The sequence below is a fragment of the Gobio gobio genome, assembly GCF_949357685.1.
Source record: "Gobio gobio genome assembly, chromosome: 12".
NCBI lineage: Eukaryota > Metazoa > Chordata > Actinopteri > Cypriniformes > Gobionidae > Gobio > Gobio gobio.
In genome coordinates this window covers 48,500,748-48,572,836 of record NC_137105.1, presented here as the reverse complement: position 1 = coordinate 48,572,836, position 72,089 = coordinate 48,500,748, and the positions used below count along the sequence as shown (strand labels likewise).

Here is a 72,089-nt window from a genome sequence, read left to right as displayed (position 1 = left end):
GGTTCACCAAGTGCTATTTAGACACACACACACACACACACACACACACACACACACACACACACACACACTTCCCTTTGAAAAGAATAGCTCAGGTCATCTCACTAACTTTTGCCACAGTTCTCACACAGATGTGAACACACACTTGACCACAAGAGGCTGTGACTCCAGCAAGGCTGTTCCTTTCACTCAGCAGATCAGAATAGGCCAGTCTGACAGACACTCCCCCTGTGTTGTGTGGAGCCGCCCCACTGATTGTGATCCATCACTTTGACTGGCACTGAGTCCAGATTACAATGTCATCAGCAACGAGCCCAGGAAAAGACACGTGTGGGACAAAAACCCTGAAAAGCTCTTTATAATTCACGTCATTGTTTAAAAAAGGCCATATTCTTAACTTGTGTTAATGTGTTTTGCACAAAACACTCATAGCTTGTTTTTAAATGACAGCTTTTATTGAAGCTCCAAAAAATGTCCACATTTTTTGCGATTGCAAATAGCGACATGACATAAATAATTTTTGTGTGAACTATCCCTTTAATATTATTGCACACTGCAACTGTTTTGTTCTTTGCTGACCCACAGCACCTTGTTTTGTGTTTGCACCTCTATTGTATTACGTGTTTGTGCAGCTCAGAGCTGAAACAGAATGCTGAGTCTGTGCGGTGGGATGGAGAGAGCGAGAGATGAGGGAGACACTGATGGAGGAGGAACACATCCACAGGAGCTCACGGCTCCAAAGCGTTCAAGGTGACCGTCTGTACTCGTGTTGGTCAGTAGAGAATGGGCCAGCCTCTGCCATATCTGGCACATCATTACACAGCTATTGTGGCAGAGTGCCAGAACTGACCCATTTCTCTCTCTCTCTCTCTCTCTCTCTCTCTCTCTCTCTCAGTCCTGCTCCATTTCTGTGTGGCATTGTGCCAATATTGCTGTAAGTGGCCTTAAAGAGAGAGAGAGTGAGCTGGATGATGGGATGACTTATACGTCTTTCTCTGTGCATGTGGAGAATGCAATATTTTAAAAATACAACTCATCCAAATACAGAAACTCACCACAAATACTCACAACTCAACCAAATACAGAAACTCACCACAAATACTCACAACTCAACCAAATACAGAAACTCACCACAAATACTCACAACTCCACCAAATACAGAAACTCACCACAAATACTCACAACTCATCCAAATACAGAAACTCACCACAAATACTCACAACTCATCCAAATACAGAAACTCACCACAAATACTCACAACTCATCCAAATACAGAAACTCACCCCACATACTCACAACTCAACCAAATACAGAAACGCACTGCAAATACTCACAACACAACCAAATACAGAAACGCACTGCAAATACTCACAGCACAACTAAATACAGAAACTCACCACAAATACTCACAACTCAACCAAATACAGAAACTCACCACAAATACTCACAACTCAACCAAATACAGAAACTCACCGCAAATACTCACAACTCAACCAAATACAGAAACTCACCACAAATACTCACAACTCAACCAAATACAGAAACTCACCACAAATACTCACAACTCAACCAAATACAGAAACTTACTGCAAATCCTCACAACTCAACCAAATACAAAAACTCACTGCAAATAGTCACAACTCAACCAAATACAACAATTCACCACAAATACTCAAAACACAACCAAATACAGAAACTCACCACAAATACTCACAACTCATCCAAATACAGAAACTCACCACACATACTCACAACTCAACCAAATACAGAAACGCACTGCAAATACTCACAACTCAACCAAATACAGAAACTCACCACAAATACTCACAACTCAACCAAATACAGAAACTCACCACAAATACTCACAACTCAACCAAATACAGAAACGCACTGCAAATACTCACAGCATAACCAAATACAGAAACTCAACACAAATACTCACAACTCAACCAAATACAGAAACTCACCACAGATACTCACAACTCATCCAAATACAGAAACACACCACAAATACTCACAACTCCACCAAATACAGAAACTCACCACAGATACTCACAACTCATCCAAATACAGAAATTCACCACAGATACTCACAACTCATCCAAATACAGAAACTCACCACAAATACTCACAACTCATCCAAATACAGAAACTCACCACAGATACTCACAACTCATCCAAATACAGAAACTCACCACAGATACTCACAACTCATCCAAATACAGAAACTCACCACAAATACTCACAACTCATCCAAATACAGAAACTCACCACACATACTCACAACTCAACCAAATACAGAAACGCACTGCAAATACTCACAACTCCACCAAATACAGAAACTCACCACAAATACTCACAACTCATCCAAATACAGAAACTCACCACAGATACTCACAACTCATCCAAATACAGAAACTCACCACACATACTCACAACTCAACCAAATACAGAAACTCACCACAAATACTCACAACTCCACCAAATACAGAAACTCACCACAAATACTCACAACTCATCCAAATACAGAAACTCACCACAAATACTCACAACTCATCCAAATACAGAAACTCACCACAGATACTCACAACTCATCCAAATACAGAAACTCACCACAGATACTCACAACTCATCCAAATACAGAAACTCACCACAAATACTCACAACTCATCCAAATACAGAAACTCACCACAGATACTCACAACTCATCCAAATACAGAAACTCACCACAAATACTCACAACTCCACCAAATACAGAAACTCACCAAAAATACTCACAACTCATCCAAATACAGAAACTCACCACAAATACTCACAACTCCACCAAATACAGAAACTCACCACAAATACTCACAACTCATCCAAATACAGAAACTCACCACACATACTCACAACTCAACCAAATACAGAAACGCACTGCAAATACTCACAAAGCAACCAAATACAGAAACGCACTGCAAATACTCACGAAGCAACCAAATACAGAAACGCACTGCAAATACTCACAACACAACCAAATACAGAAACGCACTGCAAATACTCACAGCACAACCAAATACAGAAACTCACCACAAATACTCACAACTCAACCAAATACAGAAACTCACCACAAATACTCACAACTCAACCAAATACAGAAACTCACCGCAAATACTCACAACTCAACCAAATACAGAAACTCACCACAAATACTCACAACTCAACCAAATACAGAAACTCACCACAAATACTCACAACTCAACCAAATACAGAAACTTACTGCAAATCCTCACAACTCAACCAAATACAAAAACTCACTGCAAATAGTCACAACTCAACCAAATACAACAATTCACCACAAATACTCAAAACACAACCAAATACAGAAACTCACCACAAATACTCACAACTCATCCAAATACAGAAACTCACCACACATACTCACAACTCAACCAAATACAGAAACGCACTGCAAATACTCACAACTCAACCAAATACAGAAACTCACCACAAATACTCACAACTCAACCAAATACAGAAACTCACCACAAATACTCACAACTCAACCAAATACAGAAACGCACTGCAAATACTCACAGCATAACCAAATACAGAAACTCACCACAAATACTCACAACTCAACCAAATACAGAAACTCACCACAGATACTCACAACTCATCCAAATACAGAAACGCACCACAAATACTCACAACTCCACCAAATACAGAAACTCACCACAGATACTCACAACTCATCCAAATACAGAAACTCACCACAGATACTCACAACTCATCCAAATACAGAAACTCACCACAAATACTCACAACTCATCCAAATACAGAAACTCACCACAGATACTCACAACTCATCCAAATACAGAAACTCACCACAGATACTCACAACTCATCCAAATACAGAAACTCACCACAAATACTCACAACTCATCCAAATACAGAAACTCACCACACATACTCACAACTCAACCAAATACAGAAACGCACTGCAAATACTCACAACTCCACCAAATACAGAAACTCACCACAAATACTCACAACTCATCCAAATACAGAAACTCACCACAGATACTCACAACTCATCCAAATACAGAAACTCACCACTCATACTCACAACTCATCCAAATACAGAAACTCACCACAAATACTCACAACTCCACCAAATACAGAAACTCACCACAAATACTCACAACTCATCCAAATACAGAAACTCACCACAAATACTCACAACTCATCCAAATACAGAAACTCACCACAGATACTCACAACTCATCCAAATACAGAAACTCACCACAGATACTCACAACTCATCCAAATACAGAAACTCACCACAAATACTCACAACTCCACCAAATACAGAAACTCACCACAAATACTCACAACTCATCCAAATACAGAAACTCACCACACATACTCACAACTCAACCAAATACAGAAACGCACTGCAAATACTCACAAAGCAACCAAATACAGAAACGCACTGCAAATACTCACAACACAACCAAATACAGAAACGCACTGCAAATACTCACAGCACAACCAAATACAGAAACTCACCACAAATACTCACAACTCAACCAAATACAGAAACTCACCGCAAATACTCACAACTCAACCAAATACAGAAACTCACCACAAATACTCACAACTCAACCAAATACAGAAACTCACCACAAATACTCACAACTCAACCAAATACAGAAACTTACTGCAAATCCTCACAACTCAACCAAATACAAAAACTCACTGCAAATAGTCACAACTCAACCAAATACAACAATTCACCACAAATACTCAAAACAGAACCAAATACAGAAACTCACCACAAATACTCACAACTCATCCAAATACAGAAACTCACCACACATACTCACAACTCAACCAAATACAGAAACGCACTGCAAATACTCACAGCATAACCAAATACAGAAACTCACCACAAATACTCACAACTCAACCAAATACAGAAACTCACCACAGATACTCACAACTCATCCAAATACAGAAACGCACCACAAATACTCACAACTCCACCAAATACAGAAACTCACCACAGATACTCACAACTCATCCAAATACAGAAACTCACCACAGATACTCACAACTCATCCAAATACAGAAACTCACCACAGATACTCACAACTCATCCAAATACAGAAACTCACCACAAATACTCACAACTCATCCAAATACAGAAACTCACCACAAATACTCACAACTCCACCAAATACAGAAACGCACTGCAAATACTCACAACTCCATCAAATACAGAAACTCACCACAAATAGGCAAGGCAAGGCAAGGCAAGTTTATTTGTATAGCACATTTCATACACAGTGGCAATTCAAAGTGCTTTACACAGAAATGAAATAAAAATATTACAGTTATAATAGGAATTTAAAGAAATAAAAAATAAAGAAAATATTGAAAGATAAAAATAAAGAGTATAATTAAAAATAAAAATAAAAACAGGGTTAAATTTAAGCATATAAATTAAAATGCAAGCAGTTCGGACAAAGCACGTACAGTGGCACAGCTCATTCAGTAAATGCACAGCTAAACAGATGTGTTTTGAGTCTGGATTTGAAAGTGGCTACTGTTGGAGCACATCTGATCTGTTCAGGAAGCTGGTTCCAGCTACGGCTGGCATAATAGCTAAAAGCAGACTCTCCTTGCTTTGAGTGAACCCTTGGTATTTCTAATTGACTTGATCCTGATGATCTGAGTGATCTGTTGGGTTTGTATTTAATCAGCATATCTGCAATGTATTGAGGTCCTAGGTCATTGAGTGATTTATATACAAGTAATAGCACTTTAAAATCGATCCTAAATGTAACTGGAAGCCAGTGTAAAGATCTGAGGACTGGTGTGATATGGTCATATTTTCTGGTTCGGCTCAGGATCCTGGCAGCAGCGTTCTGTATGAGCTGCAGCTGTCTAATGGTCTTTTTGGGAAGGCCGGTGAGAAGACCATTACAATAGTCCACCCTACTGGTAATAAAAGCATGAACGAGTTTCTCTAAGTCTTGCCTGGAAACAAAGCATCTAATTCTTGATATATTTTTGAGATGATAGTAAGCGGATTTAGTTATTGCTTTGACATGACTATTGAAACTCAGGTCTGACTCCAAAATCACACCAAGATTCCTGACTTGATTTTTTGATTTCAGGCCTTTAGCCTCAAGATATGCATTCACCTTCAGAATTTCATCTTTGTTTCCAAATGTAGTAATTTCAGTTTTGTCTTTGTTTAACTGAAGAAAGTTTTGGCACATCCAACTGTTAACTTCATCAATGCATTTACATAGAGAGTCAATGGGGCTGTAGTCATTAGGTGATAGGGCTAAGTAGATCTGGGTGTCGTCAGCATAGCTGTGGTAAGCCATTTTGTTATTTTTCATTATTTGGCTGAGTGGCAGCATGTACAGGTTGAATAGGAGTGGTGCAAGAATTGACCCTTGTGGGACTCCGCATGTCATGGATGTCCACTCAGACTTATGGTCACCTATACTCACATAATAACCTCTCCCTTCTAAGTATGACCTGAACCATTTGAGGACCATTCCAGAAAGCCCAACCCAATTTTCTAGCCTGTCAAGAAGTATTTTGTGGTCAACAGTGTCGAATGCAGCACTGAGGTCCAGTAGTACCAGAATTGATGTTTTGCCTGTATCTGTATTGAGGCGAATATCATTTATTATCTTAATGAGGGCCGTCTCTGTGCTGTGATGCGGTCGGAAACCAGATTGAAAATTGTCAAAGTATCCGTTTGAGCTTAAGAATTTGTTCAGCTGACTGAAAACAACTTTTTCAATGATCTTGCCTATGAAGGGGAGATTTGAGATTGGTCTGTAGTTGCTCAATATGGAGTTATCCAGATTTCTCTTTTTCAGGAGAGGCTTAACTACTGCGGTTTTAAGGGAGTTTGGAAAAGTCCCAGAAAGAAGTGAGGCGTTTACCACTTCTAGGAGATCTGCTTCTAAACAGTTAAACACACTTTTGAAAAAAGAAGTGGGGAGTGTGTCAAGGGCGCAGGTTGATGTTTTAAGGTGCTGTACTGTTTCTTCTAAAATTTTACCATCAATTGCTTCGAAATCAGTCATAGTAACTTTCTGAGGCTGTGGTCTGATCTGATTCACCTCAGAGCAACTGAACGATGTGCTGATCGCATTTCTGATATTAATGATTTTCTCGGAGAAGAAGGAAGCAAACTCACTGCATTTGCTGTCTGAGAGCATTTCACTGGGAATGTGACTCGGGGGGTTTGTTAGTCTCTCTACAGTAGCAAAAAGAGTGCGCGTGTTGTTTATGTTTCTGTTTATAATATTTGAAAAGAAGGTCTGTCTAGCTTTGCCTAGTTCCACATTGAAAGCACGAAGACTGTCTTTATAGATCTTATAATGGACTACAAGTTTTGTCTTTCGCCACATGCGTTCCGATTTCCTGCATTGTCTTTTCATTAATTGCACTTCTGTTGAGTTTCTCCAAGGTGCTTTTTGTTTGCCACTCTTTTTCCTGGCTTTTACAGGAGCAATATCATCAATTACACCCTTAACTTTTGAGTTAAAAGAGTCAAGGAGAAAATCAACAGAGTCTGCAGATATGCTTGGTGTTAGAGATATAGCCTTCATAAACAGCACACTAGTGTTCTCATTTAAGCATCTCTTTTTGATAGAGACAGATCTGGTTTCAATGGCAGGAGAGATTGATATATCAAAGAAAATACAGAAATGATCAGACATTGCCACATCCTTAATAACTATTGATGAAATGTTTAGCCCCTTACTGATAAGTAAATCTAGAGTGTGTCTCTAAATACTCACAACTCATCCAAATACAGAAACTCACCACAGATACTCACAACTCATCCAAATACAGAAACTCACCACACATACTCACAACTCAACCAAATACAGAAACTCACCACAAATACTCACAACTCCACCAAATACAGAAACTCACCACAAATACTCACAACTCATCCAAATACAGAAACTCACCACAAATACTCACAACTCATCCAAATACAGAAACTCACCACAGATACTCACAACTCATCCAAATACAGAAACTCACCACAGATACTCACAACTCATCCAAATACAGAAACTCACCACAAATACTCACAACTCATCCAAATACAGAAACTCACCACAGATACTCACAACTCATCCAAATACAGAAACTCACCACAAATACTCACAACTCCACCAAATACAGAAACTCACCACAAATACTCACAACTCATCCAAATACAGAAACTCACCACAAATACTCACAACTCCACCAAATACAGAAACTCACCACAAATACTCACAACTCATCCAAATACAGAAACTCACCACACATACTCACAACTCAACCAAATACAGAAACGCACTGCAAATACTCACAAAGCAACCAAATACAGAAACGCACTGCAAATACTCACGAAGCAACCAAATACAGAAACGCACTGCAAATACTCACAACACAACCAAATACAGAAACGCACTGCAAATACTCACAGCACAACCAAATACAGAAACTCACCACAAATACTCACAACTCAACCAAATACAGAAACTCACCACAAATACTCACAACTCAACCAAATACAGAAACTCACCGCAAATACTCACAACTCAACCAAATACAGAAACTCACCACAAATACTCACAACTCAACCAAATACAGAAACTCACCACAAATACTCACAACTCAACCAAATACAGAAACTTACTGCAAATCCTCACAACTCAACCAAATACAAAAACTCACTGCAAATAGTCACAACTCAACCAAATACAACAATTCACCACAAATACTCAAAACACAACCAAATACAGAAACTCACCACAAATACTCACAACTCATCCAAATACAGAAACTCACCACACATACTCACAACTCAACCAAATACAGAAACGCACTGCAAATACTCACAACTCAACCAAATACAGAAACTCACCACAAATACTCACAACTCAACCAAATACAGAAACTCACCACAAATACTCACAACTCAACCAAATACAGAAACGCACTGCAAATACTCACAGCACAACCAAATACAGAAACTCACCACAAATACTCACAACTCAACCAAATACAGAAACTCACCACAAATACTCACAACTCAACCAAATACAGAAACTCACCGCAAATACTCACAACTCAACCAAATACAGAAACTCACCACAAATACTCACAACTCAACCAAATACAGAAACTTACTGCAAATCCTCACAACTCAACCAAATACAAAAACTCACTGCAAATAGTCACAACTCAACCAAATACAACAATTCACCACAAATACTCAAAACACAACCAAATACAGAAACTCACTGCAAATCCTCACAACTCAACCAAATACAAAAACTTACAGCAAATCCTCACAACTCAACCAAATACAAAAGCTCACTGCAAATACTCAAAACACAACCAAATACAGAAACGCACTGCAAATACTCACAGCACAACCAAATACAGAAACTCACCACAAATACTCACAACTCAACCAAATACAGAAACTCACCACAAATACTCACAACTCAACCAAATACAGAAACTCACCGCAAATACTCACAACTCAACCAAATACAGAAACTCACCACAAATACTCACAACTCAACCAAATACAGAAACTTACTGCAAATCCTCACAACTCAACCAAATACAAAAACTCACTGCAAATAGTCACAACTCAACCAAATACAACAATTCACCACAAATACTCAAAACACAACCAAATACAGAAACTCACTGCAAATCCTCACAACTCAACCAAATACAAAAACTTACAGCAAATCCTCACAACTCAACCAAATACAAAAGCTCACTGCAAATACTCAAAACACAACCAAATACAGAAACACACCACAAATACTCACAACTCAACCAAATACAGAAACTCACCACAAATACTCACAACTCAACCAAATACAGAAACTCACCGCAAATACTCACAACAAAACCAAATACAGAAACTCACCACAAATACTTACAACACAACCAAATACAAAAACTCACAGCAAATCCTCACAACTCAACCAAATACAAAAACTCACTGCAAATACTCACAATTCAACCAAATACAGAAATTCACCACAAATACTCACAACAAAACCAAATACAGAAACTCGCCGCAAATCACAACACAACCAAATACAGAAACGCACTGGAAATACTCAACACAACCAAATACAGAAATGCACTGCAAATACTCACAACCAAATACAGAAACACACTGCAATTACTCACAGCACAACCAAATACAGAAACTCACCACAAATACTCACAGCACAACCAAATACAGAAACGCACTGCAAATACTCACAACTCATCCAAATACAGAAACTCACCACAAATACTCACAACGCAACCAAATATAGAAACGTGCTGCAAATAATACAATGCTGCTTAGATTTATAAAGCAGTAAAAATGCCTCTTCCCGAGCCCAAAATAAGCTGTCTGTGGATGAGAGTCCAAAGGAAGGAAGGAAGTTCTTTTTTTCTTGTGTAAAACATTCTTTTAAATAAAATCTCTGATTACCTTTGTATTTATCATTACAGATTCACACGCACACATACACACAAACATGCAAAAAAAATTAATAATTACAGTACCACATCTAGAGAGAATAAGACTGAACTTTGATTTTTTTGAAACATCTGTTTGACTACATTTATCAGAAGTGTGACTGCTTGTGGATTTTCCAGTAACAACAACAGCTATTGCTAACTTCATCTTTTAGGGGCACATGACTGTAGTTTAAATACTTTTCATTCATCAGTATACTTGCAGTTGTACAAAATTCCAAACAGTTCTAAATTAACTAGCAGGTGCAGGAGAGTGAGACACATTCCCCAGGCATTTGTGTGGCTCATTTGAGGAACATTCCCAGCCCACCAGACTGTAGGTGGAGAAGTGGTCTTATGACGCCTACATCGATGACCACTGAAAAACACTGAAATATACAACATATTCAGAGAAGAGGCGTTTCTGTCTGGATAACGAGAGATAATAAATAGCAAGATTCCTCAGCATATGGAAAGATTTTTAGCCTGGGAGGGCTTCAAAGCAGACTTGCCATTTTCTGCCATATGGTGCCACTAATTGCTGTTTTTTTAACAACCTGCCACTGTTTGGATGTGAGTTACTGTACCCAAAAAAAAGGACAAAGGAAGAAACAAGGCACATACACTGTTTGTGACTGCTACTGTTACATATGAGCTCATTCAAAATGTAAGTGCATGCAAATGTCTAAATTATTTACAATACTTCATAGAACATAAATAGTAGTAATTTATATAAATGAACAGAATTTATAAATAATTGATATAACATTATATAATAATCATGTATTATTTTACATTAATTATAAATAAATAACTAATATAAATGTCTCTCTCTCTCTCTCTCTATATATATATATATATATAAATATATATATATATATATTTTTTTTTTTTTTTTACGCAATTAACGCAGCATTACACATGACCACGCTGTTATTAATGCAAATGCTTTTAAAACTTGAAGCGCCACAAGACAAATGAGAACACGCTGTCTGTGAATGTCCTGACTATGTGACACACACACGACTCACAGAAAGACATGCTATTGTTAATGATTAAAGCTGCAATATGTAAAATTTTTGCAGTAAAATATGCAAAAACCACTAGGCCAGTGTTTATATATTTTGTTCAGTTGAGTACTTGCAATATCCCAAATGTTTCCAACTATTTGTATAAAATTGCACAACTTTTTGAGAAAATGGCTATTTTAACCAAGGAACCGGGAGTCTGGGACTTGTGAGGGAGTCGCCTGTCAATTACGTCATATCTGCGTTCTCCTCGGTGTCCGGTTTTATTTTGCAGAAATGCTTTACTCTCACTGCAGTGTGAACGAGTGTCATAGCAGCCGCCGAGAGAACACACAGAGTAACGTCATAACATCATTTTCAACTCACTCAGATCTAATATCAGTGTCTAATATGATAAACAGAGCTGTGTTATCTCATACTCATGACCGGAAAAGCGGAAATAGCGCCGGCGACTGTGTCATAATAAAAGTCCCGCTGCTCGCGAGGCGTGTGTTGCGTTCATCTTATTAACAATCGCTCCAGCGGTTCCTCAGCTCCACAACACTCGCTCCTGCTTCTGCTTCAGACTACAGTAACGTTAATAATCACATCCATGAACATGATTTCTGCCCGAGTCCTATCCCGATTCTTTTCCACCGGCTGTGAGGTGAAGACCACATGTCCCAAGATCCTGCACTTAAACTTGGCGTCATCAAACTACGCCTTTGTTGAATAGGCGACCGCTAGCGGACGGAAACTTTACAAAGTACAAAGTGTTTTTTTTAATCGATTGACAGCACTAATATATATATATATATATATATATATATATATATATATATATATATATATATATATATATATATATATATATATATATATATATATATATATATATATATATTAGGGCTGTCAAAAGATTAATCGCGATTAATCGCATCTGAAATAAAAGTGTGTGTTTACATAATATATGTGTGTATACTCTGTTAATTATTATTTATATACAAATACACACACATTCATGTATATATTTAAGAAATATTTGCATGTATATACTGTATATCCATTTATATAATCTATAATATATATAAATATAAATGTTTTATATATAAAAATAATATTTTTTTCTTAAATATATACATGCTTGTGTGTGTATTTATATATAAATAATAATTAACAGAGTACACACACATATATTAAGTAAACAAACTTTTATTTTGGATGCGATTAATCGCGATTAATCTTTTGACAGCCCTAATATATATATATATATATATATATATATATATATATATATATATATATATATATATATATATATATATATATATATATATATATATATATATATATATATATATATATATATATATATATATAAACACACATTTATATTATATTTCTTATATTACTTTTTTTAGACTGGCAATAAATAAGGTGATAATACAGACCGTTTTAGATCAATCAATCAATTTATTATTAGTCTGTTTTATCACCTGCATTCTTTGTCAGTACGGCCTAATCAAACTAAATTCATGCCATGCCATAATCAACAGGAATAAACAAGAAGGATATCTATTGTGGCCTGTGTAAGCGTTCAGTGCCCGCACGCTCTCCCATTACAAAAACAAGTGCTCATTAGCAAGACTTTCCTTCTGTTTTCAGAAATAAAACAGGACATTTATACTTTGCTTTTAAATGTTTTGATCCCAGTGAATATTGCCGCTGATGAGCTCTTTGTGTAAGGCAGTCACACTTGCACATACAGAAATGGTAATCTGATCAAAGCAGGGGATCAAATTGGTCTGATTAGCAACTCTAATCTGCTCACTCGAGAGGAGAGAGAAAACTCAACTCAAGTGCAAAATGAACGCTGAATAATACATTTTGAACTAAATGAGATACAAAAAATGGTTATGTATGCATTATATTTGATTTCAGCGTTAAAAAAAGCCACTTTGCCACTTTGACAAATACTCACACATTCAACGCCATTCACTTTTTGCCCTGACTGACAGTGTTTTTGTCTTATACACACCCTAAGTAGCTGATTATTATATGATTGACTGTTCTCTAAAATACATAATACAGCTACTTTAGTTTAAAGAGGTGACCTTCTTTAAGCAGTATTATGATGTGAAAGCTTTACCACTGTTTCATATTAAGCATGAGCGCACACATAAGCATGTCATTATGGTTGTGTTTCCTGCTCTGCCTTAATTTTGCAACCAATGAGGCGTAAGAAAGCAATGGCATGCTGAATAACATACTTAGCATCACATGATTCATTCGCCCCACAAGCATCTTTACACACAATCAATCTGGCCTGACACTCAACACACTGCTCTACTTCAGGTTTCTAGGGCGACCAAAGCCCAAGCCTCCAACATGTTAATATATAGTGTGTGTCTCCGCAACAGTTTAAACTGCAGATTATCATATATTATGATTATAGTCAGAGAGAGAGTGATAGTGGGTATTTTGAAACGGCTATTTTCGGTTTCGGGGTGAAATGGTTTTGGAGGGCCGAAATTAGTGACCGAAACAGACGTTTAATTATGGCACGTTTTGACTCTGTTCATCATCTATTTAATGCACTCAACATGGATGAGCTGCAAGAGTTAAATGGATAGTTCACCCAAAAATGCAAATTACCCCATGATTTTCCTCCTCCTTGAACTGCCACCTTAACGTGGTGGAGGGGTTTGAGTACCCGAATGAACCTAGGAGCTATGTTGTCCGGGGCTATATGCCCCTGGTAGGGTCTCCCAAGGCAAACAGGTCCTAGGGGACGGGTCAGACTAAGAGCAGTTCAAAAACCCCTTATGACGACAATGACAACGAGGACCGTGACGTCGCCCGGTATGGCGCAGCCGGGGCCCCACCCTGGAGCCAGGCCTGGGGTTGGGGCTCGTATGCGAGCGCCTGGTGGCCGGGCCTTCCCCCACGGGGTCCGGCCGGGCTCAGCCCGAAGGAGCGACGTGGGGACACCTTCCCGTGGGCCCACCACTCACGGGAGGGACCGTAAGGGGCCGGTGCGGAGAAGATCGGGCGGCAGTCGAAGGCAGGAGCCTGGACAACCCGATCCCTGGACACGGAAACTGGCTCTTGGGACATGGAATGTCACCTCACTGGCGGGGAAGGAGCCTGAGATTGTGCGTGAGGTTGAGAGGTTCCGACTAGAGATAGTCGGAATCACCTCTACGCACGGCTTGGGCTCTGGAACCACACTCCTCGAGAGAGGATGGACTCTTCACCACTCTGGAGTTGCCCATGGTGAGAGGCGGCGGGCTGGTGTGGGTTTGCTTATAGCCCCCCAGCTCTGCCGCCATGTGTTGGAGTTTACCCCGGTGAACGAGAGGGTCGTTTCCCTGCGGCTTCGGCTCAGGGATAGGTCTCTCACTGTTGTTTGTGCCTACGGGCCGAACGGTAGTGCAGAGTACCCGGCCTTTTTGGTGTCCCTGGGAGGGGTGCTGGAAAGTGCTCCGACTGGGGACTCCGTCGTTCTACTGGGGGACTTCAACGCCCACGTGGGCAATGACAGTGACACCTGGAGGGGCGTGATTGGGAGGAACGGCCCCCCTGATCTGAACCCGAGTGGTGTTCAGTTATTGGACTTCTGTGCTAGTCACGGTTTGTCCATAACGAACACCATGTTCAGGCATAAGAGTGTCCATCAGTGCACATGGCACCAGGACACTCTAGGTCGTAGGTCAATGATCGACTTTGTGGTCGTTTCATCTGACCTGCGGCCGTATGTCTTGGACACTCGGGTGAAGAGAGGGGCGGAGCTGTCAACTGATCACCACCTGGTGGTGAGTTGGATCCGATGGCGGGGGAGGAAGCTGGACAGACCCGGTAGACCCAAGCGTACTGTAAGGGTCTGCTGGGAACGTTTGGCCGAGCCCCCTGTCAGAGAGATCTTCAACTCCCACCTCCGGCAGAACTTCGACCGGATCCCGAGGGAGGCTGGAGATATTGAGTCCGAATGGACCATGTTCTCCACCTCCATTGTCAAAGCTGCCGCTCGGAGCTGTGGCCGTAAGGTCTCCGGTGCATGTCGAGGCGGCAATCCCCGAATTCGGTGGTGGACACCGGAAGTAAGGGATGCCGTCAAGCTGAAGAAGGAGTCCTATCGGGCCTGGTTGGCTTGTGGGACTCTTGAGGCAGCTGACATGTACCGGCAGGCTAAGCGGACTGCAGCCCGGGTGGTTGTGGAGGCAAAAACTCGGGCCTGGGAGGAGTTCGGTGAGGCCATGGAAAAGGACTATCGGCTGGCCTCGAAGAGATTCTGGCAAACCGTCCGGCGCCTCAGGAGGGGGAAGCAGTGCCCTACCAACGCTGTTTACAGTGGCGATGGGCGGCTGTTGACCTCAACTGGGGATATCGTCGGACGGTGGAAGGAATACTTTGAGGATCTCCTCAATCCCGCCATCACGCCTTCCATTGAGGAAGCAGAGGCTGGGGGCTCAGAGGAGGACTCGTCCATCACCCGGGCTGAAGTCACCGAGGTGGTCAAGAAACTCCTCGGTGGCAAGGCACCGGGGGTGGATGAGATCCGCCCTGAGTACCTCAAGTCTCTGGATGTTGTGGGGCTGTCTTGGCTGACACGCCTCTGCAACATCGCGTGGCGGTCGGGGACAGTGCCTCTGGGATGGCAGACCGGGGTGGTGGTCCCTCTTTTTAAGAAGGGGGACCGGAGGGTGTGTTCCAACTACAGGGGGATCACACTTCTCAGCCTCCCCGGGAAAGTCTATGCCAGGGTACTGGAGAGGAGAATTCGGCCGATAGTTGAACCTCGGATTCAGGAGGAACAGTCTGGTTTTCGTCCGGGCCGTGGTACACTGGACCAGCTCTATACCCTCTACAGGGTGCTGGAGGGTTCATGGGAGTTTGCCCAACCAGTCCACATGTGTTTTGTGGATTTGGAGAAGGCATTCGACTGTGTCCCTCGCGGCATCCTGTGGAGGGTGCTCAGGGAGTATGGGGTCCGGGGTCCTTTGCTAAGGGCTGTCCGGTCCCTGTACGACCAAAGCAGGAGTTTGGTCCGCATTGCCGGCAGTAAGTCAGACTTGTTCCCGGTGCATGTTGGACTCCGGCAGGGCTGCCCTTTGTCGCCGGTTCTGTTCATAATTTTTATGGACAGAATTTCTAGGCGCAGCCAGGGGCCGGAGGGTGTCAGGTTTGGGGACCATGCGGTTTCGTCTCTGCTCTTTGCGGATGACGTTGTCGTGTTGGCCCCTTCTAACCAGGACCTTCAGCATGCACTGGGACGGTTTGCAGCCGAGTGTGAAGCGGCTGGGATGAGGATCAGCACCTCCAAATCCGAGGCCATGGTCCTCAGTCGGAAAAGGGTGGCTTGCCCACTTCAGGTTGGTGGAGAGTTCCTGCCTCAAGTGGAGGAGTTCAAGTATCTAGGGGTCTTGTTCACGAGTGAGGGGAGGATGGAACGGGAGATTGACAAACGGATCGGTGCAGCTTCTGCAGTAATGCGGTCGATGTACCGGTCTGTTGTGGTGAAGAAAGAGCTAAGCCGTAAGGCGAAGCTCTCGATTTACCGGTCAATCTACGTTCCTACTCTCACCTATGGTCATGAGCTTTGGGTCATGACCGAAAGGACAAGATCCCGGATACAGGCGGCCGAAATGAGTTTTCTCCGCAGGGTGGCTGGGCGCTCCCTTAGAGATAGGGTGAGGAGCTCAGTCACTCGGGAGGAACTCGGAGTAGAGCCGCTGCTCCTCCACATCGAGAGGGGTCAGTTGAGGTGGCTCGGGCATCTGTTCCGGATGCCTCCTGAGCGCCTTCCCGGGAAGGTGTTTCGGGCATGTCCAACCGGGAGGAGGCCCCGGGGAAGACCTAGGACACGCTGGAGGGACTATGTCTTCCGGCTGGCCTGGGAACGCCTCGGTGTCCCCTCGGAAGAGCTGGAGGAAGTGTCTAGGGAGAGGGAAGTCTGGGCATCTCTGCTTAGACTGCTGCCCCCGCGACCCGGCCCTGGATAAAGCGGAAGAAGATGGATGGATGGACCCCATGATTTACACACCCTCAAGCCATGACATTGTTCTTTAAGACGAATACAGTTGGAGTTATATTAAAAAATATCATTGCTCTTCCCAGCTTTATAATGGCAGTGAATGGGAGCCCAACTTTTGAAGGCCAAAAAAGTGCATCCATCCATTATAAAAGTGCTCCACACGGCTCCAGGGGGTTAATAAAGGCCTTCTGAAGAGAATTGATGAGTTTGTAAGAAAAATATCCATATTTAACACTTTATAAAGTAAAATATCTAGCTTTTGGTGGACTATCTTCCATATTTAACTCATGCAGAAAGTGTGGCGCCGATATCATCTTCGCGCCATTTACGCTTTTTCCGTAAGTTGAATACAGAAGGCGGTTTGTCGGAACCTATTTACTTTATAACATGTTAAATATGGATATTTTTCTTACAAAACCTACGATTCACTTCAAAAGGCCTTTATTAACCCCCTGGAGCCGTGTGGAGCATTTTTATAATGGATGGATGCACTTTTTTGGGCTTCAAATTTTGGACTGCCATTATAATGCTTGGATTAGCATTTTTTAAATATAACTCTGATTGTATTAGTCTGAAAGAAGAAAGTCAAATACGTCTAGGATGGCTTGAGAAGGTGTGTACATTATGGGATAATTTTCATTTTTAGTGAACTATCCCTTTAAATCTAAAATATTTTAGTCTGTGCTACTGTTCAAAACATCACCAAACATATGTATGTAGCGCCTGCCATCCAATAACCGCACAAAGCTTTGTTACTTTTAATATGAATCAAAGCATTTACTTAGAAATGTTGTCGATTTTATTATGGAATTCAATTAAATGACATTTTGGCACTCTTTAATACAGTGTGACAGATCATTGTAGCCATAGATATCCATAATAAAGGCTAGATGTCTCGTCCGCTGCTGGCCAATGGAGGTCGACGTCCGCATCTGGCGGCCATCTTGTCACAGTCAGTTCGCTCACTCGTAACTTTTGTTTTCATGGTGCTTGCACTTTTTAAATAACCATAACTTGCTAAATTTTCTACCGATTTTCAGAGTGTTTGGTTTGTTATAAACGTCAGAGATGTAGTTATGACACTGCATACATAAAAAAGTATTCATAATTTGTTCAAGCATCCATAATTATAGCCACGTTAATAACGTTTGTAAGAAACCAAACCATTTGTATTAAATCCGTCAAGATTTCAGTGAGATAAGAGTATTTGTGTTCATGCAGATCATCAGGTACCACAGAGCCCTGCCTGTGACAAGATGGCCGCCGGTGATGACGTTAGAGACTCCGCCGTAAGACATCTAGCCTTTATTATGGATATCTATGATTGTAGCCACATCAGTTCAAGCGGAAGGATCAAGTGCACGTGAAACGATCGTCTCATCTTTATTACTCTTTACAAAAGCACGAAACAAACATGGGTTAATACCAGAAGGTATGTTGAAAGATACATTACAACTTACCGAAATGAATCATGTTTCATGTAATGGCTCAATCAGTGTTTCAACTGGGGAAACGTCAGCTTGTAGGCTATACAATCACTTAAAGGGATAGTTCACCAAAAATTAAAGTACTGTCATTAAATACTCAACCTCATGTCTTTCCAAACTCGTAAGACTTTCATTCATCTTCAGAACACAAATGAAGATCTTTTTGAAGAAATCTGAGATATGCATGTCCCTCCATTGACAGCTACACAACTACCATGCACTTTGACGCTTCAAAAAGTTCATAAAGCGATCCTATATAATCCATATGAATTGAATGTTCTCAAGAGAGAAGATTGCTTTATATGATGAACTGATTGAATTAAGGCTTTTATAGTTTATTGTTGTTTAAATGTTTATATTTCACCAGCAAACTGTTTTATACAAAACTGCCTTATGTGCACTTTAAATGTGTGTACAACCCAGTTTTAGCTATTTAACTGTTTGATTAATGAATTGTTTATTATCTGTTTTAGTTTTCAGCCAAGTGCCCAGAATATTAATTTCAGTGCATCCCTGAACTGTTTAGTCCAGTTTTGTGAACCGGCTCAACCGATTCATTGAAAAGATCAGACCCAAAAAAACAAAAACAACAATTTGATCATGAATCGAATATTGCAACTTCTTATGAAACTCTCATGATGTTTGTTTGTTTGAATGTGAATAACAATATAACTTTCTATTTACTACTCACACAAAGTGGTCTAAAGACTTCGGAAGGTATGGAGAGATATGTCCAAGTCATTTGGATACTTTTATGATACTTTTATAGTTATAAATACAATATACTTTTGTAGATTGAAATCTCCAATCCCTATTTATTGTACTTGCAAGGAAAACGTGTAATTGCATCCAAATTTTCTCCTAGTGTTTTCCAGAGGGGAAAAAAAGAAAGTTGTATGGGTCTGAAACAACATAAGGGTGAGTAAACAATGATATCTGACTATTATACCTAGCCTAACGGTAACACTTTAGTTTAGGGTCCAATTCTCACTATTAACTAGTTGCTTATTAGTGTGCAAATTCCTAGGATATCGGCTGTTTATTAGTACTTATAAAGCACTAGTGGTGTCAACAATAATCGATTCAGCGATGCATCGCAATGCGGGGCATGCACGATTCAGCATCGATGCGGCAAAGTGCCATAATCGATTATGTTACCGTTTATTTTCTGGCCTTGAGTTGGACAATAAAGTTGTGAAGTTTCAATTACTTCCAGGGTCATAACAACAACTAACAAGATGGCTGAGGTGGAGGGAGATGACCGCGATAGACGGGTAATTAAAAACGCATCCAAAGCTTGGAAAGCGGACATCTGGGCACATTTCGGATTCTGACGCCGGCTTCACACCGCACGCGTTAGCAGGGCAGGAGCGGTGGGTATGGAGAGCGGGAGCCCGCGCCCCCATTGTGGATTCACACTGGCAGCGTTTGTCTTGTACAGCTCGTATATTGCAAATACAGACAAATATTGTACATTATGTCACATTTTCCTCCGGTCTTCTCCTCCGAGCCCCGTCTGTCTCGTGCTTTGATTTATGATGGACAGCATATACTGCAAATGCGACCGTGTTCCCCTCTGTCCCAAACACACATGCATATAACTTGTTGTATATAAGTAGTTCACATGATAAATGTAAGTTAACATTAAAGTGAATATGCTTCTAGTTTTAATCATTTAAACAGGCTTTTGAAGTTTGGGCAAAAACTTCTGGCAGTGTTATTTGTTGTTATTTTCCTTGTTAATCTGGTCAGTTTTGATCAAGAACAATCCACTGTGGCTTTAAATCAGCGTGAGCAGCGCGGCAAAAATAGACTCGTCGCCGAAACGATCGCGGCACTGCTGCTTCTGCTCCTGCGATGCACTGCCGCGCCGCCTCTGCGTGCGAAGTGAATGCTCTAATCTGTTAACATGGGCGCCGAAAAAAATACGCGCTGCTTACGCCCTGCTAACGCGCCTGCCACACTAAAATCAAGCACGTTGGCAATACAACTAACTTCACGAACCATGTTTATCGTTGGCATCCTGAGTTGGCTTCAACAACAACAACACAAAAAGTCGACACATCCCAGCCAAGAATTGACGAGTCGCTAGTGTCAACGTTACTGTGTGTGTTGCACTGAATATTTTTATTGCTGGGTGCCTGGGTGGTGGTTGTTGTTACAATAGTGTGACTGTAATTACGGATTAATATTTGCACAGGAGTTCATGAAGTGCCCTGTTTTAGAGCTTTTTACTGTGTGTAAAAAAAAAAAACACTTATGTTCACTGCTGGAAAAAGTTGGCTTAGTTGGTTATTATTGCTCTATTTAATTTCAAATGGTTCTAAAGCAGAGAGAAGAGAAACATTTCTCATTCAAAGCACTGAAAGCAGTGATTTATGTTTTCTTTTTCAGGTTTGAAAATGCCATATCCAATACCCTGTACCATTCTATTTTATTTTATTTAATGACATTTATGTCAAAGATACAGGAGAGTGATAATACACACATAGCAGCCAATACAATCTGTTGTTCAATATCTGACTGCTTGTATTGCGTCATGACTGATTACAAATTTGCCTTGTTGTGTGCAGTAGAATTTTGATGCATCGCAATGCATTGTAGAATCGAATTGAATCGAATCGTTACCTGGTGAATCGTAATCGAATCGAATTTTGAGGGCAGTGCCAATGCACACCCCTATAAAGCACATATTAATGCTTTATTCTGCATGACCATATTCTACATCCCTTAATCCCACAATAGCTAAATGTAACAGCTAGTTTACTATTAATAAACAGTAATTAGGAGTTTATTGAGGCAAAAGTCGTAGTTAATAGTGAGAACTGGACCCTAATCTAAAGTGTGACCTACCTAACTCTATGAATACGTGTAATGCGGAAGAGCGTTTCATAATTTACTTTAGAGGTGACACACTGTACTGTACCATGTTTATTGCAGAACGACACACCTCCAGAGTCAGCTCTTCTGCTCTTAAACCCTCTCTTTCTTCATTCCTGCTGTCTCTCTCCGAGCAATCCTTCACCCTAATCCCATTTCTCCATTCATTCACTCTCTCTTTGCCTCTGATTCAATCTTAAAAGTGGTCCACACAAAGGGCACACAAGCACTACAATCCAGGTCAATGAGAAACTGACCGAAGACGCTCTAATACACCAGTTTTCAGTGCGTAATGGAAAGAGCATCTAGTTTTAAACCATTTAAACTGAATGTGTATCCGCATGAACACAAACAAACTCTCCTCAAGTGCCAGGACAGATATTCTCCCCAAGGACGATTTTGCAACTGGAGACGCCATAAGCACCGCAAAGCATCAATTGGAAACCAACCGTAAACTTTGCATGTGGCTGTGACAACCCTGGGAAACTGCATCACACGTCTCACAACAAACAGCTGCAGAGAGACGTATCAAACGCCGTTTGAGCCAAATCACATTAGCAGAGACATCTTATATCGATACATAGGTGCGAAATATGCTAAAACATCACAACCCAAGATAGAATCCGTTCAGAAGTCATGTCAGCCTTAATAGAAAAATGACGTCTTGAGTATGTATGTATATATGCTGTGTCATCCTACACAGTGGCGAGGTCACCTTTAAGAGAAAGCATGCGTAAGCACCTACCCTGCAGCCTCTGCATCTCATTGGCAATCTCCCGGTCTGAACGGCCATAGCGCTGAGCAGATGCCATTCCACTGATTCCAAGTCAGTGGTGCTGATGCAGGTCAGCGGATGCGGCTCCACCCGAGACTTCTCCGATGATCTAGGATCAGCTGGATCGACTCTACGAGAAAAGCGTAAATGCTTTAAAACATACGGTTTGTTTCCTCCCTTTGAAGTTCTGTGTTTTCTGCAGGAAGCATCCTCTTCCCTTTGCACCCTCGCTCTCTTTCTGCCTCTCAGACTCTACTGTAGGCATCAGTATTAGTTTTCACTGCCACCTGGTGTCCAATCAGAGTGCAGATCTCGAGTGCAGTCTATTGACCAATAGTGAGGCCTGGATCGAGTCCTGTGTGTGTGTTACTTAAGCAATGCCAGACAACATTAAGCTAAGTGATTCGATTAAAATGTGTTACATGTCTGAGCTTCTGCCCATGGAAAATGAAAAAGATGCTGGGATATGCCATATCTCAAGCATGGGACTCCATTAAGTGAAATTCGAGAGGGGCGGGGAACAAACTCCCATTCCAGAGACACACACTGTTATGCTTTTCAATTCCATTACCAGTTCAATCACACACATGCATGTTATAGGGGAAAGAATGCCTGACTGGAGCGTTAAGCTCAGGATTCAGAGACCGCTCTGCTGAGTGTGCTGGTTTTCAAACAGCAGTGCTTAGCAATGACCTCTACACGGTCACTGCAGATGGATGTGTGTGTGTGTGTGTGTGTGTGTGTGTGTGTGTGTGAGAGAGAGAAAGTACAGCAAAGAAGTTACTGACATAAGTCCTTGTGCGCAGAGGATCTTATTTCATTCACATTCACTCACCGTCTCCAAGGATCCTCTGTATCCCTCCATCATTCTGAAGAGCACATTAGGTGACAAACTGCTCAGAAACACACGTGCAACATTGTTTTCAAATGTTTTCCAGGGAACAGGACAGAGAAAGTTTAACACTGACGAGAAAATAAATAAGCCAATTGGCAAAGGAGATCAAGAATGGGGATGTCAAGGGGAGTTATTTGAAATGCAAATCAGATAAAAATCAGAGTTCAGCCTGAAATGATGATTAGCTGCAATGTGTTCTCTAAAGAGTAACAGAGCCATCTGCTGTCCATCAAGAGAAGACGGATAAGATGGATAGGATAGGATAGGATAGGATAGGATAGGATATAGGATAGGATATAGGATAGGATATAGGATAGGATATAGGATAGGATAGGATAGGATAGGATAGGATAGGATAGGATAGGATAGGATAGGATAGGATAGGATAGGATAGGATAGGATAGGATAGGATAGGATAGGATAGGATAGGATAGGATAGGATAGGATAGGATAGGATAGGATAGGATAGGATATAGGATAGGATAGGATAGGATAGGATAGGATAGGATAGGATAGGATAGGATAGGATAGGATAGGATAGGATAGGATAGGATAGGATAGGATAGGATAGGATAGGATAGGATAGGATAGGATAGGATATAGGATAGGATAGGATATAGGATAGGATAGGATAGGATAGGATAGCATAGAATAAGATAGGATAAGATAAGACTCCGTAAAATCCGTAAAAATAGGGCGCAATAAACTGTATTCATTTGATGTATTTTTTTTACAGGTTTTTACCTGTATTTTGAACTTCATTTACGGAATTGTCCACAATATGACAGGATAGGATAGGATATATAAGCAAGGCTAGGATATGATAGGATATATAGGCAAGGCTAGGCTAGGATAGGATATGATAGATAGCATAGGATAGGATAGACAGGATAGACATGATAGCTAGGATAGGATAGACAGGATAGCTAGAATAGGATAGATATTATAGCTAGGATAGGATAGACAGGATAGACATGATAGCTAGGATAGAATAGACAGGATAGCTAGGATAGGATAGACATGATAGCTAGGATAGGATAGGATAGACATGATAGCTAGGATAGGATAGACAGGATATACATGATAGCTAGGATAGAATAGACAGGATAGCTAGGATAGGATAGACATGATAGCTAGGATAGGATAGGATAGACATGATAGCTAGGATAGGATAGACAGGATAGACATGATAGCTAGGATAGAATAGACAGGATAGCTAGGATAGGATAGACATGATAGCTAGGATAGGATAGGATAGACATGATAGCTAGGATAGGATAGACATGATAGCTAGGATAGGATAGACAGGATATACATGATAGCTAGGATAGGATAGGATAGACAGGATAGCTAGGATAGGATAGACAGAATATACATGATAGCTAGGATAGGATAGACATGATAGCTAGGATAGGATAGACAGGATATACATGATAGTTAGGATAGGATAGGATAGACAGGATAGCTAGGATAGGATAGGATAGGATAGACGTGATAGCTAGGATAGGATAGGATAGATAGGATAGCTAGGATAGGATATACATGATAGCTAGGATATGATAGGATAGATAGGATAGACAGGATAGCTAGGATAGGATAGACAGGATAGCTAGGATAGGATAGGATAGGATAGACATGATAGCTAGGATAGGATAGGATTGGATAGACATGATAGCTAGGATAGGATAGGATAGACATGATAGCTAGGATAGGATAGGATTGGATAGACATGATAGCTAGGATAGGATAGACAGGATAGCTAGGATAGGATAGACAGGATAGCTAGGATAGGATAGGATAGACATGATAGCTAGGATAGGATAGACAGGATAGCTATGATAGGATAGACAGGATATACATGATAGCTAGCATAGGATAGGATAGACAGGATAGCTAGGATAGGATAGGATAGACAGGATAGCTAGGATAGGATAGACAGGATAGCTATGATAGGATAGGATAGGATAGACATGATAGCTAGGATAGGATAGGATAGACATGATAGATATGATAGGATAGGATAGGATAGGATAGGATAGGATAGGATAGGATAGGATAGGATAGACAGGATAGCTAGGATAGGATAGACAGGATAGCTATGATAGGATAGGATAGGATAGACATGATAGCTAGGATAGGATAGACATGATAGATATAGGCTAGGTATAGACAAGGATAGGATAGGTAAGATAGGGATGGGATATGATAGGATAGCTATATGATAGGATAGGCAAGGATAGGATAACTAGGATAGGATAGATAGGATAGGATAGATAGCATAAAGGGGAGTTACAGCAGCCATAAATAATATAAATAAACACAACACAATACAATGCTGAACAAAAGTACAGACATGTACAACACGAAAAATGATTTTTTTAAACTATTATACCCAAAAAATTAAGATGATCATGGTCCATATATTATGTAGACTATGTTTAGGATGGAAGAAGGAGATTGGCTTTCATTTCTGATATATTATGAATGACTTCAGTCAAAGCAATAACGTTTATTTTATTTTATTCATTAACACATTTATACAGTACAATACTAAACAAAATTTACAATACAGAGAGAAAAAAACGAATGAAATATATTATACAACTCGCAAAAATGTAAACGTAAATATTGTACAACAATATTTTATACCAAAAAAAAGGTGTTCGTGGTTATGAAATACCTATATAGGTATTCGAGTATTTTTAGGATGAAATAAGGAGTTTGGCTTTTATCTGATATATTATGAGTGACTTCAGATCATTTCTATTTCATTTTATGAATATTTATAAATGTATTTTTAAGGATAGATTTCAGGATATATAATGAATGTCTTTAATTGCAAAAATAAACTTATGACTGGTCATAAACATGAATTAGCCATGTTCCTTTTAATGCACAAACACGTAAGAGTCTGAAGATGAAGTGTGCACTTCAGAACGGTGTATGGCAACAGCTGATATCTGTACTCCACAAAGCAACAATGAGAGGAAATGTCAGGATTGGGCCTGTCCCGCTCCTCCCAGACCAGCGGCTCTGTCCTAAAACCCCAGGCTATCTCCTGTTCTTAATCACTAACTCCAGATACCCTTAATGAACACTATGAAAGGAAAGCACAGAAAAAGGCTCTGGTTCGGGGCAAAGTCTGCTTTCTCTGCAGGGTTCTTATCAGGATTTTGTTTTTGCAAAAGCTAGCCTGGCCAGGATAACCCAGCACAAAGCTGGCACTGGACACGGAAAATCTGAAGCGTTGTGATGACCAGCAAGACTACAGCAGACAAAGTGGAGCGGTTAAAGCTTGGAAATTATTCTTTTGTTATGAAATAAAGAAAAATGCAGGTTTCGTCTGTTTGGTTTTGATTTTATACTGTGCTTTTGTCAGCTGGAAAAGTCATCGTACAAATGAACGAATGTGTCCACATCCCTCTACTCTAATATTCTGAATGGCAATATTAACAAAATATTAATTAAATTATATACTATTTTTTCATGCTATTTTTATACTTTTGCACACAATTATATTATACAATACAGTAATTCAGTACTTATTTGTAATAGAAATACATACTTCTATTCAGCAAGGATAAATTACATTGATTTCTAAAAAAAATAACACTGAAGACTGGACTGTAATGATAGACAGATAGACAGAACAATAGATAGATAGAATGATAGATAGATAGATAGATAGATAGACAGACAGACAGACAGACAGACAGACAGACAGACAGACAGACAGAACGATAGATAGATAGACAGACAGAACGATAGATAGATAGATAGATAGATAGATAGATAGATAGATAGATAGATAGATAGATAGATAGATAGATAGATAGATAGATAGATAGATAGATAGATAGATAGATAGATAGATAGATAGATAGATAGATAGATAGATAGATAGATAGATAGATAGATAGATAGATAGATAGATAGATAGATAGATAGATAGATAGATAGATAGATAGATAGATAGATAGATAGATAGATAGATAGATAGATAGATAGATAGATAGATAGATAGATAGATAGATCTAGATTAAACTGCAGTTCTAGTTTAACTGCAAAATGCCGTCAGTGGTGACACACAGCGGTTCAGCCGTCATTGTTCATGCCAAGTGGCTGGAAGAGAAAGGAAAATAGGGAAGAGTAAAATATGATGAATTTTGGCCAAGGGAAAGAGGACAAATGACAAGAGGAGAAATGGATTTCACACACACCTTGATTCTCCTCCTCTCTGTACACTCCTCCCTTTCCTCTCCATCCCACAGGAACCCTGGTCTGCGGAGATAAGGACAGCCTGCTGCTAATTTTAAGCAGGAAAGGCAGGAAATGTGAAGTGAAGACTTTGCTTTTCCACAAACAACAGAGTAGCGACCCTGGCCTTGGAGAGGATCCTGTGTGCCTCAGTGCTGACGGTCTGGGGCTGAAAAAGAGACACAGACAGAGAGAAAGAGAGAGAGAGAGAGGAGGGTCCCTAGAACAGGGGAGCTGGAGAAAAAGTTTAAAGGAAGAGTGAGAGAAAGAACTGGAGGGGAGCGACTGTGTCCCCTCTCGTCTCCCCTGTATCTCTGGAGGGAGCTATGGCGGATAACAGCACTCATCCCATTGTGGACATACTGGAGTCCTTCGGATTGAGTAAGATATTTTGCCATCTTTACACACATTACACAGACATGGAAATTAACTTACAACTTTGTACTTCTTTAAAAGCTCTGGAGTGTAGTAAATGCTGCTCGTTTTATAACAGAAATGCAGACAGTAGTAACAAGCGGTAAAAGATATTGGCAAAAACAGTCCATAAAAAAAACAACACCGCCAATGTGCAGCTTTTTCCATTCGGTCTTTCCAAATGTCATTTCCAGATGATCCTTCACTCCGGACTGTGATTCCTTTCACCCAGGGATAAAATTGCACATAAATATCCACATTACTTCACACACACGAGTCTCTAAAGAGTTTCTGATGTCATATTATTATAATAATATGGAGGACTGCGGTTAAAAAGGGCTATAATTTGTCTGGTTCATTCAAATATGGCTCCTATCCTACGCTTTTTAACCCAATTTTAATTTAAGAATTAGCCTAAAATTCAAACTTCAATTCACTGCAATGCTCAACTCAAAGTGTTGTCCGTATCAAAAGACCTGTGCCAGATAAAGTCATGTGTGGTATTTCTCTGGACAATGGAATGCCATAACAGGAAGCTTCCTAAAATGCAAACTATTTAATTCACTTTAGCTGCAAAGGATAAGAAAACATTGGGTGTGCCTTCTATTGTGGAATTTGGTTGTGTACTAGTAAGGGGCCGTTCACTAGGCCTGTCGCGATTGGTCGATACAATCGACTGCGTCGACGCTGATAATTAGTCGACGTCAATATTTTTAGTCGACTGGGTAAGTTGGGTACGATATGAAATTGTATTAGTACCGGTACTTTAAAAATGACAGCACTCTGTCTTAATGAAAGCAGTATTTCTTAATGTGCGTCGATGTGTGACAGCAGGAGTGAGGACGTGTGTGTGTGTGTGTGTGTGTGTGTGTGTGTGTGTGTGTGTGTGTGTGTGTGTGTGTGTGTGTGTGTGTGTGTGTGTGTGTGTGTGTGTGTGTGTGTGTGTGAGCTCTACTTCCACTGTTCACTAAACAATGGAAGCAGAACAGTCAAATATATACGCACAGCTCAAGAAAAAGAACGCAACAGAAAATGGCGGCGCGGCCGGGATGTGCTCGCACACGCCTTTCACTCAGGCAGATCGCGACGCCAGTTTCGCGGATTTTTGGGTTTGAATGGCAAAAAAATATGTAAAAATGCACGTCCTGGCGAGTATTCGAGTAAACGCAGTCGGATATGTCTTTAGTGAATGTATACAGAGTTGAATGAGAAATCGGGTGTTACAATGAATTTGGTCCGTGCAGCTCTTAAAGGGCCGGTGTTCTGTCGATTTGTCCTACCTTGTCAGATTTTGCTACCTCCCATTAAAACAGTAGGTAGCACAATTCGACAGCAAAAAATGCTGCCTATCAGATTGTGCTACCAGCATCATATTCATCTGATTTGAGGCTTAATATCCATACCTACCCCTACCCTGAACCTACCCTTAAAACTATGTAAATATTTTAAATAAATAAATATTAAATATGGATGTAAAATGCTACCTATCAGATTGTGCTACAAGAATCATATTAATGCGATTTGCTTTATTAATATCCATTAATATCCACACCTACCCCTATCCCTACCCTAAACCTACCCTTAAAATGTAAATATAAAAAAATAAAAATAAAAAATATTGATGTGGGCATGCGCAGTAAGCCTTGGTAGGACAATCTGACGGGTAGGATGAAATGTCAGGACACCGGCCCTAATATTCTGTGTGAAGCAGAGCAGGAACATGCCGGTCAAGTGAGTTTTTAGTTTTTTTTTTATTATCCCTAAACAATGATAAAACAATTAATAGTAAGTTCTGTCGTCATATTCAATTAATTTTACTGTTTTTGCCATGGTATTTTTTTCGGTATTTTAGGCTGGTATCGTATCAAAATCATAATGTTGGTATCGTGACAACACTATTCTATATGAAAAGTATTTGCTGATATTCTCTTTTTTTTGTTATGTTGGTTTACAAATGTGTACCTTTTTTAATTTTTACTCCTTTAGTTTTACATTTTGTCAAGGGCTTGTTTACATTGACTTTTTTATAGTACACTACTGAAGGCCAACGTTGCAAGTCAAATTAAATGTTTTCAAGTAAAATTGATGAAAATTATTGCGATAAATTAGTCGATAGATTAATCGATAAATTAGTCGATAGATTAATCGATGTAAAAATAGTCGTTAGTGGCAGGCCTACCGTTCACACAGAACGTGTTTTCCATTCCATTCAAGCTGATTTTCCATTTCCATTTTGCATTGTACATGTGTAATGACAATAAACTTGAATCTAATCTAATCTATAACCGTTGCGCTCGTGTCTTGTGTCTTTTGCAGCGTCTCGCGCATTACACGGCATTCTAAGAGTGCAGCGCTCAAGTTAAAATCAGTTCAACTTTTAAAAAATGCTTCCCGAGACCTTGCGTTTTTTCCACTGCGCATGCATTCTGAACGACCCCTAACGCTGCATTTCTCGGCTGCCACGCCACCGAAGGCTGTCTCAGTTTGAAGGACCCTTGGAAGGCATTCCTTCATTCAGCTCATTTTGAAGGACGCATAAAGTGCATCCTTGGCGCCCTTCAATCACCCACAATCCTATACACACATTGGTGCATTGTGTACACTGTGGTGAAAATCAAGTTTTGAATGTTGTTTGTGTGTCTATGTGGTGTTTTTAATATGCTTTCAGCCAAACCATGTGCAGATTCATAAGTCAACACCATTGCTGAGTATTTTCTCCTTAAAACTGCAGTGAACCAAAGACAGTCTCAAAAACATGGTTTGAAATTGCTGGTGTTTCTGATGACACAAACTACCTTGTAACCAATCACATCAACGCGTGGGCGGGGTTTAGCATATCATTAACTATGACCGCTCTGAAGCGGGCGTGTCTTAAGAGACGCCATACCGGTATATTTTTCTGTTGATATGAAAAAAATCAGGTACATTTAGCAATATAGCAGGTGAATTTTGTATTTGATGTATATTATGATGTTATGATGAACTATATTATATGTACTCTCATACATTTCATTTGTACAGAGAGTCTGGCCCAGGGTTGCCAGGTTTTCACAACAAAACCCGCCCAATTGTTACTCAAAACTAGCCCAAAACAAGCCCAATCGCGTTTCGGGGGGCTTCTCCGGTAAAAATATGTGTTTTTTTGGCATGGTTGCCTACTAAAATTTGCATTCCAGGGGCTAAATATCACATAATTGGAGTCGCTTCAACCCGTGGACATGAAAAACAGCCCGCGGCAACAGTGTTAAAGTAGCCCAATTCGGACTTGGCAACACTGGTCTGGCCACTCTCCATTGACAAGCGTTAACTTCCTTGAAGGCGGGAACTCTGTTGAAGTTTAAAACTATTGGATCTGCCCTGAGCCACTCTGGATCTGCCATAACCAATCGCTAACGTTTGGTCGTGACGTATGTCATCAACTTCATCGTTCTCAGCCACTCCCTCTGTTCGCTGATTGGACCGGTTAAAATTTGACCGGAGAAAACCAGAGAATATACCACAATCCCAGACGGAGTACTGAAGGAAAAGGAAAATTGAGCTGAAGTACGTAGGAGGGCGGAGACAGGCTAGAACTATATGCCTTTCTCCACTGTCGTTCCGTGATGTTCAAAGCGTTTCTAAGGACTCTGAGACTGAGATGGCGAACCGGAACATGGTTTGTGTAACATTAGCATTATTAGCTGTTTGATAACGTAGTCAAGCTAAAGGCTAATCATATTAATTACCGTTATGTGTCTGACGTTGTAAAGAGCGATACCTTTGTGCAGCGTTTACTACAGTAACTTGAGTAAAAGTTGAGCGAGTGTGTCTCTGAGCTGGTGTGAGTGAGTGGAGGCGGGGCTCATTTGCATATTCATAGTTTGTTTCCAAAATTAAGTTATAATAGTATTTTCATGCCGTGACCATGGGCGTAGAAACAAATATGTGGCGTAGTCATGCAGACTAATAGATTGTCTCAATATAGCGTTCAATGCTGAAATGGAGGGTAGCCTAGACAGAAGACTTGTCATGTGACCTACGCTTCACATCCATTCACAAATCCTCTCCCGTGGCCTCATGGGATAGTAAAGTGTCCATTGAATGCACACTTCAGAATATCACCGGAAATAGTAGGTCATCCGGGTACTTTTCACCTGCTGTTTTATGAATACTGTGAACGCAGACTACTCAGCTCACATACTGTTTTTTTCTCCTACATGTGTTTTAAAATTAGCTAAAACAGTGTTTCCCAAAACTACAGCAGTAAAGGCTACTGCCCCTTTAAGACCTAATGCACAGATATGCGTGGTCTTTCTTGACTGTATAAAGTTTACTTAAGGCATATACAGACTATGTCTGCTAGAATACTCAAGATGGACATGTTGACATACTTTTTGTGTGAGAACAAGACTTGAAAGAGAACTCAATATTTGTGCGCTGTGAGACGTGTGCGCGCTTTCGGATGAGTGCACAGAGACAAATTTTCTCACAGTGCGCGCGACTTCTCATTCAAGTCTTCTGGCGAAAATGATTGGTCATATTCGAACATCCGGCAGCACTCGCATGCATTGAACAAAGTTTACAAAGAGAGAAGACGTGAATGAGAAGTCGCGCGCTGTGAGAAAATTTGTCTCTGTGTCTCTGCACTCATCCGAAAGCCTGCACACGTCTCACAGCGCGCAAATATTGAGTTATCTTTCAAGTCTTGCTCTTGAACGGACAAACTCACACAAAAAGTATGTCAACATGTCCATCTTGAGTATTCTAGCAGACATAGTCTGTATATGCCTTAAGTAAACTTTATACAGTCGAGAAAGACGACGCATATCTGTGCATTAGATCTTTAAGGGGCAGTAGCCTTTACTGCTGTCTGTTGAATGTCAAACAAAAGACAAGGACAGCACTCACTGCTCTTGATTGAATAGCTTTTGTAAGTTTAATAGGATTAATATTTAATTTATACACTCAAATATGCAATGTTATTTTACATTTGATCAATTTCTGTACCTGAAAACTAATGTTAGACGTAGTACCTGAAAAACCTGAAAAGCATAATTTGCTCAATAGTATTTGTTTGGCATGCTGCTTGTATTTAAATTATTTGTTCTTATTATTTTCTTTATTTTTATTTGACAGTAGTCCTTTTTTCCCTGAACATAGCAAATACTGAATCGTACTGAATCCGTGAACCTAAAACCGTGATACAAACCGAACTATGCGCAATCCGTAGTGTAACAAATGCGAGAGGGTGCTACAAAATGGAGAACATTTTCAAAGGGTGCCATGACTGAAAAAAGGTTGGGAAACAATGAGCTAAAACATGTCTGATATCCTCTGCTCAAAACCTGCAGACTGGCTCCCCCAGACAGCAACATAGTGTTGGCCATGATCTGGTACGCATAAAATGCACATGTACCAGATGTGGGCCGGATCTGGGCCAACACTATGTTGCTGTCTGGGTCAGACTAGTGTTGATTCGTCAAGGCTGAAAATTGGACAAAAATCTGTGCAAAAGTTGTGTAATGCTACTGAAACATGTATACTCCCATGAGTACTGCTCGCTTACCCCTTTCATTTTCTTTCCTTTCTCCAGGGGATGTGATTTTGGCCTTCTGTCTGTCTATGGTTGTTGGTCTTCTGCTGGGAGCTCTGGTCTACATGATCATGACCTGGATGTCTCGTCGACAGGCATCAGCCACCATCACGCGTGTACCCATCCACCAGTCCCGCTCCACCACCCGTTCGTCCTCACCACGCTCTCGGCCAGGCTACAGTCGGCACAGCAGTGGCTTTGACCGACGTAGCAATAACAGTCTGGCCAGCGCTGCCTTCTCCTTCCATCGGCAAACCTCGTCCTCGCCGATAGACTATGGTGAATCACCGGGCCGCAAATCGAGCTTCCGCGCCTCTACCTTTCATCCTCTTCTCCAGTGTAGCCAGATTGCCCGTGAGGCAGAGGAGGGCGCCCAGGGTAGCCTGCCACGAACCCCCACTCTCACGACCGGCCCTGGGGCGGCTGGATCAACCAGCACTGTCTGTTCCATGGTCACTCCACCCCGGGCCAGAACCAGACCGGATTCCTTCTGGGGCAACAGCAATCTAAGGGGCTTCCATGCTGGCCAGACTCCACCACCTGCCTACGAAAGCATCATACGAGCCTATCAGGAGACGACCACGTGAAGGAAGTGGGCATTCTACAGTTATGGGGAAGATACATGCCTTAATAGACTTGGACTGAAAAAATAGACAACTGAAAACAATATGGACGTCCTACAACGTAAACCAACATGGCCAGTTTTTCACACACACACACACAAAAACTTGATTTGTGTATATATATTTCTGTTTGTTCATACATGTGCAAAGTCAATCAAAAAGAGTTTTTGAAAGAGAGACTGAGATGACTTTTTACCCAGACTGCAACATAGCGATGGCCCAGATCTGGTACACCTTGAATCCTCTATGATGTACCAGATGTGGCCGACATGTCAATGTCTGGGTAGTTTCAGGTTCATTCAGTCAATAAAGCCAAAAGACTATAAGTAAGGCCTACACTCACCTGAAGGATTTTTAGGAACACCTGTTCAATTTCTCATTAATGCAATTATCTAATCAACCAATCACATGGCAGTTGCTTCAATGCATTTAGGGGTGTGGTCCTGGTCAAGACAATCTCCTGAACTCCAAACTGAATGTCAGAATGGGAAAGAAAGGTGATTTAAGCAATTTTGAGCGTGGCGTGGTTGTTGGTGCCAGACGGGCCGGTCTGAGTATTTCACAATCTGCTGTTACTGGGATTTTCACACACAACCATTTCTTGGGTTTACAAAGAATGGTGTGAAAAGGGAAAAACATCCAGTATGCGGCAGTCCTGTGGGCGAAAATGCCTTGTTGATGCTAGAGGTCAGAGGAGAATGGGCCGACTGATTCAAGCTGATAGAAGAGCAACTTTGACTGAAATAACCACTCGTTACAACCGAGGTATGCAGCAAAGCATTTGTGAAGCCACAACACACACACAACCTTGAGGCGGATGGGCTACAACAACAGAAGACCCCACCGGGTACCACTCATCTCCACTACAAATAGGAAAAAGAGGCTACAATTTGCACGAGCTCACCAAAATTGGACAGTTGAAGACTGGAAAAATGTTGCCTGGTCTGATGAGTCTCGATTTCTGTTGAGACGTTCAGATGGTAGAGTCAGAATTTGGCGTAAACAGAATGAGAACATGGATCCATCATGCCTTGTTACCACTGTGCAGGCTGGTGGTGGTGGTGTAATGGTGTGGGGGATGTTTTCTTGGCACACTTTAGGCCCCTTAGTGCCAATAAGGCATTGTTTAAATGCCATGGCCTACCTGAGCATTGTTTCTGACCATGTCCATCCCTTTATGACCACCATGTACCCATCCTCTGATGGCTACTTCCAGCAGGATAATGCACCATGTCACAAAGCTCCAATCATTTCAAATTGGTTTCTTGAACATGACAATGAGTTCACTGGACTAAAATGGCCCCCACAGTCACCAGATCTCAACCCAATAGAGCATCTTTGGGATGTGGTGGAACGGGAGCTTCGTGCCCTGGATGTGCATCCCACAAATTTCCATCAACTGCAAGATGCTATCCTATCAATATGGGCCAACATTTCTAAAGAATGCTTTGAGCACCTTGTTGAATCAATGCCACGTTGAATTAAGGCAGTTCTAAAGGCGAAAGGGGGTCAAACACAGTATTAGTATGGTGTTCCTAATAATCCTTTAGGTGAGTGTATATGTTTGTGTAAAGCAAAGAGTGAAAGTGAGAGATAAAGCATGAGATATTGAAGGTCGCAATAAGCATGAGGACAAATCTCTGAGATCATTATACTGATCTCTATTGCAAATTCCTAGACAGGCTGTTATTGCAAACACTAATTTAAAATAGTTTGGCACCAAACTCATTAGATTGTGTATTTATTGGTTTGTTTTCTGGGAACTCTAGTCTTTTGGAATCATTGCTGGTATTTCTCAACGCAACTGTACTTATAAAAATAAACACAGACAATGCATTTCGCATTAGCTTTTTGTCTAAAACATCTGCATGTTTTAACTGAACCAAATGTCTTATAAATGCATCATACTTACCACAAAAGAGACAGTTCAGCCAAATAAGAACATTCTGTCATCATTTATTTACCCATCCTCATGTGACCATCACTTTCTGTAGAACACAAGAAAAGTTTGTTTGTTTTCTCATACAATGTCTATGGGGTCCAATGTTGTTAATCTTATTTTGTGTTCCACGGAAGAAAGAAAGTCTTACCGGTTTGAAACAACATTTAATGTTATTGTTGGGTGAACTATCCTTTTAATGTTGTGTTAAACATGTCCAAGATCTGTTACTGAGAAATGAACAGAACAAGGACAAAATGTAAAAGTGTTTTCAAGAGGGTGTATAGCACACACATCCTGGAAGTGACCTGGCATCCTTGAAGTGACCATGGGTACGGATTTCCCTGACAAGAGGAAGGAATTGTCTCGACATGTATGCTAACAAATTAAACTTTTATGTAGACATACTGTGCCAACTCCAATAGGTTTGGTGTTAGTTTCATCCCGTCAATATTTTAGCAAAGCATCCTGACTGGACTAGGAAAAAATAAACTAGTAGGTAAGCGGGAAAAGTGAGTATTACGGTAGAACATTTGCGTCATGCGACTATTTCCCGTACTTACGGTAATGACGCTCTACGTTGATGCGCGTTCCGAAAACAGTTCCTGTTTACATTTGCTGTCAAACGTGATGTTTTTATGCCGCGTTTACTGGAAGGAACTTCAGTTTTATAGGTAAATTGGACGTTTAACCTACACTTTCATTCGTTATATGTCAATCTTGGGCGTACGCAATCAATTTCGCTATTTGCCTCCCAACTAACTCGGCTTTTTCTTCTACAGAACGACTGGTGGTTATTAAACCTCGCTAAATGTAAATCATCCAATATGTTTAGTAAGCAGTTAGTCTGATATTAGCAGTCTCTACTAACTAAGGAAGTGTGTTGAGTGTTTATAAAACTGAGTAGAGAGAATGAAAACAACTCTGGCATGTCATGACTCCACCACCTCTTCTTTAACTTTTAGTGTTTAGGTTATAATCGACGTGAGCAATCATAGACAGCTGGCATATGTGTCTCACCGGCCCTCTGGCCCAGATTGATGTGTGCACTCGTCGGAAAGCCAATGTCTGTGTCCGCCCTGCGACTGATCCGCGTCCGGAGGCTGAGCTCCACCACCGGACCCGCGGTGAAGAGAGCAGTGCCATGGAGAGATTACAGTAAGAGCCTGAACCCACTGACATGCCAATCACCTACATGTCTGTAAAACAAAAAGGTTGTCTAGGAATGCAGCTCACTTGGATTTGAGACACAGCCTAAATTTATCTGGCACTTTCCAAGATACTTGTCAAATACAACAGGGCATGATATGTAACCCTGGACCACAAAACCAGTAATAAGGGTCTTTTTTTTAAATTGAGATTTATACATCACACAGAATATTTGACAGAACTACTTGAAAATCTGGAATCTGAGGGTGCAAAAAAAAATCAAAATATTGAGAAAATCTCCTTGAAAGTTGTCCAAATGAAGTCCTCAGCAATGCATATTACTACTACTAATATATTTTAATATATTTACAGTAGGAAATTGACTAAATATCTTCATGTACCATGATCTTTACTTAATTTCCTAATGATATTTGGCATAAAAGAAAAATCGATAATTTTGACCCATATAATTAATTGTTGGCTATTGCCACAAATATACCCGTGAGACTTATGACTATTTTTATGGTCCAGGGTCACATATGGCATCTACATACATTTTAAAACCCTTATTTATATATTTTTAGATAAGCATTAAATAAACAGTCGATAGGAAAACAATTTTTTAGTTTAGACATTGTTACGATTAATGTTAAACAATGTTACAAAATATTTATACAGTGCCCTTCACTAATATTGGAACCCTTGGTAAATATGAGCAAAGGCGGCTGTGAAAATAAATTTGCATTGTTTATCCTTTTGATCTTTCATTAAAAAAAATCACAAAATTCTAACCTTTCATTGAAGTAAAACAACTGAAAGTGGGGAAACTCACATTATGAAATAAATGTTTTTCCCCAATGCATGTTGGCCACAATTATTGGCAACCCTAGAAATTCTTATGAATAAAATATCTCTGAAGTATATTCCCATTTATATTTTTATGTTCTTTTAGCACACCAGGGTGAATAGGAGCATGAAATTGTCCAGCCATGACTTCCTGTTCCACAGGAGTATAAATATGAGGAAACACAAAGGCCAAATTCCCTTAATCATAATCACAATGAGTAAAACCACAGAATATAGTTCTGATGTGCAGCAAAAGATTGTTGAGCTTCACAAAATAGAAAGTGTGTGTAAGAAAAGAGCTAAAGCATTGAAAATCCCCATTTCCACCATCAGGGCAATAATTAAGAAGTTCAATCAACTAAAGATGTCAGGAATCTGCCTGGAAGAGGACGTGTGTGTATATCGTCCTAATGCACGAGAGGAGGAGAGTTTGAGTGGACAAAGACTCTCCAAGATCACAGCTGGAGAAGTGCAGAGATTAGTTGAGTCTTGGCTCAGAATGACTAAAAAATGTATCAAACAGCTCCAACATCACCACATGTTGTTTGGGAGGGTTTGAAGAAAAATCCTCCTCGCTCATCCAGAAACAAACTCCAGCATATTCAGTGTCAGACACGACTGGAGCTTCAGACGGGACCTGGTTCTGTGGTCAGATCAAACTAAAAAAAGAGCTTTTTGGCACAAACACACCAGATGGCTTTGGTGCAAACAGGGATAAAAGTCCCCCATGCCCTCGGTTAAATACACCGCTGGATCTTTAATGTTGTGGGTCTGTTTTTTTGCTGGAGGTCCTGGACATCTTGTTCAGATTCATGGTATCATGGATTCTAGCAAATACCAACAGATCAAAAATCAAAACCTGACGCTTCTGCTAGAAATCTGATAATGGGCCGTGGTTGGATCTTCCATCAGGACAATGATCAAAATCAACACAAAAATGTGTGACTGAGCACAAAATGAAGCCGTCCCAGTTCCTGAGCTGAACCCTATAGAGAATGAGTGATGAGCTGAAGAGAAGAGCTGGAATCTGAAGGATCTGGAGAGATTCTGGATGAAGGAATGGGCTCTGATCTCCAAACTCATCAGGCGTTACAGAAGAAGACTCAGAGCTGGTCTCTTGGGGAAAGCACGTTGCAATAATGTGGCCAACGTGAACTAGAGAAAGCATTTATTTCATAATGAGAGTTTCCCCTACTTTTAATTGTTTTACTTCAATGAAAGGTTAGATTTTTGCTCATTTTTTGAATGAAAGATCAAAAGAATAAACAATGCAGATTTATTTTCACAGCCGCCTTTGCTCATATTTACCAAGGGTGCCAATAATTCTGACCACAACTGAACTGCCTGCTTTATTTATTTCTTTGATAAATTGACAGATTTATTCTGAATGCTGGTCTTCATCTCTTTCTTGTCTCTAGGAAAAATAGCAAAAGTGACAGGAGCAATAGTGTTGGGGTAGGTTTGCAGATTCTTATTTTTAGTGTTTGAATGTATCCGACAAGCCATGAGTAAAATGATATCATTCAATTTCACAGAATGTCAGAGGAAGTAGATGTTAAAAATAAAATATATTCTGAGCCAGATTGTTATCCCTCTCTGAAACACATTGTGACTTTATCAAGTTTGCTTACACAGAGGCTGTGTTTTCATCACATATGAGGTGGTTACTCTCAACCAGGCCCTCACTATCGACACCAGTGCAATACTACAGGAGAAGCACAAGTCCTACATCTACCTGACTCATGCCACTAACAGGGAACAGGAGAGCTTCGCTTCTGGTACATTGTGTTTTTGTGCTTGAGAGAGTGTGTAAATATCAGTGAGCTGAAAGATTAATTTGCATTAACCCCTCAAAAGCAACTTGCAAATGAGGAATACTACACCACTACTACAAACTATTCATCCTAAAGGGACAGCAGTGGTCCCGATTTGCTGAAGAAAGTACTGCTAGTGATGAAAATGAGGCGCTTTGAACAAACTTTGAAAGGATTTGTGGTATCTGTCAGGAGTTATAAATCAATGAAGCACACAAGACAGGAGTAGCGAGCTTTATCCATCTTATTTACTCTTCCACATACGTTCTACTCAACCGTTCAACAGTTCAGACTTGTTTTTCATATAGTAGTCAACAAAAAATTCACAAACACAACAGAATAGTACAATATTTGTATGTTTCCAGAGGTATTTGGCCAGTTTTTGCAGGGGCATCAGAATTCATTTTTTTGATAGTATATTAGAATTGCATGTATTGCAATTGATTTACCTGTAGGAATTTATTAATTTCCCTCAACAGACAATATTCCCTTTTCAGGCCTCACTATCAAGACCAGGAAGGAGCTTCATAAAGCAGCTAGAAAGTTTCTTGAAATTACATCAAGAGTTCTGCGTCGCCCACTGGATGGTGAGTAGTTTCATCTCTATTTGATGGCAATGACAAGTCACGGTGCCTATTAATGCTTTTAAAATATTACAGATAAATATTTGTTGACAGTAGGCACTGTCTGAAACAAAGCATCTGCTGTTTGTTGAATGAGGAGAGGTTTTTGTTCTAGATAACACCTGTAGCTACACAGAGAGGAATTGTTCTGTTCTGTTTTAAATGGGACGGTATCTTCTGCATAATGTGGAATCTAATACACTTTGCTTACATTTTTTTTTATTTTTTTTTATCACAGCATACTTGGTATCAGGTTTGAGACTGAAGGGTAGTTTATAACAGGGGTTTTCAAACTGGGGTCCGGGGACTAAGACTAAGGTTCTATGGGGTCCCCAGAAAATTTCAGAGAATAAAAGAACGAAGCAAAAATGGATAAAGTCTAACGAACATTCGAACTGTTATACTTTCTGTCTCCTTTCTTGCCGTATACACACATTCCAGAATTGAATGTTTTCGTTGTATCTTTCTAGTGAGTTTTTCTCACTATAGTCCCCTTTATCTCGCTCACTGGGGTTGTAAGGTAGTATTCTTAACTAAGTACGTATGCTCCTTACATACATTTATTGGGAAAGTTGCTTATACAAATAATTTGAAAATGTTCTTCTTCTTGAGGTTTATACATTCAACATTATACTGTATAGTAGATTTAAGTTTGGAAACAATATGTTGTATTCATAATGTCATACTTACTATTTATCTATCAGTTTATTCACAGACAAGGCTTAAGCTAGTCCCAGACTAAAATGCATGTTTGAGTTGTTTTAACTGAAAAAAAACTTGCATTGATATATCTTAAAATATGTCAGTGCCATTGTTTTGTCTCAAGATGCACAGCAGTAATGTTTTTATATTTATATAATGTTTATAAAAGCTATACTTAAGGCCTAATCCTGGCTTAGTCTAAGCCCTGTCTGTGAAACCGGGCCTAAATGTTTTTTCATATATCAAAATATATAGATGGATTTTAGGAAGGGGGTCCCTCATAAAAGGTTCATCATATTTGGGGGTCCTTGGCATCATAAAGTTTGAAAACCCCGGGTTTATAATAAACTCTACTGTTCAAAAGTTTGGGGTCAGTAAGATTTTTTTAAAGAAATGAATACCTTTATTCAGCAAGTATGCAATTAATGCATCAAATATGTCAGTAAATACATGTTACAAAACATTTCCATTTCAAATAAACGCTGTTCTTTTGAACTTTCTACTCATCAAAGAAACATGAAAATTATATGACGATTTCTACAAAAATATTACAACACAGCACAACGGCTTGATAATCATCATATTAGAGTGATTTCTGGAGGATCATGTGACACTGAAGACTGGAGTAATGATGCTGAAAATTCAGCTTCAGGAATGAATTACAAAAGGGTAATTTTAAGTAGTAAGAATAATAAACAAGATTTGTGTCAAATAAATGCAGCCTTGGTGAAAATAAGAGCCTTTTTTCAAAAATCTTACAGACCCTAAACTTTTGAATTGGTAGTGTATGTTTAGCAAAAAAGAAGTTTAGCAAAGTGTGCCATAGTAGTAGACCGATAGACTATAGAAAAATGCAGATCAGAAGTAATGTACTCTCCATGCTTAACTGAAGGCATCTGTTTCCATTTGACTAATTTCATATTAAATCATGATTTTAAAGGCACAATATGTAAGATTTTTAGATGAAAATATCCAAAAACCACTAGAGCAATGTTATATACTTTGTTGAGCTGTGTACTTACATTATCTCAAACGTTTCCAACAATGTTTAAATTCAGAGAAATACACAATTTTACCCAGTGATACGTCGCCTGTCGATGACGTCATATCCGCACTACCCTTGATTTCTGTAGAAACCATGAAAACACCAAAGACGCTTTAATATAGTGTGTGTTTTATTAGACATGCGAGCCACTGTTTGGATCATTTATCAACAGAAACTGATCATTGTTATGCAGCTCAACACGGTTAGTCTTATTGTTTAAATCGCTTGTTTTCTTGATTCACCGCGAGTGACGTTTTTACCTCAGAGACGACACTATTTTGTCAAGAGGCTAACAGCATAATCAGAGAGAGCTTTCTCCATCATACAATATATGTTAAATGTCATTGAGCAACAGTCATTTAGTCATCCTGTGTTTATTAAAATGGTATTCTAATATCGATCTAGATACTGCAAAGTGAACAAGTGTCTCATAGCAGCCGCCGAGTGAACGCACAGAGTAACGTTATAACACAACTCTCACACACTCAGATGTGTTTAGTGTGATTGTTTTAAGCGTGTAAAACAGCACTGCGTTCCCACACACACACAATGAAAAGAGCGTAAGCGGCGACTGCAGCATAAGCAGAATAAAAGCTCAGAGACGGTGTCTGGCGCAGGTCTCTCTCATTAGCATTAGCACATCCTGTTTCATACCAGCGTAACGCTAATAAAACTTTAATACATTCACTCATTCATGAACATGATTTCTGCCCGAGTCTGTCGGATTCCTTTCCATCGGGAAGAGTCAAGACTACAACTCCCATGATTCCACACTCACTCACGCCGTCATCAAGCTACGCCTTCGTTTTGAATAAGTGACCTCTAGTGGCCAAACTTACATACTGTGCCTTTAAGATAATTTCTAGCATGTCATTGTATTTGTAGTTATGTGAAATGAGCATGTGTTCATTTTGCTTTTTAAAACAGAGCGTCTCAGTCATCTAGACGCAGATCCTCATGAATGTGCGCTATGGATGCTGCTGAAAAGAACCTACTCTGCCGATCGGGCCGTGAGACAGCAGGCTGTGCAGGAACTGGCCCAGAATCACCACTGGCAGGGTGAGAGACGGCAGCACACTTCACTCTCATTATTAGAAAATGTCAAGATTTATTGCCATTAATGAAATGTTGTGCTGTTCTTGCTGAGCAACAAAATATATATTCTGTAAGCTCTGATGGATCTTTTGTCTCGTCCATCACAGATTATCAATACCGGACTGCAGCACAGGTGGTAGATCAGCGCACATCTGTGGCTCTCGCCCGCACACCTAACGTGGACCTGCGCTTCTTTCTCCCTCCTCCTCTACTGCCACACATTGATGATGTGAGTAGCTATCATTCAGACTAAAGCCATATTGAACTGTTGCGTAATGTCAGCTGCTAATGCTAATGTTTTGTGCATGTATAGGATATCTCAATAGAAGATGAACTCAGGCAGTTACTGGCATCCCTGCCCCAGTCGGAGGTGGATCTGTGTGTGCAGTACTTCACTTCCCTGGCACTTAGAGAGAGCAGCCAATCGCTAGCCTCTCAACGGGTGAGACATGAACACACTCAAGAGTGCAACAGCTAGCATCCACAACTTAGTAAAAATCCCATTCATTTTCTCTATAGGGGAACTGACTTATAAACTTTTGTGAGCTGTTGAAGCCATCAGCCAGCATTATTACAACTTAAATAATTGTGTTCAACAGTGAAATTTGCAGAAAATCGAAACACTGTGAATGACGTAATAATCACCCTATACCAGGGGTGTCCAAAGTCCGGCCCGCGGGCCAAATGCGGCCCGGGGATGAATTTCAAACGGCCCGCAGCGCGTCTATTAAAATGTATTACATGTGGCCCGCCACGTATCATTTACAAATCATGCAGTTTCACGATGTCACCGCAAGGTGGCAGTGCTAGACTTTAGGCCAGGGAAACAGCGCCCAAAGCGGAACGAAACAGCGCTACCTGTGCTCTGCGCAACTCAAGAGCTCTGACTCTGAACAAATGTGTTTACCTGCTGAGTGTCTCTCGCGCCCACTAAACAGCCTTCCGAAGCCCGTGAGAAGCGTTCGAGTTCAGCGCTGAGGTCTCCGGTACTGAATCTCTCTGTGATTTGATTTAATTTAAATCCAGTTAAACAGCGCTGACTTAATAAACAACACTAACGTGCAAATCAGCTGAGCCGATTCAAAATCATTTTCAAACATCAATTCGCATTTCGAATTTATCATGGATTTACTGTGGTAACACCTGTAACCATGGTAATTTGTCAGAAATGTAGATTAATATCTTTTTATTATTAATTTGTAATGTAGACATGTATTAAATGAGCAATAAAGGCCAAATTGCAGACAATTTTTTGTCATAAACTTGCAGTTTTGTGCATTTGTATTTATATGTCTATAGACTAAATACCATTCTATATATATATATATATTATATGTATTACTTGTTGCCTTGTGTGCACTGCAAAAAATGCTGTAATTTAGTACTTTTGTCCTGTTTCTAGTCTAAATATATCTAAAAATTCTTAAATCAAGATGTTACGAGATAAGTTAAATGACATTAGATATTTTTTCTTGTTTTCTGGAAAATATAATAAAATTGAAGTGAGTTTTTGTTTAAAACAAGCAAATATATCTGCCAATGGGGTAAGAAAAATAATGTTTCTGTTTGGAATCTTTAAGGAAGATTTTGGAAGATTATTTTTCTCAATTCATTTAGATTTTTTTCCCCCAGGAATCAAGAAAAAATATGTAATTTTCCTTAGTAAAAGCATCTTGATTTAAGAATTTTTTGATATTTGGACTGGAAAAAAGACAGAAATACCAAGTCAGAAAAGCATGTTTTGTAGTGTGGTTTTACCTGTGGTGATCTAAATAGAGCACTTATTAAATTTAAATAAGAATAGAGTTCTAACTCCGTAACAATATAAAAATTTCACCCATTAAAAGTTTTACAGATATTGTTAAATATCTATACATTTCCTGTGTCCTATCTCAAGCTACTCTACTGTCAGCTCAAGCTTTTGTCAAATATATATAAAAAATAGAAAGGGCACCAGCCCCCGGGTATGTCTACAACATCGAATCCGGCCCCCTTTAAAAAAAGTTTGGACACCCCTGCCCTATACTCTCAAACTACTTAAATATTTGTATATATGTACATATTTAGCAATAAACATAAAATATATTGTTTCTATATACATAATGAGCATCTTTAAATCAGTAGTTTTATATTTATCCATCATTTTTATTTCAGTTAATTCATTCACAATGCTTCATGGGATTGTAGTTCTTTCCCTGACTGAAGCTGGTTACGTTCACCGTCTCATACCTTAGTCTATTTGTTCAATTTTCAAATATTTTGTATATATATATTGTAATATTTTGATTCACTTCGTAGCTGGTAGGTTTGGTTCATTGCTTAAAATTCTTCAACAAAGCCTCTTTTTTTTTAAAAATCCCCATGGGAAATATGAATGGGAAAATATACTTCCAGAATCAAGGGTGCTGAAAAAGTGTTTATCCAGTAAGCTGTGCATTTTGGTGTGTGGTTATAGGGAGGGTTGTGGTGTTTTGGAGGAAATGGGTTGCCCTACGCCCAAAGTCTCACTTCTACCCCCTCTGAGAAGGTGGAGACGTTCTGCATGCAAGCCCTGGTGCAGCACTCAAAGGTAAAGACTTACAAACTCTGCAGAATGACATGTATTTTGCAACAAGGAAGTGGCCGATGAACAAAGAAAACAGGATGCTTGTGTAGGATGAGTGATGTTTTGTAGATGTGCTTGACGTGTACCTTCAGTTTTATTAAAGTCCCACTGTAGTCAATAATCGTATCCCTTAAAACTAATCTTCGATCACCAAAATGACATATTTAAATGTTTTTTTTCTGTGAAAAACTTCTTCAATAGCTTGAATGTAACTCTACACCCTTGCTTAATTTAGTATACGTGGATTTATGAATATGCAAATGAGCCCCGCCTCCACTCACTCACACCAGCTCAGAGACACACTCGCTCAACTTTTACTCAAGTTACTGTAGTAAATGCTGTACAAAAACGGTAATAAATATGATTAGCCTTTAGTTTGACTACGTTATCAAACAGCTAATAATGTGTTGCTAATGTTAAGGCCTGTTCACACTGGGACAATTTTTGCGCGCGTTTATCGCCGACGTTTAACGCCTCGTGACTAAACAAAGGGCGCCAAAGTGAGTGTGCACACCGATGCGCAAAACGGCAGGCATAAGAGCGTCATTTAAAAAAAACGCCTCGGGTTCATTTTTTATATTGACGCCGGCGCGTTAAAAACGGGCCGACCAATGAGATCGGCGCTTTTGTTCACGTGCCTGGAGCTGCTGAAGTGACAGTAAAACACCACTTGGTGGCGCTCAAGAACAAAACGGTCTTGCCGAGCACACATTGATACGACGAAGAAGTAGTAAGTAGACAAAGAAGAAGATGAGCTGCTAATGCTGCCTGCCAGTTAGCAAAAAGTGTGTGAATGGTTTTGGCCATAGAGATAATATGTCTGTGGTTTTGGCAAGCACGTAAATACTGTCTCTCTTCTCCTTCTGTGTGACAAGCGAGTGTCAGAAGCATAAAGTGTCGCAGCACCACCTTGTGTACCGGGAGCGCTATCTACTGAATGTGCACGTTCACTCGGCGCATCGCCAATGAAAATCGCTTGGGTGTGAACACTCAAGACGCGCCGAAAAACATCACGAAAAACGCTGGCGATATTCGTCCCGGTGTGTACAGGCCTTTACACAAACCTTGATCCCGTTCGCCATCTCAGTCCCATCCTTAGAAACGCTTTGAACATCACAGAGCGTCAGTGGAGAAAGGCATATAGTTTATCATAACATCATAATATACAGCATATACATAATTCACCCGCTATATTGCCCTGCTTTAGAGCGGTTATAGTTAATGATATGCTAAACCCCGCCCACACGGTGACATGATTGGTTACAAGGTAGTTTGTGTCATCAGAAACACCAGCGATTTCAAACGAGTCTGTCTTTGGTTCACTGCAGTTTGGTGTTGAATTTGCACATGATTTGTCTGAAAGCATATTAAAAACACCACATAGACACACAAACAACATACATTTTCACAAAAGGGAATGTTTAAGTTTAATCAAAATTTGACTTTAGCAAATCAATTCAAAGCATTTCCATTTGTGACCCTGGACCACAAAACCAGTCATTTTAAAGCTACACTGTGTGATATTTTCCCCCATCTAGCGGTTAAAATGTATATGATCATCCAGTGAATATTAGTTTCTCTTCCTCTCAATTCCGATTTCGTTTTAACTCCTACGGTGGCCGATTTAGTCCAAGATTAACATGGCTTCCAGTTCGACCTCGTCCACATTCGACACGGTGCCATCGAGTGTTAAAACGCGAAAGGCGAAGCTTGAATTTACGGGTATGTCCCTCTTTGGCTAATGTACTTTCAAGATGGAGGGGCAACATGGCGACCCGCATTCGAACCATCACCCGTATGTATTTACAATGGCATATTATAAACTTACGAGAATAATTTATTACTTGAAAGAAGTAAATATACATTAATGAGCACATATATTTTTGAAAGAACTAAGTGTTTTTAGCTAAGAATAAACTAAAAAAGTTACACAGTGTAGCTTTAAATTAAGATTTATACAGAATCTAAAAGCTGAATAAATAAGTTTTCCATTGATGTGGTTTGTTAGGATATGACAATATTTCGCCCAGATACAACTTTTTGAAAATCTGGAATCTGAGGGTGCAAAAAAATCTAAATATTGAGAAAATCACCTTTAAAGTTGTCCAAATGAAGCCCTCAGCAATGCATATTACTACTAATAATACATTGTTTGATATATTTATGGTAGGAAATTTACAAAACATCTTCGTGGAACCTGATCTTCACTTAATATCCTAATGATTTTTGGCATAAAAGACAAATCGATAATTTTGACCCATACAATGTATTGTTGGCTAATGCCACAAATACACCCGTGAGACTTATGACTGGTTTTGTGGTGCAGAGTCACATTTGGGTTGTTCTTGGTTCACAGGTTGGCAGTCATTGTGACCACATTGTTGCTAATGGAGGACTGCAGCTCTTGCAAAGAGTGTACCAGCTTCGCGGAGACTCTCCGAAAATTCAACGCAACATTGTGCGGATTATTGGAAATCTCGCCCTGAATGAGAGCGCGCACACAGCCATAGTGCAGTCAGGTTAGCCTTGTGCTTTAGTATTACTGAATCAAGAATTAGATTTTATGTTGAATAGAGTATTTTATTATTTTGTGGTTGTCCTTAAGGTTGGATGTCTGTCCTGGCTAAGATGACCCAGTCTCCACACATCATGCAGGCAACTTATGCTGCTCGTGCTTTAGCCAATTTGGACCGGGATGCAGTAAGGGAGAAGTACCAGGATGGTGTTTACATTTTGCACCCACAATGCCGCACAAAGTAAGCATGCTAGCTTATTTGGATTGCTTATGCTCACCAAGGCTTATTTGATCAATAATCAAATTAAAAATAGTAATATTGTGTAATATTATCAAAATGTACAATTTTCTTAAGCTGAATTTTCAGCATCATTACTCCAGTCTTCAGTGTCACTTTCAGAAATCATTCTAATATGATGATTTGGTCTTCTTATTATCATTCATTTGAAATATAAATCTTCTGTATCATTATAAAAGTCTTTACTGTTACTTTTTTATCAACTTAAAGGATTAGTTCACTTTTAAATAAACTTTTGCTGATAATTTACTCACCCCCATGTCATCCAAGATGTCCATGTCTTTCTTTCTGCAGTCGAAAAGAAATTAAGGTTTTGGTGGAAACAGTCCAGGGTTTTTCTCCATATAATGGACTTCAATGGGCTCCAAACGGTTCAAGGTCCAAATGACAGTTTCAGTGCAGCTTCAAAGGGCTTTAAACGATACCAGACGATGAATAAGGGTCTTATCTAGCGAAGCGATCAGTTTCTGCGAGAAACCGAGCAGTTTTTATGCTATTATTTTACCTCTTATCAGACGAACGCTAACGTCTCTGAGCTCCGCCATAACTTCCGGAAAGTAAGGTCAAATTAGATCGTGGTCATAGATGTATACGTAGATGCCTCATTAGCGACTGCACGGATCAGTAGAATGAGGCATCTACTATCGATATATCTATGACCACGATCGAATTTGACCTCACTTTCCGGAAGTTATGGCGGAGTTCAGAGATGATCACGTTCGTCTGATAAGAGGTAAAATAATAGCATAAATACTGCTCAGTTTCTCGCAGAAACTGATCGTTTCGCTAGATAAGACCCTTATTCATCGTCTGGTATCGATTAAAGCCCTCTGAAGCTGCACTGTAACTGTCATTTGGACCTTGAACCGTTTGGAGCCCATTGAAGTCCATTATATGGAGAAAAACCCTGGACTGTTTTCATCCAAAACCTTAATTTCTTTTCGACTGCAGAAAGAAAGACATGGACATCTTGGATGACATGGGGGTGAGTAAATTATCAGCAAAAGTTTATTTAAAAGGGAACTAATCCTTTAATGCATCCTTGCTGAATAAAAGTTATAATTTCTTTAAAGATAATCTTAAGAATAGCATTTTGAAGGGTAGTGTAGATGATTTGTTTTACTAATATATAATAAACACTGCTTCTGTTCAGTGAGGATTAATCATGTTTTCCATCCTGTATATTCAGCCAGCCAATCAAAGCTGATGTTCTCTTCGTGCACGGCCTCTTGGGAGCAGCTTTTAAAACGTGGCGTCAAAAGGACCGTGACGTGACGGATGATGACAAGGTGGAAGGGGTCCGAGAAGACTACACTGAATGCTGGCCCAAGGTCAGCTATTTTCTTGAAGGATCACAGTTGCCCAAATACTATTTGCGGTATAATAATGGCATTACAGTTGTATTTTGAAGGTCAGGAATTCAAATCTTATTTTGTATTTTCCACAGTCATGGTTGGCTGAAGACTGCCCAAACCTCAGAATCCTGTCTGTCGAGTATGACACCCATTTAAGTGACTGGAAGGCTAAGTGTCCTGCTGAAAACCAAAGGTAAACACAGTCATGGTGTGAATATTCAAGGATCTGCAACTCAATGTAGCATCGATGATGTCAATGTTTGTTTTGTTTTGTTTCACTTTTTTGTGCTATACAGGAAGTCCTTGGCCTACAGGAGTCAGGAACTGCTGAGGAAGTTGAAGGATGCAGGTGTAGGGGACAGGCCTGTGGTCTGGGTAGCCCACAGTATGGGAGGTTAGTCCATGGTGGGTCTTAGAATAACCAGCACCTAGCTATGAGAGGAACTGCCTAACCTTCCTGTTACATTTATTTGCGTTAGAATAGCTTTTTATTTTAAAAAAAAAGTTTAAAAACATTTGCATGAATAAGAGCGTGATCATATAATGTAACGCTAGTCAAACGATGACAGAAAAATCAGTATTTAAAAAAGACTAGAATTACATTTTCAACAGGGACTTTATTTTTTTAAAAGCCATTTATAATATGGGGTTTGTTAAGTAACTCGTATCATAATTTGATTCACAGGTTTACTTGTGAAAAAGATCCTCTTGGATGCCTCAAAAGATCCTGACCTCAGTGCACTGGTCAAGAACACGAAGGGAATTCTGTTCTACAGCGTTCCTCATCACGGCACATTCATGGCTGGGTATTCTGTAAATGTCCGATTCCTGCTGTTTCCTTCCATTGAAGTGAAAGAACTATGTAGAGGTGTGTTGTGATTTCTTTTTGTTCTCTGAATTTTAATATCATGTCAAAGGTGCAGGAAGCGATTTCTGAGAAACACTGCTGATATTTGAAATCAACCCAAACAAACACACTCCTCCCTTCATTGCTCCGCTGCTGATTGGCTCACTCTCTCTCCTCTCCCATCATGAGTGGACACACCCCCTACTGCTGATTGGCTCACTCTCTCTCCTCTCCCATCATGAGTGGACACACCCCCTACTGCTGATTGGCTCACTCTCTCTCCTCTCCCATCATGAGTGTACACACCCCCTACTGCTGATTGGCTCACTCTCTCTCTCCCATCATGAGTGGACACACCCCCTACTGCTGATTGGCTCACTCTCTCTCCTCTCCCATCATGAGTGTACACACCCCCTACTGCTGATTGGCTCACTCTCTCTCCTCTCCCATCATGAGTGGACACACCCCCTACTGCTGATTGGCTCACTCTCTCTCCTCTCCCATCATGAGTGTACTGTATATGCCCCCTACTGCTGATTGGCTCACTCTCTCTCCTCTCCCATCATGAGTGGACACACCCCCTACTGCTGATTGGCTCACTCTCCTCTCCCATCATGAGTGGACACACCCCCTACTACTGATTGGCTCACTCTCTCCTCTCCCATCATGAGTGGACACACCCCCTACTGCTGATTGGCTCACTCTCCTCTCCCATCATGAGTGTACACACCCCCTACTGCTGATTGGCTCTCTCTCCTCTCCCATCATGAGTGTACACACCCCCTACTGCTGATTGGCTCTCTCTCCTCTCCCATCATGAGTGGACACACCCCCTACTGCTGATTGGCTCACTCTCTCTCCTCTCCCATCATGAGTGTACTGTATATGCCCCCTACTGCTGATTGGCTCACTCTCTCTCCTCTCCCATCATGAGTGGACACACCCCCTACTGCTGATTGGCTCACTCTCTCTCCTCTCCCATCATGAGTGTACTGTATATGCCCCCTACTGCTGATTGGCTCACTCTCTCTCCTCTCCCATCATGAGTGGACACACCCCCTACTGCTGATTGGCTCACTCTCCTCTCCCATCATGAGTGGACACACCCCCTACTACTGATTGGCTCACTCTCTCCTCTCCCATCATGAGTGGACACACCCCCTACTGCTGATTGGCTCACTCTCCTCTCCCATCATGAGTGTACACACCCCCTACTGCTGATTGGCTCTCTCTCCTCTCCCATCATGAGTGTACACACCCCCTACTGCTGATTGGCTCTCTCTCCTCTCCCATCATGAGTGTACACACCCCCTACTGCTGATTGGCTCACTCTCTCTCCTCTCCCATCATGAGTGGACACACCCCCTACTGCTGATTGGCTCACTCTCTCTCCTCCCCCATCATGAGTGGACACACCCCCTACTACTGATTGGCTCACTCTCTCTCCTCTCCCATCATGAGTGGACACACCCCCTACTGCTGATAGGCTCACTCTCTCTCTCCCATCATGAGTGGACACGCCCCCTACTGCTGATTGGCTCACTCTCTCTCTTCCATCATGAGTGGACACACCCCCTACTGCTGATTGGCTCACTCTCTCTCCTCTCCCATCATGAGTGGACACACCCCCTACTACTGATTGGCTCACTCTCTCTCCTCTCCCATCATGAGTGGACACACCCCCTACTGCTGATTGGCTCACTCTCTCTCTCCCATCATGAGTGTACTGTACACGCCCCCTACTGCTGATTGGCTCACTCTCTCTCCTCTCCCATCATGAGTGGACACACCCCCTACTGCTGATTGGCTCACTCTCTCTCTTCCATCATGAGTGGACACACCCCCTACTGCTGATTGGCTCACTCTCTCTCCTCTCCCATCATGAGTGGACACACCCCCTACTACTGATTGGCTCACTCTCTCTCCTCTCCCATCATGAGTGGACACACCCCCTACTGCTGATTGGCTCACTCTCTCTCTCCCATCATGAGTGTACTGTACACGCCCCCTACTGCTGATTGGCTCACTCTCTCTCCTCTCCCATCATGAGTGTACTGTACATGCCCCCTACTGCTGATTGGCTCACTCTCTCTCTCCCATCATGAGTGTACTGTACACGCCCCCTACTGCTGATTGGCTCTCTCTCTCTCTCCCATCATGAGTGTACTGTACACGCCCCCTACTGCTGATTGGCTCTCTCTCTCTCTCTCCCATCATGAGTGTACTGTACACGCCCCCTACTGCTGATTGGCTCTCTCTCTCTCTCCCATCATGAGTGTACTGTACACGCCCCCTACTGCTGATTGGCTCTCTCTCTCTCTCTCCCATCATGAGTGTACTGTACACGCCCCCTACTGCTGATTGGCTCTCTCTCTCTCTCCCATCATGAGTGTACTGTACACGCCCCCTACTGCTGATTGGCTCTCTCTCTCTCTCTCCCATCATGAGTGTACTGTACACGCCCCCTACTGCTGATTGGCTCACTCTCTCTCTCCCATCATGAGTGTACTATACACGCCCCCTACTGCTGATTGGCTCTCTCTCCTCTCCCATCATGAGTGTACTGTACACGCCCCCTACTGCTGATTGGCTCACTCTCTCTCTCCCATCATGAGTGTACTGTACACGCCCCCTACTGCTGATTGGCTCTCTCTCTCTCTCTCCCATCATGAGTGTACTGTACACGCCCCCTACTGCTGATTGGCTCACTCTCTCTCTCTCCCATCATGAGTGTACTGTACACGCCCCCTACTGCTGATTGGCTCTCTCTCTCTCTCTCCCATCATGAGTGTACTGTACACGCCCCCTACTGCTGATTGGCTCACTCTCTCCCATCATGAGTGTACTATACACGCCCCCTACTGCTGATTGGCTCACTCTCTCTCCTCTCCCATCATGAGTGGACACACCCCCTACTGCTGATTGGCTCTCTCTCCTCTCCCATCATGAGTGGACTGTACACGCCCCCTACTGCTGATTGGCTCCAAGTGTGTTGTGGTTCTCGGTCCGATCCACTTTCAACAGTGTATCTTAGAAATCGCTCACTGCACCTTTAATTCCTTTTGATAAGGTTAAGATCCGACCTACGGTATTTCTCAGTTACGCATAATTTTTCTGATTATCTATTTCTACTCAGACTCTCCAGCTTTGCGGGACTTAAATGAAAGTTTTCTCAGCATTGCAAAGGATCGAGAGTTCAAGGTCATTAGCTTTGCAGAAACACTGCCAACCTCCATTGGGCCAATGCTCAAAATTCTGGTAGTTCCACCCCAGTCAGCAGGTAGGTCAACACGCAGCAGCAGTTCTTTCTTAGATAATAATTGTCAGTTTAAGGTACCTGATATCAGAAAACAACATTTCTCCTTTTTCTCATTCAGATCTGGGTATTGGGGACCTCATCCAGGTGGACGTGGATCACCTCAACATCTGCAAGCCAGAAAGAAAGGACTCTTTTCTCTATAAACGTACTTTACAATTTATTCAGGATGCTCTTGGAGGACAAAGAATGAAGTAAACTCTGAAGTCCACAGTCCAAAACCAATCTCTTGCCATGCCACTGCCTCTTGAGGATTCAACCATTACATAAAAAAAAAAAAAAATAAAAAATAATAAAAAAAAAAATAAAAAAAAAAAAATATATATATATATATATATATATATATATATATATATATATATATATATATATATATATATATATATATATATATATATATATATTATATATATATATATATATATATATATATATTATATATAATATATATATATATATATATATATATTATATATAATATATATATATATATATATATATATATATATATATTATATATATATATATATATATATATTATATATAATATATATATATATATATTATATATAATATATATATATATATATATTATATATATTATATATATTATATATATATATATATATTATATATATATATATATATATATATATATATATATATATATATATATATATATATATATATATATATATATTATATATATATATATTAGTTTTACCTATGACTGAAAAAGAGTGCTAAAATTGCAACTCAACTTTTTTGTTTCATGAATCCTTCAATCATTTCATATGGAAGCTCGTTTCCCCCACAGAATAAAACATTTTAAAAGATAATTGTGGCTTTATATAATGCAATAAAAGGCCTGTTTGTGAGATAAAATGTCGCAATTGTGAAAATTGTGAGATAAAAAGTCGCAATTACATTTATTTTGTATTCTGTGGTGGAAACAAGCTTCCATAATTTCCAGTCCATGTATTTGTGAAATGGGAACACCACTGACCTCTCAGTTTTATTTATTTATTTTATTTTATGTTTCCCATGTATGAATTCTTGCCAATATGAATATGCTTTGTCAAAACATCTAGGTTTACCTTTTCACGTTTTGTCCACTTCACCATTGCCTTGTACTGTATTTCACTTAAATTATTTTAAATGATAACGTTTCAGCATTTATTTTAACTTTAAGCTATAACAAAAAAGAAATGAGGGTAAAGTTTATGGTTTACTATATCATGGCACATTTTAAACGTCATTTAGAGAAAGTCAGTTTTATTTATTTTTCTTGGAAGAAGAAATAAATGTAGTAACAGACTTAAAAACTAGCCTTATTTTCTTAACTCACCAGCCTTCCTTGTATTCCCTACCTCAGACAGGTTGGTAGTGATGTTGGCTGTAACTTTCCAGTATTTTTTTGTATTAGTGGATTAATTGTAGTACTTGCATGGGACTGATTTTATTTTGATGGTGACTGTGCAAGGCACAACAATTGTCAAATCTTTATCACAATGAATAAAGCTGTGAATCCTAACTTTACCATGGTCCTACCAGACTCTCGTACATTTCATTCGTACTGAAGGAGAATAGAAACTGAGTGGAAGTACGTAGGAGGGCTGAGCCAGGCTATCCTACCTTTATATTCCACTTAAATCATACTTTTGCTATTATAATTAGCAGCTTTTTCTTCTGTGAATGAAGCAGGACTCCACTCCTCTCCAGCAGAGGACAGTAGAGCTCAGATATTGAACTCTAGTCAGTCAGTAGAGGAAGACTATTGTTTCTAGCATAGGTTACTAGACGGTAATGTAAGTGTCAATGTTTAATTTTCTTCAACATTCTGGTTTGTAAGGTCATAAGACGTGCGTATGTGTTTGGAGAGACGCATAATATGTCAAACGTTTGTAGCGTAAACTAACATTCATCGTGTACTGCTAACTTTATGTATTTCTAATGTTCAAAACAAAATTGCCTTTGTCCTCAGAGAGAAACAAACGCTTTAACTGAAGGAACCGCGGTTAACACACCCCGTCCAAAATGGTTAACGTCTTAAAAGGAGTTCTCGTTGAATGGTAAGTTTCACTAAACGTAAAGGTACACAAGGGGTGTCAAAATTGTACCTTTAGGGGTACAGCAGCTTGTCATTGTATCTTTTTTACTCCTAAAAGGTGCATATTAGTTCATTAGAGTACAAATTCGTACCTTAAGGTAGTACTATTAACCTTTTGTGGTAAAAAAAAAAGGTACAAAGATGCCCTTTTAGGGTACTTCCCTAGTGACAAGCAAGCTGTTGTACCCCTAAAGGCACAATTTTGACACCCTTTTTATCTGTGTTATATATCATCACTGACCCAGTCAATGCCTAACAAACAAACAATTCTGAAGGCACCTTTAAAATAAAAATCATGCTCCAGTGCACCTTCATTCATGTCTCTTCCTTTAAAATATGTAACAGTGACCCGGCCATGAAGCAGTTTCTTCTATATCTGGATGAGACGTCAGCGTTGGGGAAGAAATTCATCATCCAGGATTTGGATGACACGCATGTTTTCATCCTAGCTGAAGTCGTGCAGATTCTCCAGGAGCGAGTAGGAGAACTGATGGACCAGAATTCATTCCCCATCACCCAGAAATAAACACAGCAGACTCTACAGTCTGTGAGAGCAGATGGATGTGGAGATTCTTGCAGCACAATTGGACAGATGCAACTGAAATATAAAGATGACTTCCCACCAGAATGATGAATTTTGTGCTTTAAGTTGCATGATCTTCAGTCATTGCTGTGTTCTGAAAGTGAATTGTTTTGAGTGGAGAATCGCATTAGCTGCAGAAAAAAGAAACAACTCATTATTATGTATTATTTACTTTTTTTTATCATTTCAGAATTGTATAAAGTACATCATACTACTGATGGTTGAAGACGTTGATATTTATATACATGCAAACAAGCATCAAATAAAATAAAAAACTTAAGACAATATAACAAAGTATGTACTTCATTTTCTTCCTGTATGCATTGCGATTAGTCTTAAAAGCTAGCAGACTGCTATATAGTACTGCTATATAGCAGTCTACTCATTTCTAGTGAGATGCCAGATTAAGCAGAAGTGTATTATTGGGTATTTAGACAATCGAGGTGTGTATGTGGTCAGGAAACTGGTGATTGAGTTTACCATATGGTGTCAAGAGTCAATGGCATTACATTTCCAAAATGCACAGCATGTCTTGACTGAGGAAGGGAAAGTGGTCCGGTTTTCTCTTTAAAAAATCACCTAAAAAGTTGGAGTTCACCTAAAAAGTTCAACTTAATGGTTATACAACACCACAATAAGGTGCTATTTCCTTTATTTTTGTTTCCAAAGAAGACCATCAGAATCAGAAAGAGCTTTATTGCAAAGTGTGCTTGCACACACAAGGAATTTTTTGGGTACTAAAGCTTCCAGTGTGCGCATACAAATATAACAAGCAGTGTTGGGAAGGTTACTTTCTAAATGTATTAGGTAACAGATTACAAGTTCCTTAAAAAAAAATTGTTTTAAAGTAATAAGTAGTGTAACTATTTCAATTACTTTATTAATGTAACTGATAACTGAAATTTCTGACGAATCATTTTCAAACATTTAACCTCTTAGAAAACAGATATAGTTCTATTTATTTAAGAGAAAACACAATCAAGATCATTAATATGTAGTAAAAAAACTTGCTTTTTGAGGGGGAAAATTATTAATTGAATCCATTTTGGAATAAGGCTGTAACAAAAAATGTGGGAAAAGTGAAGCGCTGTGAATACTTCCCGGATGCACTGTATACAGCGCTGTGTACTACTGTTCACCCAAAGTGCTTTACTATCATATCAGGTGGTTTCTCCTCCACAACCTCAGCTCAGCTCAGCGGTGCGCACACCACACACCAGCTATAGGTGGAGAGGAGAGAGAGTGATCAAGCATATTCAGTGGATTATTAGGAGGCTATGAATGATAAAGACCAGTGGAGGGAATTTGGCCAGGACTCTTTTACGAGAAGTGCCATGGGGTTTTTAATGACCACAGAGAACCAGGACCTGGGTTTAATGCCTCATCTTGTTACAGTGCAGTGTCCCCATCACTATACTGGGGCATTAGGACCCACCACAGGGTGAGCAGCGCCCCCTGCTGGCCTCACTAACAGCTCTTCCAGAAGCATCCTGGTTTTCCCATGAGGTCTCTCATCCAGGTACTGACCAGGCTACAGTGTTGTACAGGGTGAGCAGGACAGACTCGATGACGGCTGAGTGGAACTGTGTCAGCAACTCCTGCAGCAGGTTAAACTTCCTCAGCTGGAGAAGGAAGTAACGTCTGGGCCTGGTGCTTTCCTGGGCTTCTGTGTTTTTCATGCCCTCCTCACAGAGGGGGGTTGCATCGTGTGGAAATAAGTCCATCTATCTATCTGTCTGTCTGTCTGTCTGTCTGTCTGTCTGTCTGTCTGTCTGACTATCTGTCTCTCTGTCTATCTGACTATCTGTCTGTCTATCTATCTGACTATCTGTCTGTCTATCTATCTATATGTCTGACTATCTGATTATCTGTCTATCTATCTGTCTGACTATCTGTATATCTGTCTATCTATCTGTCTGTCTGACTATCTGATTATCTGTCTGTCTATCTGTCTGACTGACTATTTGTCTGTCTGTCTGTCTGTCTGACTGAATATTTGTCTGTCTGTCTGTCTGTCTGACTGACTTTGTCTGTCTGTCGATCTGTCTGTCTGTCTATCTGACTATCTGTCTGTCTGTCTGTCTGTCTGTCTGACTGTCTGTCTATCTGTCTGTCTGTCTGTCTGTCTGACTATCTGTCTGTCAGTCTGACTGACTATTTGACTGACGGACTATTTGTCTGTCTATCTGTCTGTCTATCTGTCTGTCTGACTGTCTGTCTGTCTGTCTGTCTGTCTGTCTGTCTGTCTGTCTGTCTGTGTGTCTGTCTGACTATCTGTCTGTCTATCTGTCTGTCTGTCTGACTGACTATCTATATGTCTGACTATCTGTCTGTCTGTCTGTCTGTCTGTCTATCTATCTATCTATCTATCTATCTATCTATCTATCTATCTATCTATCTATCTATCTATCTATCTATCTATCTATCTATCTATCTGACTATCTGTCTCTCTGTCTATCTGACTATCTGTCTGTCTATCTATCTGACTATCTGTCTGTCTATCTATCTATATGTCTGACTATCTGATTATCTGTCTATCTATCTGTCTGACTATCTGTATATCTGTCTATCTATCTGTCTGTCTGACTATCTGATTATCTGTCTGTCTATCTGTCTGACTGACTATTTGTCTGTCTGTCTGTCTGTCTGTCTGTCTGACTGACTATTTGTCTGTCTGTCTGTCTGTCTGTCTGTCTGTCTGACTGACTTTGTCTGTCTGTCGATCTGTCTGTCTGTCTATCTGACTATCTGTCTGTCTGTCTGACTGTCTGTCTATCTGTCTGTCTGTCTGACTATCTGTCTGTCAGTCTGACTGACTATTTGACTGACGGACTATTTGTCTGTCTATCTGTCTGTCTATCTGTCTGTCTGTCTGTCTGTCTGTCTGTCTGTCTGTGTGTCTGTCTGACTATCTGTCTGACTATCTGTCTGTCTGTCTGTCTGACTGACTATCTATATGTCTGACTATCTGTCTGTCTGTCTGTCTGTCTGTCTGTCTGTCTGTCTGTCTGTCTGTCTATCTATCTATCTATCTATCTATCTATCTATCTATCTATCTATCTATCTATCTATCTATCTATCTATCTATCTATCTATCTATCTATCTTCTGAGAGTCCAATCAAAGCGAAGCAAATATCAGAGCTGTGCTTGTTTATTATGTCAAATGGTCGCCTACTTAAAATATTATGAATGTGACAACTTCTATAACCTTTAAAAATATATATAAAAATGAATAAAAAATGGAGAAATTCAATCAATCCTTATGATTTTGGTTTGTGAACTGAGTCACTTTAAATATGTCCGCGTTTCTACCGCATCAGTGTTAGTCACTGTACCCGAGCCCCTTGTTCTCCAGACGGCGCAGATGTGTGAAGTTCTCGAGCGTGCGCACATCACCTCCACTCGCGCACAAAGCGACTCCGCTCAGGTTACTGTAAATGAGACCTCCTGTCTTACTACAATTACCTGTTTAATGGACTAAATAGCCAGCAGGACCAGAAGCCATAATATGAAGAAACGCTACATGGATATTGGCAGGCTACGGAAAATGAAAAAGATTAAACTGACAGAGAAGATTTCCGAGAGGTATGACACCGCGCGCGCTGCTTTGTTGTTTTGTTATTGCTCTTATTCGCGTTCACCTGAACGGCTCGCGCTGGGCTATTCATGGCGCGCGGAACAATAAACAAACAGCCTCCGCTCCTATGAGGAGAAATCGGGCTTTAATTCAGAGCTAACGCTCGCTGTGATTTAATGGACGCACGCAGGGCCAAATCTATAATATTTCGTGTGAAAACAATGCAGCGGGCTATGCTGCTAACAAAATATATACAAATAGCAAAAAAATAACACTTAAACCTAGCATTGCATATTAAGAAATGTTATGGTATTTTGTGTATTGCGAGCTCTGATATTAATAGCATAGCTATTATTGGTGTTGTTTTATGCAGTGTCATCTTACAAGTAGTCTTGTTATTTCTTCATGTCAATATGATGTCTGAAAAACACACAGTGGGAAAACACAAGGGCCTCGGACTAGACAGTACGCGCGCATGGCGTTTATGTAATGCATTATTTTCACATTGCGTATTTATAAATTATTACAGCCTAATATTTAACAGAGGTTGGGTGCATTTTTATCTGGTCAGATTCGCTGATTTCAGACTATTGTGGTATAGTGAGGTTAACACACACACACACACACACACACACACCAGTGCAGTCTAAACTGACCCCGTCTCTTCTTTATGTGTGTAGTCATCTGGACAATAGCCTCCTGTGTTTATAGCTACGCTTCATAGTGAAATGAACGCGCGCAGATTTCTCCTGATTCTTTAAATAGCCATGGCAACACTGTAGATTCGACGTTTAGGTGCTGATGCAGAAGATGAAATGTTGCCATGGTTACCAAACACAAAGGGATGTGGAGGGCAGAGAGCCCGAACAAAGGAACGGAGCACAATGGAGTGCGCGACCAAAACATGGAGTGTAGCGTCTTCGAGAACTAACTTCCTGGGCTTTTGCATCTCGCGTATATTCTGGTTCATGTCTCTTTTGAGATACAGAACAGGCTTGATTGTCTTTCAGTCAATACAAAGAAGAAGAAAAAAACGCGTTTCTTTCTTAGTTGTAGCCAAGTTGACTTCAGTTTTGACTTTAGTAAAACGTCCAAAATATATTTTTATTACTTTTTTATAAATACATGTTCTGTTTATATATATATATATATATATATATATATATATATATATATATATATATATATATATATATATATATATATATATATATATATATAGTATATAAAGTCAAATAACACTGCAGACAAGGCATAAAATGTATTATTCACAAATTTTAATTCTCTGTCCTGTTTTCAGCGCGTACTCTGTCCTGAAGTTCATGATTGTCTGGATGCTGGTGCTGTTAGCTGACTTTGTTCTGGAGTTCAGACTGGAATACCTGTGGCCTTGTTGGCTCTTTCTAGGGACCGTCTACACCACGTTCCACTGTCATGGACTGGTAGGAAGCATGCTATTGTACAGTGCCCTCACTAACACTGGCACTCTTGGTAAATATGAGCAAAGGCGGCTGTGAAAATAAATCTGCATTGTTTATCCTTTTGATCTTTCATTCAATACAATTCACAAAATTCTAACCTTTCATTGAAGTAAAACAATTGAAAATCTCATTATGAAATGTTTTTCTCCAATTCATGTCGGCCACAATTATTGGCAACCCTTGAAATTAAATATGAAGTATATTCCCATTCATATTTATTACTTACTAAAGATGTCAGGAATCTGCCTGGAAGAGGACGAGTGTGTATATCGTCCTAATGCACGAGAGGAGGAGAGTTTGAGTGGACAAAGACTCTCCAAGATCACAGCTGGAGAAGTGCAGAGATTAGTTGAGTCTTGGGTCAGAAAGACTAAAAAATGTATCGAACAGCTCCAACATCACCACATGTTGTTTGGGAGGGTTTGAAGAAAAATCCTCCTCGCTCATCCAGAAACAAACTCCAGCATATTCAGTGTCAGACACGACTGGAGCTTCAGACGGGACCTGGTTCTGTGGTCAGATCAAACTAAAAAAAGAGCTTTTTGGCACAAACACACCAGATGGCTTTGGTGCAAACAGGGATAAAAGTCCCCCATGCCCTCGGTTAAATACACCGCTGGATCTTTAATGTTGCGGGTCTGTTTTTTTGCTGGAGGTCCTGGACATCTTGTTCAGATTCATGGTATCATGGATTCTAGCAAATACCAACAGATCAAAAATCAAAACCTGACGCTTCTGCTAGAAATCTGATAATGGGCCGTGATTGGATCTTCCATCTGGACAATGATCCAAATCAACACAAAAATGTGTGACTGAGCACAAAATGAAGCCGTCCCAGTTCCTGAGCTGAACCCTATAGAGAATGAGTGATGAGCTGAAGAGAAGAGCTGGAATCTGAAGGATCTGGAGAGATTCTGGATGAAGGAATGGGCTCTGATCTCCAAACTCATCAGGCGTTACAGAAGAAGACTCAGAGCTGGTCTCTTGGGGAAATGGCGTTGCAATAATTGTGGCCAACGTGAACTAGAGAAAGGATTTATTTCATAATGAGAGTTTCAATTGTTTTACTTCAATGATAGGTTAGATTTTTTTGAATGAAAGATCAAAAGGATAAACAATGCAGATTTATTTTCACAGCCGCCTTTGATCATATTTACCAAGAGTGCCAATATTAGTGGAGGGCACTAAATGTTCTTGTTCCATGATATTTTAATTTCTATTGCATTTATGTGTGACATTAAAAAAACTAACCTCTGCTTTTCTTTTACAGGCCATCTGTGTGGTGTTTGTGTGTGCAGCATTTACCCTGGACTTATTCTGTTTAATTTTTGTACCCTTACACTGGTTGTTTTTTGCAGCCAGCACATATGTCTTACTCAACTATATGTGGCACACAGGTAAGCCTTGAACACTTCTAATGAAGTTGCCATTTCATTAACCCTCACCTGAAAGTATTACAGACTTGTTTATTTACTTACTCACACACGTACTTACTTGCAGAGAAGGGAATCTGTATGTCGACTTTGACATTGTGGATACTCTTAGTGTATATGGAGGCGTCTCTACGGTTGAGGGACCTGAAAAGCCCTCATGCAAATCTGTCCCATCTATTTGCTGCACACTGGTAGGTCCTGATTGCCCATTTTAGAGCGAAATGTAATTTGGACGTTTTAAATGAACAATAACTTCACCAGCTGTGTTTCATACTGTACAATAATGATTTCTTCCAGCATTGGTTATCCTCTAGTGTATATGGGATTTGATGCAACCTGCTACTTCTCCAGTATGTTCAAAGTGCGCACTCAGAAATCTGTTCAGAGTGAGAACGACCTCCACATGGATCTCCTGCAACAATCCCTACCTCCTTACATGCACCTGTACCCAAAATTGTGGATGGAAGGTAAGTGACATTTCTTTAAAGGAACATGGCACTTTTTTTGAAAATAGGCCCATTTTCCAGCTCCCCTAGAGTTAAACATTTGAGTTTTACCGTTTTCGAATCCATTCAGCCGATCTCCGGGTCTGGCGGTAGCACTTTTAGCATAGCTTAGCATAGATCATTGAATCTGATTAGACCGTTAGCATCTCGCTCAAAAATCACCAAAGAGTTTCGATATTTTTCCTATTTAAAACTTGACTCTTCTGTAGTTACATTGTGTACTAAGACCGACGGAAGTTGTGATTTTCTAGTCTGATATGTCTAGGAACTAAACTCTTATTCCTGCGTAATAATCAAGGAGCTTTTCTGCCGTACCATGAGTGCAGCGGCGCAATGATATTACCCAGCGCCTGAAAATAGTCCCCACTTAGGTAACTTCCAACGTGACCGGCGCTAAGTTTGTGTAGTTGCAGAGTTGCAGGTATTCCGGTTCAGATAGATGCAGTTTAGGATCTGCACCAAAATAAATATCTTCTGAATCGTCTCTCACAAATGTCTCCATGGTTACAAGGCACGCTCCCAGTGCAAGCGAGTTGTCATGTTGGTTTTGTTGATGGAAGTTAGCCTATTTTCATGCACAAAGTGCAAAAGATGTTTTTTTAAATTGCTAGTGCTATTTCGAGACGTCGATAGTTCTTTCGGTTTTAGACAAAGGTTGCATTTGACTATTACGTTCTTCTTGTCCTTATCTCTGACAAACTCGAAGTAAGGCGCATATGTCCATCTCGCGAATGTACAGTTGTCTTCTGCCATCTTCATCCATTAAGCCTTGTTTATACTTTCGTTTGGCTCCGCAGCGTAAGCCTCCGCTGACTGCGTGCGCGCCTCGTCTGTTTGGGGGACGTGTTTATACTCGTTGTGCTATTCTTTGAAACAACAGAGCCTTTAAGCCTTCTTTAGCCGCTTTTCCACTGGCCAGCACGAGCATAGATGCCGTAATCATGCCTTGTGGCATTCCTGTAAAACCTGCCCTAAACACGCCTACACTGGACTATGTCACACAATACAAAGGTACACCAGCAAGAGGGAGATGAATGAAATAAATCACTATACAAATATATCAGAAGCTGTCATTTAGTCTTTATTTACAAACTTGGACACCACACGCGGCTATTGACTGACCACGAACAGGTGATAACGTACTCGCATTTTCAGTCGTTAATGTCTCGTGGTCTTGCTGTTTTTTTTCCCCGGTTTTTTTTTTTACAATTAAATTTTGGGCTAAAAGTGTGTTGTATTGCAAGCGTTACTGAACATGTATCGAGTAAAATATTACTAAAAATTGATTAGTAATGCCTCACTGCGTTACAGCAAAACGTAATACGCTACTGTAATGCATTAATTTTGTAACGCGTTACTCTCAACACTGATAAGTACAGTGTATAGTTCGTCATTTGGGGAGCAACTTTTGTTTTTGGGAGGCTACCAGAATAGATTTTCATGCTTAAATGTTCATAAAAACATTTTTTTCCCACATATTTTACATCGAAATGTACTCTGATTGCTCAGCTGGACCAGTGTGTTGTGATTGGTTTCGGAAATGTCACGCCCCTTACTATAACCGCGACTTTCAACACACTACTAACGCAACTCAACCAGACCTCAGAATCGATCTAAATATAAAAGAATGGCAGATTTCACACCACAGCTATAACGATGAAAGACAATATCGTTGACGTCACTTTCAGAACGTTTTTTTTCTCCAGCTGATGAACAATAAAAACGTTGACAGCCAATCAGAATCCGCTTAGAATAAACTGAACGGTATCGTCCGCTGTGGTAGACACTAATATAGTTATAGTTATTGTTATGGGTGTGGATGGGCCTTAACTCCCTTTGGAGTGTACTTTCTGCTTTGTAAGACATTTGCAGACATTTTTCATGCTCAAACTGCAACATTACACATACAAAATGTCTAAAAACATTACAGGTCCTTCATCCTTCCCTCGGGTCATTTTGACCTGAAACTGATTTTTTATTTTTATTTTAAAAATTGAGTGTTCATGGGAGTGGTCCAAGACCTCAGGGCTTTTGTCGCACTTGAACCACGAATACACAAAAAATTGACTAGATTTGAGAGTTTATGTGGTTGAAATTTAAAAAAGTAACAAATCCTTCCCTCACGGGTCAATTTGACCCCTTAAGGAATTAATGGAATGCTTGAGTAAACATAGAAAAACCTAAAAAATGCTAAAAATGTACCAAAAAATGATTATATATTGTCTACATGTGTAGATCTGAATGCATTCTGAAGAGATAAACTCGAGAACTGACTTCAGGACCCAGCGGAATAAGGCCATCTAGTGGCAAGAGTCATGAAATATCATGTTATATTATTTTTCTTCCACAAGAGGTCAGCGTATGTGAGATATTTTGAGCTGGTTATTGCATGGATTGGAGAGTTACTTTGAATTTAAGTTGAAAGAATGTGCTTAAATTACATTATTTATTGAGCAAATCTAGTAATTTAAAGGTCCTTAAAATAAAAAATCCCCAAATAGCATACATTTTTTTTATAAAAATTCAATAATGCAAGCTTTCTGGACAAAAAAAAAGTATAATTTTAGGGCTCTGGGTCATTTTGACCCATGAAGGAAGGATTTGTTACAGGATGCAAGGGAAGGATGAAGGTTTTAATGTTGCACAAAACATTTATTTTAATGATTACATAATTTGCAGTTCAATTTGGTAATTAAAAATAATTTAATTAAAATTGTCATTGTACAGATCCCAAATATAAGGTGGCCAAATCCAGGCCGACGCAATACCAGTGTCCATCTGATGCCGTCACCTCAGAGGACAAACAAAACATGGAAGACTGCCTTCAAATCCAGAGACTTCCTGCGAGACCCGAAAGAGACACGAATCCACAAACTCCAGGGCCCAAGCATCGTGGAGGTGAACTTCATTTGGACTCTGCATCCGTGCTAGAAATGACTGAAAACCTACCTCAGGAGGACCAGAGCAGCAAAGCTCAAAGACCCTCCAAGAGCTCCCTGCCCAAAGTGCATCGAGGTTCAGTTAACCTCCCTAACAGCAAAGGGGAGAAGAGGCAGAAAGCCCCCAAAGCCATCAGCTCCATAGGGGACTCGTCGAACATCTCCCCGAGTCCTCCAAACCCACACGCTGACCAGATGTTGAAGTATGCTTATGTCATTTCAGCTCAGAATTCGTGGGTGTGCACATTTACACTGTGATCTCCATCTGTCTGTCTGTCACAGGCTGGAGCAAGAAATGAGGAAGCTGAAGGGAGAGCTGCAGGCGAGCAGACAGAGCGAGCAGGAGCTGCGCAGTCACATTTGTAATCTCACCAACAGTGAACACAGTCTGCGGCCTGAAGTCTCTCTGCTCAGACATGCAAATGAACTGCTGCAGAACAAGTGAGTCCTCTGATCTCTTCCTGTCGCTCTGGGCATTAGTGCTCCGGCTGGTGTTCGGTCGCACTGATTGAAGTTTGACTGCTTGATTTGTGTGTATGCATCAACATGGGGGTTACTTTTTCATATTATATTATAACATTCAAATTTGAATAGTTTACTTTTATGTAGGCCTATAGATTGTATTGTTTTACCCATGTTTTAGACTTTCAAACAAACTCTGAAAATTCAAGCTACTTTTTTTGAAAATAAGCTCATTTTCCGACTCCCCTAGAGTTAAACAGTTGAGTTTTACCGCTTTTGAAACCATTCAGCCGATCTCTGGGTCTGGCGGTTGCACTTTTAGCATAGCTTAGCATAGATCATTGAATCTGATTAGACCGTTAGCATCTCACTAAAAAATGACCAAAGAGTTTCGATATTTTTCCTATTTAAAACTCGACTCTTCTGTAGTTACATCGTGTACTAAGACCGACGGAAAATGAAAAGTTTCGATTTTCTAGGCCGATATGGCTAAGAACTAAACTCTCATTCCTGCGTAATAATCAAGAGCTTTGTGCCGTTCCATGAGTGCAGCAGCGCAATGATATTACACAGCGCCTGAAAATAGTCCCCAGCACGCTCTCTGCTCTAAAAATCGCAACTTTTTATTTTCCGTCGGTCTTAGTACACGATGTAACTACAGAAGAGTCGAGTTTTAAAGAGGAAAAATATCAAAACTCTTTGGTGATTTTTGAGCGAGATGCTAACGGTCTAATCAGATTAAATGATCTATGCTAAGCTATGCTAAAAGTGCTACCGCCAGACCCGGAGATCGGCTGAATGGATTCGAAAACGGTAAAACTCAACTGTTTAACTCTAGGGGAGACGGAAAATGAGCCTATTTTCAAAAATAGTGGCGTGTTCCTTTAAGGCAAGACCCCCCAGGTGAATAGGGTAAAAAAAAAAAAACTACTAGGTATCACAATACTTGCCCACTTGATTGATGATTACATTAAAAACTACAAAAAAAAATTGTATTACAAGTAGGGGAATAACGATACCCTCATGTCACGATTCGAATCACGATACTGAATTCACGATACGATACTCAAAGACATATGGTAAAAGGTTAACAAAAAAATGTACTGTTGATTAAAATGCATTTGAATAATTTTACATTAGGTGTGGAAATGAACAGGTTTGGTGCTGGTAACCCAATGCACAGGACAATGGTGACACCAGAACAAAAATATTCATGATTTTGAAGCTAAAAAAAAAGAATTATTTTACACATAAGACATTTGGCATCAGGACCCACAAATATTCCCCCATTGCATTATTATACATTATATTCAACATTATATATAGTAGTTTAATGTAGTACTGACACTAAAACTCACAGAGAAATTTTGGGTGAACTATACACAATATATATTGTCACTATCCACGATACATATTGTTGCATTTTTGTATTGCGATATATTGTGATACGATATATTGTTACACCCCTAATTACAAGTTTTCTGAAATGGTGTTTAAATATGAAATGCAAATGAGGCATATCTAATTAAATATGCATACATTTATTGAACAAAAAACAATAAGCCGGGTTCAAAATTCTTGTTTAATTTTTTTTGTCATATTAGAGTCAAAGGTTTTTTCTGAGGGGATTTTGGAAATCTCTTTTTATCACTCCATAAATCCGAAAATACTGTCAACAGCCAAAAAAAAATAAAAAATGGCAAAAAAAAATTTGTATATCAGCATGCAAATTATATATAAACACACCTAATCTTTCAGAATATAGATAGGAATAAAGCTGTAACGTTTGGTGGATGTAAGTGGACTCATTTTGAGAAAACGGCCTTTAAAGAAATGCACTGTAATTGAAATCTACAGACAAAAATAAATAAAGTGCTATAAAAGACATATTTTTGATGTTTTCTTTCCAAGTCTGAAAAAACACTTTATGAAAAGCTAGAAAATCTCAAAATTGACAGCTGCATGTTTTTACCTGTAATGTCTTGCCTTAAAAACTATGATAATCCAAACAAAGACTAAATTATAAACCATTTCAGTATTTATTGTGTGAAAATAATCCATTTACTACCGTCCCACAGTTGTGGTGCCATGATGAAAAAAAATATTAAATACCACTAGTATATTTTTGTGTGGTTTTATAGAGATATAATTTGTTTGTATTCAGGATACATAAAATGTGAATTTAGAAAGAGCCCAAATTGCACTTAGTTGAGGAAACACTACCGTTCAATTTCTAATTTCAATTTTTTTAAATAAATAACTACTTTCATTCAGCAAGTGTTGTAGAAAAACACTTCCTATTCATCGAACAATCCTTAAAGTCCCCCTGTAGTCAATAATTTTATCCCTTAAAACTCATCTTTGATCAACAAAACAACATATTTAAAAGTTTTTTCCAGTGAAAAATGTCTTCATGCTCTAAAATAGCTTGAATGTAACTCTACACTGTTGCTTCATTTAGTATGCGCAGATTTATGAATATGCAAATGAGCCCCGCCTCCACTCACTCACTCCAGCTCAGAGACACACTTGCGCAACTTTTACTCAAGTTACTGTAGTAAACGCTGCACAAAGGTATCGCTCTTTACAACGTCAGACACATAACAGTAATTAATATGATTAGCCTTTAGCTTGACTACATTATCAAACAGCTAATAATGTGTTGCTAATGTCACACAAACCATGTTCCTGTTCACCATCTCAGTCTCAGCGTCCTTAGAAACGCTTTGAACATCATAAAACGTCAGTGGAGAAAGGCATTCATCATTACATCATCATATACATAATACACTCGCTATATTGCTAAATGTACAACAGAAAAATATACCTGTATGGCGTCTCTTGAGACTCTCCTGCTTCAGAGCAGTTATAGTTAATGATATGCTAAAGCCCGCCCACATGTTGACGTGATTGGGTACAAGGTAGTTTGTGACGTCAGAAACACCACCAATGTTTTTGAGACTGTCTTTGGTTCACTGCAGTTTTAAGGAGAAAATACTCAGCAATGGTGTTGACTTATGAATTTGCACATGGTTTGTCTGAAAGCATATTAAAACACAGCATAGACACACAAACAACATTAAAAATTTGATTTCCACCACAGGGGGTCTCGGTTTCAGTATTGATAATAAATTAAATGTCTCCTGAGCAGCATATCAGAATGATTTCTGAAAGATCATTTGACACTAAAGACTGGAGTAATGATGCTAAAAACGCACAGGAATAAATTACATGTAAAAATATATTCATATACAATACTGTTATTTTAAATTGCGATAATATTTCACAATATTACTGCATTTTTGATCAAAGAAAAACAGCAACATTTAAAAAATCACGAACGGTATAAAAAATGAATGATGTGCAACAAGAGAACTGCTCTTCTTATGGTAAGAGTGTGTGTAACTTGACTAAATCTAACGCTGTTCCTTTAAATCCTTTGGTGCTGTGCAGGATTCAGTGTCTCACAAAATCCAGACAGAAGGACAAACAAAACTGTTCCTTGCTGGAAAAGAAAGTCAGAATGGAAGCAGAGGCTCGGGTTGCAGTAGAAAAACAAATCACAGACGTCAGAGCCCAAAAATTCGATGAAGCAACGATTTTACTCCGGAGCGCATCACATAGGTAATTGTATTTCTAAAGCAAGAGTGCAAGAAGCATTTATATGTGTATATATTAATCATGAATATGTGATATTGAATCTCTTTGAGACTGGGTCTAAATGGCCGTCTTTTCAATTATGGTTATAATTGGCAGTAGAACTCACAAATCAGAACAACAATGGCGAAATAAACCTGTAAATTGTTGTTTTTTGTCCATCCACTATAGGCAAGAACACAGTGAAACTCAAATGTTGAGGAAAAAAGCTAAAGATCTAGACTCAGAGTACAAACAACTACAGCTGGAATATCAGGAGAAAGAGAATCGAATGATAGCTCTAGAGAATGAAGTGGAGGTAAAGGACGCGGTTGGTAGATCTGTTCAGTTTCCTTCTGCTTTGAATAGTTGTGATGTGCTGGATGTTTGTGGGTCATATGTTTGTGTTCGTCCGGTAGCTTGCTGTGTGGTGTTCAGTCCGTGGCTCTCTTTATTTTTTATTGGTGTGGGTGAAAGTTTCTGTTATTATTCCCTGCTGAAAAATCCAGCATCAGCTATGTTTTGCATGCTGGGAACAGCATGAGATGCTGGATACTGGTTTGTTGATTGACCAGCTCTAACCAGCAGAAACCAGCCTGGACCGCCGTGGAATTGATGCTGGATTTTTCAGCAGGTTTTTTTTTTGGCCATTATTTCTTGTTCCTTGCCCAGTTTAAATGCTGTTAGTGCCATCTGCTATATCAAACATGC

At 40.0% G+C, this 72,089-nt stretch overlaps 4 protein-coding genes across 8 annotated transcripts in view; all 4 read left to right on the top strand.

Moving 5' to 3' along the window:
* The first annotated feature begins 27,953 nt into the window (after positions 1-27,953).
* Positions 27,954-36,860, top strand: myct1a (myc target 1a). Its single transcript, XM_079830655.1, has 2 exons — positions 27,954-28,273; positions 33,879-36,860. The coding sequence occupies exons 1-2, from the start codon at positions 28,219-28,221 to the stop codon at positions 34,463-34,465; spliced, it is 642 nt and encodes a 213-aa protein (XP_079686781.1). The 5' UTR covers positions 27,954-28,218; the 3' UTR covers positions 34,466-36,860.
* A 137-nt stretch (positions 36,861-36,997) lies between these two features.
* Positions 36,998-54,918, top strand: serac1 (serine active site containing 1). Of its 4 annotated transcripts, none has more exons than XM_079830631.1 (17): positions 36,998-37,114; positions 37,348-37,598; positions 39,854-39,890; positions 40,071-40,213; positions 40,747-40,836; positions 43,547-43,678; positions 43,822-43,943; positions 44,028-44,156; positions 46,170-46,283; positions 48,676-48,838; positions 48,925-49,075; positions 50,322-50,463; positions 50,580-50,680; positions 50,784-50,881; positions 51,173-51,355; positions 54,471-54,614; positions 54,712-54,918. In XM_079830631.1, the coding sequence occupies exons 2-17, from the start codon at positions 37,481-37,483 to the stop codon at positions 54,846-54,848; spliced, it is 2,004 nt and encodes a 667-aa protein (XP_079686757.1). In that variant the 5' UTR covers positions 36,998-37,114; positions 37,348-37,480; the 3' UTR covers positions 54,849-54,918. The 4 variants fall into 4 exon arrangements, with proteins under 4 accessions (XP_079686757.1, XP_079686759.1, XP_079686758.1 ...); XM_079830633.1 differs by having other exon boundaries at positions 40,729-40,836; XM_079830632.1 differs by having other exon boundaries at positions 37,013-37,114; positions 37,406-37,598.
* Positions 54,919-56,394: 1,476 nt separating this feature from the next.
* gtf2h5 (general transcription factor IIH, polypeptide 5) lies at positions 56,395-57,620 on the top strand. The gene is made up of 3 exons (XM_079830439.1): positions 56,395-56,458; positions 56,635-56,722; positions 57,106-57,620. Exons 2-3 carry the CDS (start codon positions 56,688-56,690, stop codon positions 57,284-57,286), a joined length of 216 nt encoding a protein of 71 aa, XP_079686565.1. The 5' UTR covers positions 56,395-56,458; positions 56,635-56,687; the 3' UTR covers positions 57,287-57,620.
* Positions 57,621-60,697: 3,077 nt separating this feature from the next.
* LOC307135020 (macoilin) overlaps positions 60,698-72,089 on the top strand; it is a 24,506-nt gene continuing 13,114 nt past the window's right edge. The window contains exons 1-9 of one of the 2 annotated variants that reach the window (XM_079831158.1): positions 60,698-60,929; positions 62,222-62,363; positions 63,673-63,799; positions 63,903-64,026; positions 64,133-64,302; positions 67,069-67,483; positions 67,563-67,721; positions 71,196-71,366; positions 71,571-71,697. In XM_079831158.1, the coding sequence (XP_079687284.1) occupies positions 60,853-60,929; positions 62,222-62,363; positions 63,673-63,799; positions 63,903-64,026; positions 64,133-64,302; positions 67,069-67,483; positions 67,563-67,721; positions 71,196-71,366; positions 71,571-71,697 (1,512 nt within the window). In that variant the 5' untranslated portion in view covers positions 60,698-60,852. Of the gene's footprint in view, positions 60,930-62,221; positions 62,364-63,672; positions 63,800-63,902; positions 64,027-64,132; positions 64,303-67,068; positions 67,484-67,562; positions 67,722-71,195; positions 71,367-71,570; positions 71,710-72,089 lie in introns of both variants that reach the window. The other variant, XM_079831157.1, reaches the window with a different exon arrangement.

Excerpts from the sequence above, each read along its gene's own strand:
- myct1a (XM_079830655.1), top strand. The coding sequence starts at position 28,219 with ATGGCGGATAACAGCACTCATCCCATTGTGGACATACTGGAGTCCTTC. Across the intron at positions 28,274-33,878 it reads ACTGGAGTCCTTCGGATTGA|GGGATGTGATTTTGGCCTTC; the intron begins GTAAGATATTTT and ends TCCTTTCTCCAG.
- serac1 (XM_079830633.1), top strand. The coding sequence starts at position 37,481 with ATGTGTGCACTCGTCGGAAAGCCAATGTCTGTGTCCGCCCTGCGACTG. Across the intron at positions 46,284-48,675 it reads CCCTGGTGCAGCACTCAAAG|GTTGGCAGTCATTGTGACCA; the intron begins GTAAAGACTTAC and ends CTTGGTTCACAG. Across the intron at positions 49,076-50,321 it reads CACCCACAATGCCGCACAAA|CCAGCCAATCAAAGCTGATG; the intron begins GTAAGCATGCTA and ends CTGTATATTCAG.
- gtf2h5 (XM_079830439.1), top strand. The coding sequence starts at position 56,688 with ATGGTTAACGTCTTAAAAGGAGTTCTCGTTGAATG. Across the intron at positions 56,723-57,105 it reads AAAGGAGTTCTCGTTGAATG|TGACCCGGCCATGAAGCAGT; the intron begins GTAAGTTTCACT and ends AATATGTAACAG.